This window comes from Somniosus microcephalus, chromosome 3 (assembly GCF_052327205.1).
Source record: "Somniosus microcephalus isolate GS21.2 chromosome 3, FLI_Smic_1.0, whole genome shotgun sequence".
Classification (NCBI taxonomy): Eukaryota; Metazoa; Chordata; class Chondrichthyes; order Squaliformes; family Somniosidae; genus Somniosus; species Somniosus microcephalus.
In genome coordinates, this window is record NC_140989.1 from 340054209 (window position 1) to 340126297 (window position 72089).

Consider the following 72089-nt stretch of genomic DNA (forward strand, 5'->3'; position numbering starts at 1 on the left):
CACAGAGATCTCAGAGGGCTGGAAGCGGCTACAGTGATAGGGAGGGGCAGACCATGGAGGGATTTGAAAACAAGGACGATCATTTTAAAATTGAGGCTTTGTCGAACCGGGAGCCAATGTAGGTCAGCGAGCACCGGGGTGAATGGGACTTAGTGCGAGTTAGGATATGGGCGACAGAGATTTGGATGAGCTAAAGTTCAAGTACTAAGAACTACCACCACACTATTTAAACACTTTTGAAATATTTAAAAGAACATCACTTATCATTATTTTGGGGTGCATTTCTAGTTTAGCTGTGGAGTCATAAATGTGCTGACACCTGTGTGACTGATGCTTTCTCACTGTTTTTGATGCATTTGGTGATGCGCATTATTCCATGAAGCTCGTGCATCACAAAAATAAATCAGACATACTGTATACATTGCACAGCTACTTGTTTTATTTAACTGATGGTGCAAATGAATGAACTGAAATAGGAGAAAAGACCAGCACCAAGGCCCAACAAGTATTTTATTTCTAATCAAATGTTTTTAAAATTGTGTAAAAAGAAATTAGTTAAAGTAAGTTAGATTGAAGAGTATACAGACTTGAGTTGCACAAGAATGCAAAGACGGGGGATATCAGTGGAATTCTGAGCTGATCTATTTAATATTAGCCACTGTCTGCTTTTGCCCAATGGGACTTTGTTATCAATATAATTGATGCATGCAATGATTACTGGAACCTTTGATAAAATGCAGGGAATGTAAAATGAAGACCCAGAGAGCAAAAGAAGGAGAAACTGCAGCAAAGGAGACATTGCTCCGATAATGCAGGAGAAAAACACATTGAAGGAGCGAAATGGCAAAGAGTAGGGCCAAAGAGGACAGTAGAACAATGGTCCAAATGGAAAGGCATTATCAGGGCACAGGTAAATAAAAATAGAATGGATGAAAAAGTGGAGAAAGAGAGGCACATTGGGCTGGATTTTGCCGGCGCTCAGAGGGCGGGTTCGGAGGTGGGTCCGCTGTCAAAATTGAAGTGATTGACAGCGGGTTGGGAGCCCGCTCTGAACCCGCCTCCTTGTAAGTTTCCCAGGTGTTGGGTCAGTCAGTGCTGAACAGACCCGACACCAAGCGACGGGGCAGTTAATTAAGATACTTAAAATGTAGTTAAAAGTATGTTAAGAACTATTTTATCACCCAATTACTATTTTGACACATTTTTAACGAGGTTCACGGTGTTCGGAGATCATGTCGGGTAAGGAGGTCGGGTGTTGTGTCAGCATGAGATGATTTACTAACTTGACAGCTGCAAATGTTCTATAAAAGCTCCCATTTCATAGGTCTTCACTTTCCAAGGTTAGAAGCTCTTGCTTACTGCATTTGAATGACAGATTGAGCTTTATGCAGGTTGCAAGTGTTTGGAGCAAACTCTCTATCCAATGTCACCTCATTGGAACAATCTCTCTCACCATTGACAGATCGCTTCTGTCATCTCAACCTCACCTGCCATCTATTCCATCAGCATCGGTGCCCTTGAACAAATCTCATCTTGGTCCTCAGAATCCCACCAGGCTCAGCCCCAACACCAGCATCACCGGGCACACCAACAGCACCAACAACACCAATCTTATGCCTCATTCATTGCAACTCACTAAGCCATTTCCAAAGGTGCACACAAATTTGTCCAAGAAGGCAAAGTGTTGAAAATAAAGATTTCAATGTTTGACAACACATTAACAGTAACTCTATATGAGCATTGCATAAAACATCCAAGTGCCTACCCTTGTGTGTTGTTAGTTGGTATGATTGAACTAGGATGAGGGTGAGTGTGAGGGGTGGCTAGTGAGGTGGGGGAGTGATAATGTAGATAAAGAGGGATGGGTGGAGGTGCAAGGTAAGTTGGTGTGAGTAAGGATGTGCAGGAGTAGGGTAGGGAAGGCAGATTGATGGGGATGTGATGAGTGGCACAGCAGGATGAGGTTGAGTGTGGCGTTGCAGTAATATTTCGTGATCTACTGAGATCATTGAAAGGTTTGTGCCACTGCAGCCTGGTCCTCCTGACGACATCCCTGCTTGTGCCCTCCTGTGCAATGTACATCCAGGCTGTGTTGGTGTCCTGGGGAGATCTCTTCCGCCCATTGGAAGGGAAGAGAACCTCGCTGTGCATATGGAGGGTGTCATGCAAGAGCCTGGGTGCAGCTGTGCACCTTTGTGCAGTGCTTGTCAGTGTTTGCAGCACCTCAATGCTGTAGAACACTGGCAGCACAACTGTCAAAATGAATGTGGACATGGTCCCTTTAAGGAAACTGGCTGATGACGCATCATCAGATGACGTCATCAGACCCGCTTCCTTTTAATTGGCTGGGAACCTCGCAGGGCGGGCTTAACAAGTCCAATCAGGGGAAAGTCATGTGGGAAGCCGGCATGGAGACAGGAGCGGGACTGGGACCCACCAACAACCTCGCCCACTGCGCTCCCGCCTCGGCTGGCGAAATCGCAGATATTGATCATGCTTCAAGTGTGTATTTGTATTTGAACCCTTCATTCATTTCCCTCATTCCTTGATGAGTTGCTCAGCAGCCAAGATGGAACTAAGTAACTGTCATTGATAAATGGTGGCAACTGAGTGCTGGGAAACAGTGCAGGAAACAGATCAAAGCACGACAAATAAACAATCAATCCTGAGCCCACAGGTACTTAAAATGTTGGCAGCGCTCAAAGTAGAAAAGTCACCAAGTCTGATTGGGATGCACCCCAGCTTGCTGAGGGAAGTAAGGGTGGAGATAGCAACAGCTCTGGCCACAATCTTCCAATCCTCATGAGATATGGGAGCCAGAGGACTGGAGGATTGCAAATGTTACACCCCTGTTCAAAAAAGGGGAGAGGGAGAAATTCAGCAACTAATGGCCAATCAGCCTGTAGTAAACAGTGAGGAGGATAGTAACAGACTTCAGGAGGATACAGACAGACTGGTGAAATGGGCAGACACATGGCAGATGAAATGTAATACAGAGAAGTGTAAAATGATACATTTTGGTAGGAAGGATGAGGAGAGGCAATCTAAACTAAATGGTACAATTTTAAAAGGGGTACAGGAACAGAGAGACCTGGAGGTGTACATACAGAAATCTTTGAAGGTGGTATGTCAAGTTGAGAAGGCTGTTAAAAAGCCTACGGGATCCTTAGCTTTATTAATAGAGGCATTGAAGACAGAAGCAAGGAAGTGATGCTAATCAGGTTAGGCCCCAGCTGAGGTATTGTGTCCAAATCTGGGCACCACACTTTAGGAAGGATTATCAAGGCCTTAGAGAGGGTGCAGAAGAGATTTACTAGAATAGTACCAGGGATGTGGGACTTCAGTTATGTGGAGAGATTGGAGAAGCTGGGTAGCTCTCCTGAGAGCAGAGAAGGTTAAAGGGAGATTTAATAGATGTGTACAAAATCATGAAGGGCTTTGATAGGAGTAAATAAAGAGAAACTGTTTCCAGTGGCAGAAGAGTCGGTAACCAAAGGAAACAGATTTAAGGTAATTGGCAAAAGAACCAGAGGCGAGATGAGGAGAAATACTTTTACACAGCGAGTTGATCTGGAATGCACTGCCTGAACCAGATTCAATAATAACTTTCAAAAGGGAATTGGAAAAATACTTGCAGGGAAATGGGACTAATTGGATAGCTCTTTCAAAGAGACCGCGCAGGCACAATGGGCCGAATAGCCTTCTTCTGTGTCTCCATTCGATGATTATATATAGGCCGTGAATCATTGGTTAATATGTATCAAGGCTCCCGAAGAAGCCTTGGACTTGCAGGCAGATTAATTGGGAATAGGAAACTTGGATTACTCCTTTTCTTGGCTTTTAGTGCTCTCCGCAGCTATTGGGGACAATTTTGTGAACACCTGTTCTCATTACTGCCACAATTGAATATGCCCCCTTGTAGCTATGATAAGACTTAGAAAAACAATCAAAACTAGTGGACCTCACATGGCATTGCTGACAGTGAGCCAGAGGGCATGCTGTTACATATATCTGTCTTTCAGATGTAAACCGAGGCCCTGTCTGCCTCTCAGGTGGACATATACGATCCCATGGCACTATTTTGAATAAGAGCAGGGGTTCTCCCCAGGGTCCTGGCCAATATTTATCCCTCAACCAACGTCACTAAAAACAGATTAGCTGGTCATTATCACATTGCTGTTTGTGGAAGCTAGGCACAAATTGGCTGCGGTGTTTCCTACATTACAACAGTGTCAACACTTCTAAAGTACTTAGAATCATAGAATAGTTACAGCATGGAAGAAGGCCATTCGGCCCATCGAGCCTCAGCTGGTCCCACTCCCCAGCTATGTAATTGGCAAAAGAAGCGTTTTGGGACATCCTGAGGTCATGAAAGGCGCTATATAAATGCAAGTTATTTTCTTTCAATGTTGGTCAGGGTTTGGGGAACAGCAATTGATATTTTCTATACTGACTTAATTAATGGAAAAATAAAGTTACTGGCAGCAGTGCAATTGTTTCAAAGTTATTGGCAAATGCTTAGAGGAGGGATGAGGGCAGCACGGTGGCATAGTGGTTAGCACTGTTGCCTCACAGCGCCAGGGACCCGGGTTCAAATCCAGCCTCAGTTTGCACATTCTCCCCGTGTTTGCGTGGGTTTCCTCCGGGTGCACCGGTTTCCTCCCACAGTCCAAAGATGTGCGGGTTAGGTTGATTGGCCATGATAAAAATTGACCCTTAGTGTTAGGGGGGATTAAATACGTGGGGTTACGGGGATAGGGCTTGGGTGGGATGGCTGTCGGTGTAGGGACCGGGTGCTAGGGTTTGGATGATCAGCCATGATCTCGTTGAATGGCGGAGCAGGCTCGAAGGGCCGAATGGCCTACTCCTGCTCCTATCTTCTATGTTTTAGCAGCACTGAGTGACAGCTCCTAATGTAACCAGATAAGAACATAAGAAATAGGAGCAGGAGTAGGCCAATTGGCCCCTCGAGCCTGCTCCGCCATTCAATAAGATCATGGCTGATCTGATCCTAACCGCCAATCCACTATGACAGGACTATCTCCTGAATCTAACAGAATTAGACACATGAAACAGGAGCAGGATCAGGCTACACGGCCCCTGGGCCCGCTCCGCTACCCACAGGGCCATGACCGATCCGCACCTAAACTCATGTCCAAATTCCTGCCCGCTCCCCGTAACCCTTAATTCCCTTTTCTTCTAGGAAACTGTCTATTTCTGTTTTAAATTTATGTAATGATGTAGCTTTGACAGCTTTTTGGGGCAGCATATTCCATGGACCTACAACCCTCTGAGTGAAGTAGTTCCTCCTCATCTCAGTTTTGAAAGAGCAGCCCCTTATTCTAAGACTATGCCCCCTAGTTCTAGTTTCACCCATCATCTGGAACATCCTCCCCGCATCCACCCAATCCAACCCCTTCACAATCTTATATGTTTCAATAAGATCGCCTCTCATTCTTCTGAACTCCAATGAGTAGGGTCGCAATCTACTCAACCTCTCCTCATATGTCCATCCCCTCATCCCCGGGATTAACCGAGTGAACCTTCTTTGTACTGACTCGAGAGCAAGTATGTCTTTTCTTAAGTATGGACACCAAAACTGTATGCAGTATTCCAGGTGCGGTCTCACCAATACCTTGTACAACTGAAGCAATACCTCCCTATTTTTATATTCTATCCCCCTAGCAATGAAAGCCAACATTCCATTGGCCTTCTTAACCACTTGCTGCACCTGCATACTAACCTTTTGAGTTTCGTGCACCAGGACCCCCAGATCCCTTTGTACTTCAGTACTTTCCAGTTTCTTGCCATTAAGATAATAACTTGCTCTATGATTTTTCCTGCCAAAGTGCATAACCTCACACTTTCCAGTATTGTATTCCATCTGCCAAGTCTCTGCCCACTTACTTAGCCTGTCTATGTCCCCTTGCAGGTTTTTTATGTCCTCCTCTCTCACTACTTTCCCTCCCATCTTAGTATCATCTGCAAACTTTGATATGTTACACTCGGTCCCCTCCTCCAAATCGTTAATATAGATTGTAAAGAGTTGGGGACCCAGCACTGACCCCTGCAGAACACCACTGGTTACTGATTGCCAGTCTGAGAATGAACCATTTACCCCAACTCTCTGCCTTCTGTTAGATAGCCAATCCTCTATCCATGCCAGAATATTACCCCCAATCCCGTGATTTTTTATCTTAAGCAATAATCTTTTGTGTGGCACCTTGTCAAATGCCTTTTGGAAGTCTAAATACATTACGTCCACTGGTTCACCTTTATCCACCCTGTATGTTACTTCCGCAAAGAACTCCAGCAAATTTGTCAAACATGACTTCCCCTTCATAAAACCATGCTGACTTTGTCTTATTAAACTATGATTATCCAAATGTCCTGTTACTGTCTCCTTAATAATGGACTCCAAAATTTTACCTACCACAGATGTTAGGCTAACCGGTCTATAGTTTCCAGCCTTCTGTCTACTGCCCTTTTTAAATAAGGGTGTTACATTAGCAGTTTTCCAGTCTGCTGGGACCTTTGCTGAGTCCAGGGAGTTTTGGAAGATTATTACCAATGCATCCACAATCCCTACCGCCACTTCCCTCAAGACCCTTGGATGTAAGCCATCAGGTCCAGGCGATTTATCCACCTTGAGTCCCATTATTTTACCGAGTACCACTTCCTCAGTGATTTTGATCGTGTTTATCTCCTCCCCCCCTATAGCCCCCTGCTTGCCCAGTGTTGGGATATTCTTGGTGTCCTCTACTGTAAAGACTGATACAAAATATTCATTCAGTGTTTTTGCCATCTCCATATTTCCCACCATTAATTTCCTGGTCTCATCCTCTAAGGGACCAACATTTACTTTAGCCACCCTTTTTCTTTTTATATAACTATAAAAACTCTTACTATCTGTTTTTATATTTTTTGCTCATTTACTTTCATAATCTATCTTCCCTTTCCTAATCAATCTTTTTGTTATTTTTTGCTGTCTTTTAAAGTTTTCCCAATCCTCTATCCTCCCACTAGATTTGGCTACCTTATATGCCCTTGTTTTTAGTCGAATACTATCCTTAATTTCTTTACTTAGCCACGGATGGCTGTCTTTTCTTTTACACCCTTTTCTTCTCAGTGGAATATACTTTTTTTGGAAGTTGTAAAATAACTCCTTAAATGTACACCACTGATCATGTATCGTCTTACACTTTAATCTATTTTCCCAATCCACTTTGCTCAATTCTGCTCTCATACCTTCATAGTCTCCTTTATTCAAGCTTAGCACGCTTGTTTGAGATACAACCTCCTCACCCTCTAATTGAACATGGAATTCAACCATGTTATGGTCACTCATTCCAAGGGGATCCTTTACTAGGACATTTTTAATTAATCCTGTCTCGTTACACAGGACCAGATCTAAGGTTGCTTGCCCCCTGGTCGGTTCAGTTACATACTGCTCAAGAAACCCATCCCTAATACACTCAATGAACTCATCCTCAAGGCAGCCCTGCCCAATTTGATTTGTCCAGTTAATATGATAGTTAAAATCCCCCATAATTATAGATGTTCCCTTATTACAAGCCTCAACTATTTCCTGATTGATACTCCGTCCAACCGAGTTGCAACTGTTCGGAGGCCTATAGACTACGCCCACTAGTGTTTTTTTCCCCTTATTATTCCTTATCTCCACCCAAACTGTTTCATTATCCTGATCTTTTGACCCAATATCATTTCTCTGTATTACAGTGATTCCTTCCTTTATTAACATAGCCACCCCACCTCCCCTTCCTTCCTGCCTGTCCTTCCTGATTGTTAAATAACCTGGTATGTTTAATTCCCAGGCATTGTCACCCTGCAGCCATGTTTCTGTAATGGCCACAAGATCATACCCATATGTAGCTATTTGTGCCATTAACTCATCTATTTTGTTACGAATGCTACGTGCATTCATATAGAGAACTTTCAAATGTGTTTTTTGACACTTAGTTCCTGCTTTTGCCCTTTTTATTACTTTACCTTTTACTCCATACCTTCTGCCCCTTCCTGACACGCTCTGGTTTTTCATTTCCCCACTGCTACCTAAGTCTATGACCTTCTCTGTTGTCATTTTTATTATTTGTTCTCTAGGAACCTCCCCCCCACTAGTTAGTTTAAAGCCCTCTCTACAGCCCTAGTTATATGATCCGCCAGGACCCTAGTCCCAGCACTGGCCAAGTGAAGCCCGTCCCAACGGAACAGCTCCCTCCTGCCCCAGTACTGGTGCCAGTGTCCCAGGAAGCAAAACCCATTTCTCCCACACCAGTCTTTGAGCCATGCATTTAACTCTCTGATTTTATTTGTCCTAGCCAAATTCACTCGTGGCTCAGGTAATAATCCAGAGATTATTACCCTTGAGGTTCTGTTTTTTAATTTGACCCCTAGCTGCTCATACTCCTTTAACAGAACCGGCTTCCTAGTCCTATCTATGTCGTTTGTACCAACATGGACCACGACAACTGGATCCACCCCCTCCCACTGCAAGTTTCTTTCCAGCCCAGAGGAGATGTCCTTAACCCTGGCACCGGGTAGGCAACACAGCCTACGGGACTCTCGCTCTTGGCTGCAGAGAACTCTATCTATCCCCCTAATAATACTATCCCCTACCACTACAACATTTCTATTTACTCCCCCCTCTTGAATGGCCCCCCATTCCACGGTGCTGTGGCCAGGTTGCTCATCCTCCCTGCAGCCCCTGCTCCCGTCCCCACAGGGAGTAAGAACCTCGAACCTGTTGGTCAAGAGCAAGGGCTGCGGCTCCTCCAACACTACCTCCTGGTTCCCCGCACCTGCCTCACTCGTAGTCACACCGTCCTGACCCTGGCCATGGGCTACATCTGAATTAATTAACTTCATAGGTGTGACCACCTCCTGATACACAGAGTCCAGGTGCTTCTCCCCCTCCCTGATGTGTCGCAGTATCTGAAGCTCAGACTCCAGCTCATCAACACGGAGCTGGAGATCCTGTAGCAGCAGACACTTGTCACAGATGTACTCACCGTTAGCCTCAATGGGGTCTACCGGCTCCCACATCTCGCAACAGTAACACATCACCTGCTCCATTCTATGTAATTAATTTTTTAAAATTTTATTGTTAGTTATGGACACCCTCTTCCCGATTATAGATGCTAGTATCCCCTTTAATTAATTGGATTTAAATTAAATCAATCCCTCTAATTACACCAGTTAAATGGTTTACCAACTGTCTCCACTACAGCACAGAGACCCTAGAAAAAAACGGCAGAATTTAAGATTGTAATAAAAAGAAGAAATACTCACCAACCAATCCAACCAATCACTTACCTCCTTCCTGGTGACGTCACACTTCGATTACTTTTTACCTCTCTCCCCTGTCAATGCTTTCTCAGTAACACCACAAATATTATTGCTGTAATGGGGCTTCTTGGCTTCTACCATAGTATTCCTTACACAGTGATTGATGAATACAGTGTGTTTATACAAATCATGGCAAAATGCATCCCATTACTTATCGTGATGTAATTATCATATAGGTAATACATGGAGTTTTTTTGCTCTTAGTTCTGAAACAAAAGATCAGTTTTGTCAAACAGATTTTCTTGAAGGCTCTTCCCCTTTAAGAATTTCTGAGGGCTTTAATAATATATAAGAATGCATAATATGGTGTTTACTAACTTACCCTTTCCTATCTTTTTATATTTAAATTTTTTAGCCTCAGATTTAAAATGCCCTTTAAAGGTGCCCCCTGAAATCTCCAACTTGCAAAAATAAAAGCCTGTCCAACATTTATGTAAGCTGTACATTGTACCATACTGCAAAAGCACCACAACTGGGGCGCAAAGCAACTAGCGCCTGGGCGCGGCGATGTTTGCGCCGCTTACGAAATTAACCTTGCATTTAGCGGCGGCGCTAAATACTACCGCCATGATCTCCTGCGGCCGCAGATTGTGACGCCAGTCGAGCGTGCAACGCCCCGGTAGCGCCCTGGACCAGATACTGAGTCGCGCCCCCTGCCTTTCCGCCTGCCGCTAGCAACGACAGGCAGAGGGGAACATTTTGCTGTCGGGAAAGGGCTGGGGGAACGCTACTTAAAGGCGGCTGCTTACTGCCTTTTTTTGTCGGCGACATTTTTGCACCACGCATTCTGAGAGAGAGAGAGAGAGGTAGATTCTGAGAGAGAGAGAGACTTCTGGAGAGGTTCAACGCTGTGTGAAGGAGTTTTGGGTACTGAGCAGCACTTTGCAGGTTCATTTTGATTTGACCTTCCTTGCATCAATTGAGAAGAGACTGTGGGGGCTGCACTCTGAGCTCGTTCCCTGGGCCTCTCCATTGTTCTTTCCAGCAGAATTGATGTACAGGTCTCTCCAGGCCAAGATTCAAGGCTGCAATGAGCAGGATGTGGCTGGAGAGCAAGATCGACCCTCCCCTTTAAGAACAGGCCGGCGCCAGTGTGTCTGTGTCTATGTTCCTTTGCTAACTGACATCACATGAGCTTCACCAGCGCTCTGAGTTAGCGCCTCGCTCCTCAGCGTTAGCGCCTTAAGACAGGTGTGTAGCGCCTGATTTAGCGCTCCAATCACCTCCAGGGGCGATAGAAGCCAAGTTTGCAGTCGGAGGCGATAATTAGCACCAGGCGCTAAACTTTGCACCCGGCTGATAATTGCGCCCCAAACCGGGCGATACCGAATTTCTCCCCCATGAAGTCAGGGATTTACCTAACATTCGCCACTTGTTTTATTGCCCAGCACTTGCACTTGTTTTTGTTTATAATGAATTATAAAAATAATCCTGACCGATAGATAGATTAAGTGAATGGGCAAAACTGTGCCAAATGGATTTCAATATAAGTAAGTGTGAGGTCATCCACTTTGAACCTAAAAAGGATAGATAAGAACATAAGAAATAGGAGCAGGAGTAGGCCATTCGGCCCTTTGAGCCTGCTCCGCCATTCAATAAGATCATGGCTGATCTTCTATCTCAACTCCAACTTCCCGCACTATCCCCATTGATTCACTAAATATCCAAAAATCTATTGATCTCTGTCTTGAATATACTCAACGACTGAGCCTCCACAGCCCACTGGGATAGAGAATTCCAAAGATTCACCACCCTCTGAGTGAAGAAATTTCTCCTCATCTCAGTCCTAAATGGCCGACCCCTTATTCTGAGACTGTGACACCTGGTTCTCAACTCCCCAGCCAAGGGAAACAGCCTCCCAGCATCTACCCTGTCAAGCCTTGTAAGACTTTTGTATGTTTCAATGAGATCACCTCTCATTCTTCTAAATGCTAGGGAATATAGGCCTAGTCTCCTCAACCTGTCCTCATAGGGCAATCCCCCCATCCCAGGAATCAGAGTAATCTCTAAGTAGTGAAAAGTTAGAAGCAGTGGAGGTCCAAAGAGACTTGGAGGTCAATGTACATGGATCATTAAATGTCATGGACAGGTACAAAAAATAGTCACAAAGGTTAATGGGCTTTATATCTAGAGGATTAGAATACAAGGACATAGAAGTCATGCTCCAGCTATACAAAGCCCTGGTTAGTCCACACCTGGAGTACTTTGTTCAGTTCTGAGCACCACACCTTAGGAAGGATATATTGGCCTTGGAGCGAGTGCAGAGTAGTTTTATGCGAATGATAACTGGAATCCAAAATTTAAAGTAGGAGGAGAGATTACACTAGGTAGATTTGTATACCCTGGAAGTTAGAAGTATAAGGGATGATCTTCATCGAAGTTTTCAAGATATTAAGGGGAACTGATAGGGTAGATAGAGAGAAATTATTTCTGCTGGCTGGGGAGTCTAGTACTAAGGGAGTCTAGTACTAGGGGAGTCTAGTACTAGGGGACATTGCCTAAAAATTAGAGCCAGGCCTTTCAGGCGTAAAGTTAGGAAAAACTTCAACAACAACAACAACTTGTATTTATATAGCACCTTTAACATAGTAAAACGTTCCAAGACGCTTTATAGCAGTGTTATTACATAGGATTACGTAGGATATACAGCACAGAAATGGGCCATTTGGCCCAACCAGTCTATGCCAGTGTTTATGCTCCACTCGAGCCTCCTTTCCTCATCTAACCCTATCAGCATAACCCTCTATTCCCTTCTTACTCATACGGTTATCTAACCGCCCCTTAAATGCATCTATACTATTCGCTTCAACCACTCCCTGTGATAGCGAGTTCCACATTCTCAACACTCTTTGGGTAAAGAAGTTTCTTCTGAATTCCCTATTTGATTTCTTGGTGACTATCTTATGTTGATGGCCTCTAGTTTTCCTCTTCCCCACAAGTGAAAACACTCTCTCTGTATCTGCTCTATAAAAACCATTCATGATTTTAAAGACCTCTATTAGGTCACCACTCAGCCTTCTCGTTTCAAGAGAAAAGAGACCCAGCCTGTTCATCCTTTCCCGATAGGTATACCCTCGCATTTCTGGTATCATCCCTGTAAATCTTCTCTGCACCCTCACCAGTGCCTCTGTAGCTTCTTTATAATATGACGACCAGAACTGTACGCAGTACTCCAAGTGTGGTCGAATCAGGGTTCGATACAAGTTTAGCATAACTTCACTGCTTTTCAATTCTATCCCTCTAGAAATAAACCCTAGTGCTTGGTTTGCTTTATTATGGCCTTGTTAACCTGTGTCGAAACTTTTAGTGATTTGTGTATTTGTACTCCCTTTGAATGCAGGCCCCAAGTTCATTTCAGAATTTTTGAATGATTGTTACCAACAGCCTGTTTGGAGAAGAAGGTGTTCATGGACAGGAGATAGGCCTACAAAATAATTATGGGAGAATGTCTGGGCAGACAGAATTCTCTGGGAAGACATTGGGTCCGGGAAGGTGACTCATACAGTGACGAGCACCTAGATGAGCTTGCCCCGAAGGCAGGAACCGGACAAAAGAGGGCCATTGTAAATTAATGGGAAGCCACTTAACCCAGGATCAGGTGAGAAGTGCGGCCCATCATCTGCCATTAAGACGAGAACCTAGATGGGATAGCCCCGAAAGGCGGGAAACCAGGCAAAGAAGACAAAGAAAGGTGATTAAAAAGACATCACTGCAACTACACAGAGCAGAGTGAAGTTTTAGAATATAGAGAAGGCAGCTTTGCCATTTTCTTGCTCTCTCTTTTTCGCTTGCTCAAAACCACCACGAGCGACAAGAGCCTCGCCTTGTTCTTTGACTGTAGCAACGAACCTCAAAACTGGGACTTGGATACTGCATCAGCGATATGGAACCAGGAGACACGTTCTACACAGGGGAGCAGTGAGCAAGAAAACAGAAATCAGGGTGAACATTGTCAAAGCCCAGATACCATTAAGAACACCGGTACTGTGTGAGGGGGTGTTGTGTGTCCCAACCAATCCAGAGGGTTTAGTGGGGAGGTTCTGTGTGTACTATATAGTGTATGTTCCGGGGTTTGTGGGACAAGTCCATGTTATACTCTGTATTGCAACACAGTGTGATTTTAGGCATCTTAATACGAGACAGGGGCCTGTTCGATGGGCCAAGTTGTATTGTTGTACTGTTTGTTTTACGCCACCAGGCATTTTATGTACTGGAGGCGGGTGTGTGTGTTAACCTTATTAAACACCGCATGGTTGAATCTGAAAAGCTTGTCTGTGTCTCAATCCTGTTCACCGTAATTCCTGTCGTATAGAACTAAGTAGGAGGGGTGATTCGAACCACCAAAGCAAACCACCTACAGAATTGGCGACCATGGCAGGACGATAGGTTGTGTGAACAGGATCATGGAAAGTTTAGAGGGCAAGAGATCTGCAATGGGGGACAGAATTTCCTCCTATATGTTTGGTAAAGTTAATGTGTCTCAGCAGTGGGTGCTGGAGATGTTGCGTTCTGGCAGGGGCTGCTGAGTGGACAGGGAGCAAGAAGCATAAAAAGTCTAAGGAAAAGGCGATTTGGCTCCTGTGCCTGCAGAAACAGGGAGCAGGTTGGAAAGCTGCAGGCCGAGCTCAGGGAATCAGAAGAAAAGTCAGACGCAAGGGGGATAGTCGGGAGTAGACTAGTGGAGGAGTTGCGCGAGGAAAGACAGGAGAAACGCACACAGGAGGAAACCTCCCGTAACACCAGGGAGTACCTGCAGTGCCAGGTCACTGAGGCCAAGCTCAATGAGCAGGCTGTAAGGGAGGAGAACGCCCGCTTAACGGGTAAAGTTGACGGGCTAGAGGGGCAGCTTAGAGACATAAAGGCAGCCTACAGGGTAGCCAGGAGCAGGGGGGGGTGAGGATTTAAACCACGGGCCCTGTGAGGAAAGGATAAAAGGTCTGACCCAAGCCCTGCCCAGAGCCAGAGGGATGGTTTGCCGGGGAAGCTCAGGTAGAATGGGAAGAGGAGAGACAGGGGTCTGAGGATTGGGTGTGGGATAGGGAAGTCCCACCGGCACCGGAAGCGCCACCGAGTCCAGTGTACCCTCTGTGGCAGCAAAAGTATGGTCCGCCCGCACCTAACGGTGCTCAGGGCCCGCTGCAGAGCAATTACGTGGTCCTATTTACCACCCCACAACTGCAGGCTATGATAGCAAGCATGCCCAAATTAAGAAAAGAAGGGGTGAAGGGATAATTACAAGTCCTAGCCCTTTTGGGCTATCCCAGATCAGGCGTACTCCCCAGACGTTCACCCTCAACTTAAGTTAGAGATAGCCGAATTCCATAAGATGCTTAAATGGGTCTAAAGGTTCAGGCTATCTCTCCCTAAAGGAAAGGAATGACTGAAGATGTTACCGTTCTCCAGATAGTACTTTTAATAAGTTGAACTAGACTGTAACCTTCCGGATATTATGAGAGCCCGGAATACCCCCCAGAATTCTGCAACTCCTTGCAAAAGAGTGTACAGAATTTGGGTTCGTGAGTTTATACAGAATTACTCTTTGAGACAATTCTAAAAATATATAGTTTTATTTAAGTGCCGACAGTCATTTAAGAGCTGTTGAATCAGTTGCAACATTAACAATTCAAAATACAGATAGCTTACATTTCTTAATTCTCAGAGATCCTTATTCTCAAATCTTTACTTCGTTACATTTCTACATTTCTTACTTATTTCTAAATCCAGGACATCCACCAAAATCAATTACTTTGACTTCCCGAGACTCACAGTTAAAGACTTACAGAGATGCCTCTGAAGAGTTGTGAAATGCTTTGTCCGTTCAGCAAGTTCTGACTTTCTGTTGAAAAGGTCTTATTTTTATACCCTTTTGGCAGTGGTTTCTTCTTTGAAGTTCTCTGCTGATGTCAGCTAATTGTCTTTATTGATACTCTCTTTTGAATGTTTTCTATTTTACTATCAATTCAACTATTGCATGCATATCTATGTCTCTACCTTTAGGTGTTCCAAAAATCATCATGAAAACAATATGACAGCTATCTTTATTTGATGTCATTCTTACAAAATGCTATCATTCAATTCTTAATATTGGCTTTACTGGTTTTTAGCAGAAATTGTGTCTCCTTACTGCTCCAAGTTCAATACAAACACAATGTAATTGCTTGGTGTCTCTATTGAAGTTATATCTTCAAAGTGTCCTCGTTGGTATCATATTTACTATATCTATAAATTAACGACACTTTTTGACCAGAGTGTTTCATGCATTTCTAGCTATCTCAATTGGTTGCATATTTAATCGTGTTTCCTGTCTTCCAAGTTTAACATAAAAACGAATTGACCAGCAGGTGTTTCTTTTACTTGATGTCATCTTTTCAAAGGCACATGGTTCTTTTAATGTTTGTGTTTCTGTTTTACGTGTTAGTTCTTAACACTTTAAATTGGGCATTTTCATTGTGTTGGTTGCAAAATGTAGACCTTTCGGAAGCACCAATGGTTTGCTTCAACCTTTCATTGTTTTAATATTTTTAACTAATTCCCATTTCAAAGCTTGTTTACAACTTTGTTATCAACTGATCTTTATCTCAGAAGCCAGTATTTCTGTTTACAGCTTGTGTCTCAGAGTCTTTAGATTTTTAAACCCAGTATATCATGTATTAATAATATCAGTATTCTGTTCATATTATGGTGTGTCTTTCTGAAATATCATGTATTCATTCACAGGGGACACCTCCGTTCACTTCATGGAAGTGGAGCAAATTAGGGGGATCAATAGGTGTAGTGAGGGCGAAACTCACAGGCTGTCACTATTTTCCCTGGATGGAAAATTGTACCAGGCCCTGTCCGCAGCCAGCAAGCTGGGGCAGGGAACCACGGCAGATTTAAAGGAGGAAATCCTGAGAGCCATGGGACAGCCCCAGGGTAGTCTGTTCTCCCGAGTGGAGAGAACGCTGCAGCTGGCTGGCGAAGCACCACAGGCATTCGCAGACAGGCTATGGCCTGTATATGAAAAGGCCATGGGCGGAATACTGGACAGGTTACAGCTGCAAGGGGGCCCCAGGAATCACTGGCTCAGGACCCTCGTGGCAAACTGTTTGCCACGAATAAGGGCAAAAGCAGAAGCCTGGTTTGACTCAGAGGACCTTGCGAATACGGATGCAGGCGTGGTCAGAAAGCTCAGTCTAGCCTTTGAGGCCGATTCCGGGGAGGAGGTCAAACCAAAGGGAAGGATCCACGAAATGAAATACAGTGAGGGTAATAGGAAGGAATGGCGTCAGGAAGGGGTTAGTGCAGAAAAGGCAAGGACATGTTTCGGGTGTGGGAAGACGGGACACTGGAGGCGAGAGTGCCCGACCCAGAAAAAGGGGCAAGGCTGAGGGGATCCTCCAGTGCAAAAGGCACAGACTGTCGAGGTGAAGGGGGCGACCGGGGAACCATTTGACGTTCTGGTGGCTGCCCTTCGGACGGTTTTTGTGCAGGAGAAAGGGAGGGTAGACGCTGCCGTGAGCAGTTTGATCCCGACCGCTCCCGTATGCACTTCACTCTGACTAGAGCGCGGCCAGCCTGAGTACCTGTGTCCACTCACGTACGATGAATGGGGCAGACCTTGTGTGAAGATGGGGGTGGAGACGGTACACAGGAAGTACTTGGTGGACACCGGGGCCTCGAGCACGGTGATCCATTCAAGGGACCCGACCAATTCACCCTGGTCTAGCAGGATACCATTCAGTCTCGTGGGGTTCACAGGGAACGAGCAGGCGGGGGAAATGTCCAAACATTTGGCCATAGAACTAGGATCCCTCCATACCACGTGGGAGTGCGTCCTGATAAAGTGGGAACAGCCAGGGTCAGGAGTCCTAGAGGCCGACTTTATGTTAGCCCATCATATAATAGTGGATTTGAGGAATCACTGCCTATGGGGGGCAGCGGATTCAGATAAAGCCGAGGAGGTGCTAGTGATCCCAAGAGATAGGGAAGGAAGGGGTAGTGTGTGTACTATGAAGCCTAAGGGGAGTTACGACCTGGAGCAATTGGTCAGTAATACCTCAGCCAAGTATCAGACGAACATGAGCGTCAATCTCGCATCGTTCGCCAAACACAAACACGACTGTGGCCGGGTGACGGGGGTAGAAGTCCGAGTACACGGGGACCGCATGTCACGGCCACAAAAGCAGTATAATTTCCCCAGAGAGGCAGAAGCCGACTTGGAAATGGCACTGGGATCCCTGGTAGAACAGGAGGTGTTGAGGCCGATAGCCACCCACGTGATCTCACCACTCTGGCCGGTTAGGAAACCCGACCAGTCGTAGAAGGCCACCGTGGACTATCGGGTGCTCAATAAAAACATCCCAGCCTGCGCGGCCACAGTCGAGGCTGTTGCCGATCAGATAGGGAACTTCCCAGCGACCGCAACCACTTTCACGGTGCTGGATATCTCCAATGGGTTTTGGTTGATTCCTCTAAAAAGGGAAGACCAATACAAGTTGGGCTTTACTTTTAAAGAGCAACAGTACACCTGGACATGCCTTCCCCAGAGTTTTCATAACAGCCCTTCCATATTCCACCAGCGTATGGAGGATGCCTTAAAGGGTTTTAGCCGGCCTCAGCAGCTAGTACAGTATGTGGACGACTTGCTTTTGTTCTCTGCCGAGGGGTTGGAGCATGGGCCGCTACTGGCCGAGCTGCTCGAGCTGCTGAGGGAGGCCGGGTTTAATGTAAACCCGAAGAAAGCCCAGATCGGCCGTGAGGAAGTCAAATTCATTGGGCTGACGGTAAGGGCAGGGGAAAGGGCCATCGATGAGGCAAAAAGAAAGTCAGTACAGGAGTTACCAATCCCCAACGTCATAACAGGGGTAAGATCCTTCCTGGGACTCACAGGGTACTGCAGGAATTTTACTGATGGTTATGCAGCCACGGGAGTCCCTCTGCTTCGGCTCCTCCGCAAGGGAGTCAGGTGGGAGTGGGACCAGAACTGCCAGGAAGCGTTCACACGCCTCAAGGAGGATTTGCAGACAGCTCCTGCACTGGGGGCCATCAACGGTGGGGAGGAATTCTTTTTAGAGGTAGCAGCCAGCGGGAATAGCTTGAGCACGTTGTTGCTCCAGGAGCGACACGGCAAGCTACGGCCCATGGTCTACTCATCTAGGGTTATCACTGAAGTAGAACAGGGATATTCCAACTGCGAGAGACATCTCCTGGCCACGCATTAGGCCATAAAGCACTCACAGCTCTTTACAGGATCATCCCTGATAGTTCTACTCACCCACCATACCTCCACTCAGATGTTGTTGGACGGGAGAATAAAGGACGGGACAGTGAGCAGTGCTCGCATTGCTCGCTGGACTTTATTGCTCTCGCAGATGAATCTGAGAGTGCAGGGGTTGACCAAGCCCAATTTGGCAGCGAACATGATTTACCCAGGTATGGCCCACATGTGTACGGTAGAAGGGGTATGGCACATGGATGTCGGGTTCCGGGCCGGGACATTTATGTGGACTGGTCCAGTTCGGTAGCAAAGGTGGAGCGCTTCACCGGACATGGGATCTTTGACCCCACGGCTAAGATAGCTAAGGCCCTTAAACTCCCCAGCACCCTGAGCGCTCAGCACGCCGAACTGGCGGCGGTGGCATATGTGGTCACCCACCCCGATGAGTTCTCCATCCCCTACACCATCTGCTCGGACTCCATGTTTACATGTAATTCGTGCACTGAGTACCTGGCCATCTGGGCTCGGCGCGGTTTTAAATCCGTGGGTGGGAAGCCCCGAGCAACAGCACCACTGCTAGGGAGGATTTTGGAGGTCACGGGCACCCGGGGAGATCACTATATAAATAAGGCCAAGGCCCACTCTAAAGACAGAGCCCAGAGGGGAAGATAACCAAAGGGCCGACGAGTTGGCCAAGAAGGGGGCCAGGGAAGGAGAGTTCTGGGATCCCTATGAAGTAGGCCTGGTAGAAGCACTCTGGGATAAGGGAGGAACACTGGGGGTAACTTTGACCCCAGACTTAAAACAAGTCCAAGCCCAGGATCCCGTCCTTAAGTCTATCCTGGGGAAGAAGGAAAAGGGCGAACAGGTAGAGGGTCCGTTCGGAGCAGCGGATATTACCGTTAAAGAGAGGATGCCATCTGCCCCAGACCGGATATTGAGTCCCGCCCCCTGCCTTTCCGCCTGCCGCTAGCAACGACAGTTAGAGGGGAACGTTTTGCTGTCGGGAAAGGGCTGGGGGAACGCTATTTAAAGGAGGCCGCTTACAGCCTTTTTTTGTCTGCGACATCTTTGCACCATGCATTCTGAGAGCGATTCTGAGAGAGAGAGAGAGACATCTGGAGAGGTTCAATGTTGTGTGAAGGAGTTTTGGGTACTGAGCAGCACTTTGCAGGTTCATTTTGATTTGACCTTCCTTGCATGAATTGAGAAGAGTCTATGGGGGCTGCACTCTGAGCTCTTTCCCTGGGCCTCTCCATTGTTCTTTCCAGCAGAATTGCTGTACAGGTCTCTCCAGGCCGAGATTCAAGGCTGCAATGAGCAGGGTGTGGCTGGAGAGCAAGATCGACCCTCCCCTTTAAGAACTCGCCGGCGCCAGTATGTCTGTGTTCCAGTGCTAACTGACATCATATGAGCTTCACCAGCGCTCTGAGGTAGCGCCTCGCTCCTCAGCGTTAGCGCCTTAAGCCTGGTGTGTAGCACCTGATTTAGCGCTCCAATCACCTCCAGGGGTGATAGAAGCCAAGTTTGCAGTCGGAGGCGATAATTAGCACCAGGCGCTAAACTTTGCACCCGGCCGATAATTGCGCCCCAAACGGGGCGATACCGAATTTCTCCCCCGTGAAGTCAGGGATTTACCTAACATTCGTCACTTGTTTTATTGCCCAGCAGTTGCACTTGTTTTTGCTTATAGTGAATGATAAAAATAATCCTGACCAATAGATAGATTAAGTGAATGGGCAAAACTGTGCCAAATGGATTTCAATATAAGTAAGTGTGAGGTCATCCACTTTGAACCTAAAAAGGATAGATAAGAACATAAGAAATAGGAGCAGGAGTAGGCCATTCGGCCCTTTGAGCCTGCTCCGCCATTCAATAAGATCATGGCTGATCTTCTACCTCAGCTCCACCTTCCCGCACTATCCCCATTGATTTACTAAATATCCAAAAATCTATCGATCTCTGTCTTGAATATACTCAACGACTGAGCATCCACAGCCCACTGGGGTAGAGAATTCCAAAGATTCACCACCCTCTGAGTGAAGAAATTTCTCCTCATCTCAGTCCTAAATGGCCGACCCCTTATTCTGAGACTGTGACACCTGGTTCTCAACTCCCCAGCCAAGGGAAACAGCCTCCCAGCATCTACCCTGTCAAGTCCTGTAAGACTTTTGTATGTTTCAATGAGATCACCTCTCATTCTTCTAAATGCTAGGGAATATAGGCCTAGTCTCCTCAATCTGTCCTCATAGGGCAATCCCCCCATCCCAGGAATCAGAGCAATCTCTAAGTAGTGAAAAGTTAGAAGCAGTGGAGGTCCAAAGAGATTTGAAGGTCAATGTACATGGATCATTAAATGCCATGGACAGGTACAAAAAATAATCACAAAGACTAATGGCATACGTGCCTTTATATCTAGAGGATTAGAGTACAAGGGCATAGAAGTCATGCTGCAGCTATACAAAGTCCTGGTTAGTCCACACCTGGAGTACTTTGTTCAGTTCTGGGCACCACACCTTAGGAAGGATCTATTGGCTTTGGAGCGAGTGCAGAGTAGTTTTATGCGAATGATACCTGGAATCCAAAGGTTAAAGTAGGAGGAGTGATTACACAAGGTAGATTTGTATTCTCTGCAATTTAGAAGTTTAAGGGGTGATCTTCATCGAAGTTTTCAAGATATTAAGGGGAACTGATAGGGTAGATGAAGAGAAATTATTTCTGCTGATTGGGGAGTCTAGTACTGGGGGACATTGCTTAAAAATTAGAGCCAGGCCTTTCAGGCGTAAAGTTAGGAAACACTTCAACAACAACAACAACAACTTGTATTTATATAGAACCTTTAACATAGTAAAACGTTCCAAGGCGCTTTATAGCAGTGTTATTACATAGGATTACATAGAAACAGAGAAGATAGGAGCAGGAGTAGGCCTTTCGGCCCTTCGAACCTGCTCCGCCATTCAATGTGATCATGGCTGATCACATTGGTAGGATATACAGCACAGAAATGGGCCATTTGGCCCAACCAGTCTGTGCCGGTGTTTATGCTCCACTCGAGTCTTCTCTCATCTAACCCTATCAGCATAGCCCTCTATTCCCTTCTCCCTCATATGCTTATCTAACCGCCCCTTAAATGCATCTATACTATTCGCTTCAACCACTCCCTGTGGTAGCGAGTTCCACATTCTCACCACTCTCTAGATAAAGAAGTTTCTTCTGAATTCCCTATCTGATTTCTTGGTGACTATCTTATTTTGATGGCCTCTAGTTTTGCTCTTCCCTACAACTGAAAACTCTCTCTCTGTATCTGCTCTATCAAAACCTTTCATGATTTTAATGACCTCTATTAAGTCACCCCTCAGCCTTCTCGTTTCAAGAGAAAAGATACCCAGCCTGTAGATCCTTTCCTGATAGCTACAGCCTCGCATTTCTGGTATCATCCTGGTAAATCTTCTCTGCACCCTCTCCAGTCCTCTGTAGCTTTTTTATTATATGGTGACCAGAATTGCACACAGTACTCCAGGTGTGGTCGAACCAGGGTTCGATACAAGTTTAGCATAACTTCACTACTTTTCAATTCTATCCCTCTAGAAATGAACCCTAGTGCTTGGTTTGCTTTATTATGGCCTTGTTAACCTGTGTCAAAACTTTTAGTGATTTGTGTATTTGTACTCCCTTTGTTCCTTTATCCCATTTAGATTCATATTTTCTAATTATATGTGAGCACCCTATTTTTCTTACCAAAACATAATACCTCACATTTATCTGTGTTGAATTTCATTTGCCAATTATATGCCCATTCTGCAAGTTTATCAATGTCTTCTTGTAATTTGTTGCAGTCCTCCTCAGTATTGGCTTCCCCCCCAATTTGGTGTCATCCGCAAATTTAGAAATTGTGTTTTTGATTCCAAAGTCTAAATCATTAATATAAATTGTGAACAAAAGTGGGCCCAGCACTGATCCTTGTGGAACACCATTACCCACCTTCTGCTACTCTGAATAGCTACCCTTGTAAGCATCGAACGCAGGCCCCAAGTTCATTTCAGACTTTTTGAATGATTGTTACCAACAGCCTGTTTGGAGAAGATGGGAGGGGCCCAGGTGCTCAGGGACAGGAGATTCCAGCCAGGCCTACAAACTAATTATGGGAGAATTTCTGGGCAGACAGAATTCTCTGGGAAGACAATGGGCTCAGGCTAGGTGACTCATACAGTGACGAGCACCTAGATGAGATAGCCCCGAAGCCGGGAAGCGGACAAAGGAGGGCCATTGTAAATTAATGGGAAGCCACTTAGCCCAGGATCAAGTGAGAATTGTGGCCCATCATCTGCCATTAAGATGGGCACCTAGATGGGATAGACAAAAAGGCGGGAAACCAGACAAACAAGACAAAGAAAGGTGATTAAAAAGACATCACTGCAACTACACAGACCAGGGTGAACTTTTAGGATATAGAGAAGGCAGCTTTGCCATTTCCTCTCTCTCACTTGCTCGAAACCACCACGAGCGACAAAAGCCTCGCCTTGCTCTCTGACTGTAGGAACGAACCTCGAAACTGGGACTTGAACACTGCATCGGCGATACGGAACCAGGAGACACGTTCTACATAGGAGAGCAGCGACCAAGAAAACTGACAATCGGGTGAGCATTGTCCAAGGCCACGAATCCTTAAGACCACCGGTACTGTGTGAGGGGGTGTTGTGTATCCCAACCAAGCCAGAGGGGTTTAGTGGGGAGGTTCTGTGTGTATTATATAGTGTATGTTCCGGGGTTTGTGGGACAAGTCCATGTTATACTCTGTATTGCAGCACAGTGTGATTTTAGGCATCTTAATACGAGACAGGGGCCTGTACGACGGGCCAAGTTGTATTGTTGTACTGTTTGTTTTACGCCACCAGGCATTTTACGTACTGGTGGCGGGTGTGTGTGTTAACCTTATTAAATACCGTATGGTTGAGTCTGATACAACTAGGTAGGAGTGTTTCGAACCAGCAAAGCAAACCACCTACAGAATTGGCAACCGCGGCAGGTCGGTTGTGTGAACAGGATCATGGAAAGTTTAGTGGGCAAGAGATCTGCGATGGGGGACAGAATTTCCTACTTTGTGTTTGGTAAAGTTAATGTGTCTCAGCAGTGGGTGCTGGAGATGTTGCATTCTGACAGTCCTCAGGATAGGGCTGCTGAGTGGACAGGGAGCAAGGAGCATAAAAAGTCTAAGGAAAAGGCGATTTGGCTTCTGTGCCTGAAGAAACAGGTCCAACTGCTCAGGGAACAGGTTGGAAAGCTGCAGGCCGAGCTCAGCGAATCAGAAGAAAAGTCAGACGCAAGGGGATAGTCGGGAGTAGACTAGTGAAGGAGTTGCGTGAGGAAAGAGAGGAGAAACGCACACAGGAGGAAACCTCCCGTAACACCGGGGAGTACCTGCAGTGCCAGGTCACTGAGGCCAAGCTCAATGAGCAGGCTGTAAGGGAGGAGAACGCCCGCTTAAAGGGTAAAGTTGACGGGCTACAGGGGCAGCTTAGAGACATAAAGGCAGCCTACAGGGTAGCCAGGAGCAGTGGGTATGAGGATTTAAACCACGGGCCCTGTGAGGAAAGGATAAAGGGTCTGACCCAAGCCCTGTCCAAAGCCAGAGGGATGGTTTGTTTACAACCCCAGGGGAAGCTCGGGTGGACTGGGAAGAGGAAAGACAGAGGTCTGAGGATTGGGTCTGGGATAGGGAAGTTCCACCAGCGCCGGAAGTGCCACCGAGACCAGTGTACCCTCAGTGGCAGCAAAAGTACGGTCCGCCTGCACCTAACAGTGCTCAGGGCCCGCTGCAGACCGATTACGTGGTCCCATTTACCACCCCACAACTGCAGGCTCTGATAGCAAGCATGCCCAAAGTAAGAAAAGAAGGGGACCCCTCTGTTCACTTCATGGAAGTGGAGCAAATTGGGGGGATCAATGGGTGTAGTGAGGGCGAAACTCACAGGCTGTTACTATTTTCCCTGGATGGAAAATTGTACCAGGCCCTGTCCGCAGCCACCAAGCTGGGGCAGGGAACCACGGCAGGTTTAAAGGAGGAAATCCTGAGCGCCATGGGACAGCCCCAGGGTAGTCCGTTCTCCCGAGTGGAGAGAACGCTGCAGCTGGCTGGCGAAGCACCACAGGCATTCGCAGACAGACTATGCCCTGTATAAGAAAAGGCCACGGCTGGAATAGAAACATAGAAAATAGGAGCAGGAGTAGGCTATTCGGCCCTTCGAGACTGCTCCGCCATTCAATGAGATCATGGCTGATCATCCAAATTCAGTAAGCTGTCCCTGCCTTCTCCCCATATCCCTTGATCCCTTTAGCCTTAAGAAATATATCTAACCACTTCTTGAATATATTTAATGAATTGGCCTCCACTGCCATCCCAGGTATCAGTCTGATGAATCTTCGCTGCACTCCCTCCATGGCAAGAACATCCTTCCTCAGATAAGGCGACCAAAACTGCACACAATACTCAAGATGTGGTCTCACCAAGGCCCTGTACAACTGCAGCAAGACCTCCTTGTTTGTGGTGTATGTAACCTGTTCCACCTTAAGAGAACTACCTTAAGAGATGTACTACTTTCTCTTGGCTGCTGTATACTGTAATACCGGTGGTGACCACACCGGTATATAAGTGTTGTGTAGGGATTTGCTGGGCAGCTCAGCCCTGACCTCCGAATAGTAAAGACCTGTTAAAGTTATTCTTGTGGTCTGTGTCCAGTGATTTATAATAAGCTTAACTGGGACACACAGACTTAACAGTGGTGACGAGTCCGATCTTACCCTGCGGCAGTTTTACATCCAAGGCAGCTTCGTCCTCAGAACGGGCGTCGAGAAGAGGCATCTGCCCTCATCATCCTGCTGAGCACCATCGCACGGGAGGCGTCGAGAACCTGGGTTAAAAAGAAAATTCTGACCACGAAGCCCTCCATCAGCGACAGGCAGTGATCATCCCTTCTACCACGGTGGTGGGTAAGCCGATCAGCGACACGAGCAGAAAGTCGGCCGCGTTGACTGTGGAGTGGGGGAGGGAAAACGGAGGAAAAAGGGTGGAGAACTCGACCACAGCCAGTAAAAAGGGCCGGGCTGCAATCGAGGCCGAGAGGCGCAGCGACTGGGGCAGCTTAAGGCACGAGAGCCGCGGAGAACTCAAACGTAGCCGGTGTAAAGGACCGGGCTGCAAGCGGGGCTGCGAGGCAAAGCAGCGTCGGGGATTTGAGAACCGCTGGGGAGGCTAGAACGGCAGCAGCACGGCAATCGCCATTGCAGCCAGCGGGGGAAGAAGGCAAACGCGGGAATCCGCCATTGTAATCGGCGGGGGAAGAAGATGAGCGCGGGAAAGACCGCCAAGCACGGGAAGCCGCCATTTTAGTAGGCGGGGGAAGAAGACAAGCGCGGGAAGCCGCCATTTTGAGAAAAAGAAAAATTTAAAAAACTTGCAAGGATGCCGAAACATGGGAACATTAATACCTTTGATAGCGATATCGAAGATTGGACCACGTATGTAGAACGCATGGAAGTTTATTGTAAAGCAAATAAGGTACCAGATGATGAGAAAGCACTAACCTTATTAAGCTCAATGGGTGCGAAGACATACGGGCTATTGAAGCACCTTCTATCACCAAATAAACCGGCGGATCAGACTTTCGCGAATATTGTTACTGTCCTGAAAAATCAGTTAAACCCCACGCCGCTGATGATAGCGGAACGATTTAAATTTTACAGAAGAACGCAGCTGAAAGACGAAAGCAACGGTGAATTTTTAATTGAACTGCGTAAGCTAGCAAAGCACTGTCAGTTTGGAACAGGACTAGCAGATGCGCTGAGAGATAAATTTGTGTGTGGATTGTTAAAAGAAGGAACACAAAAGCGACTGCTTGAGGAGAATGATCTTACGCTTGATAAAGCTGTCACTATTGCAGCATCGCACGAAGCCGCAGCGAGAGGCACGGCGGAAATGCAGCTACGGTCACCGGAACTCAGCACCAATCAAATGGTCTTGGGTACAGTAAAATGTTATCGTTGTGGAAAGACAACGCACGATCGGAACCAGTGCTGGTTCAAAAATCAGGAATGCAGAAAATGTGGCAGGCTTGGTCACATAGCTAAAGTATGCCGGTCAGGAAAGAAGACCAGCAACAAAAAGTCACCGCAGGAAAAGTACAGAAAGGTACACAAGGTGACAGAGAACAGTTCGAACGAACAGAAGTCAGATTCAGACTCCAGCAGTAATGAACTAGGTAGTCTAAGAGTACACAATGTTGGTAAGGAAGCAGACCTCCAAACAATTTGGGTCACACTTCAGATAGCAGGAGTCCAAGTGAAGATGGAATTGGACACTGGATCGGCATTGACGGTCATGAATAAGCAAGATTACAAAAGGTTATTCCCACATATTCCCCTACGGGATACGGAGATTGTATTGAGAACATACACGGGGCAAAGAGTATACTCCATCGGGAAGATAGAGGTAAAGGTGGTCCACAAGGGCAAAGAAAGCCGAGGAATGGACTTATATGTGCTACCTGAGGGAGGTTCACCACTACTGGGACGGGAGTGGATTAGGAAAATAAATATGGACTGGCATTCCTTAAAAGCACTAACGGTAGATTCCGGTAAAAAAGATGTCAAACCTAAACGATTGTCCAGAATATTGGACGATGCTAAAGAGGTGTTCCAACAGGGACTGGGAACACTGAGAGGAATTACGGCAAACATCAAGGTTGAAGAACATGCAAACCCGAAATTTTTCAAAGCCAGACCGGTACCTTATGCGATACGACCTGCTGTGGAAGCTGAGCTGGATGGGCTAGAACGTTCAGGAGTACTGTCTAAGGTAGACTGGAGTGAGTGGGCCACGCCCATTGTCCCCGTCATGAAGCGTTCATCGATCAACAAGCCGGGGGAACCGGGGAAGGTTTGCATCTGTGGAGATTTCAAGATCACTGTTAATCCGGTGCTTCACACGGTGCAGTATCTGCTTCCGCAGATTGAGGATATCTTCGCTTCGTTGTCTGGCGGGAAACACTTCACCAAGATAGACCTGGCGCAGGTGTACTTACAGATGGAAGTTGAGGAAGAGTCACGCCAGTATCTCACGATCAACACGCATAGAGGCTTGTACCGGTATAATAGACTGGTTTTTGGAGTGGCATCGGCTCCAGCAATTTGGCAGAGGGCCATGGAGCAGGTATTACAGGGAATTTCAGGCACACAATGTTACCTGGACGATATTTTGATTACAGGAGATGATGACGAGGAACAGCTTGCAAATTTGGAACCGGTGCTCACCAGATTGAAAGAATATGGACTTCGAGTTAATCGCCAGAAATGTGAGTTCTTTCAGAAGCGGATCTCGTACTGTGGTCATGTCATTGACCAGGAGGGGCTTCATAAGTCTCCTGACAAGATCGAAGCTGTTGTGAAGGCTCCCGCTCCGGATAATGTATCCCAGTTGAGGTCGTTCCTAGGGTTGATTAACTATTACCATAAGTTTCTGCCAAATTTATCCACGGTGCTGCACCCGCTGAACGCTCTTTTGCAGAAGGGAGTACCATGGAAGTGGAGCGAGGACTGTAAGAGGGCCTTTCGCAAAAGCAAGGCATTGATCACCTCAGAGGAAATGTTGGCTCACTTCAACCCAACGCTGCCTATTCGTTTGGCTTGTGATGCTTCTCCATATGGTATTGGGGCAGTACTCTCACACAAGTTGCCAAATGGCCTGGAGAGGCCAGTCGCGTTCGCATCCAGATCATTGACCTCCGCTGAGCGCAACTATGCTCAGATAGATAGGGAGGCTCTCAGCCTTGTGTGGGGAGTAAAGAAGTTTAATCATTACCTGCAGGGCCAAAAGTTTACGCTTCTGACAGACCACCAGCCGTTGGTATCAATTTTTAACCCTAAGAAGGGTGTTTCGGTGATGACAGCACAGAGACTCCAGAGATGGTCCCTTTTCCTAGGGGCACACCAATATCAGATCGAATTCAAAGGTTCAAAGCAGCATGGTAATGCTGATGGGCTGTCGCGCCTGCCACTACCTACAGAGGAGGAGGCACCGACGGTTGACCCTGTTGAGTTATTTCACTCGACCATCATCGAATGTTTACCAGTCACCAATGCAAGTATTGAAAAATAAAACAGGAACGACCCGACACTGTCCCGGGTCTACGAAGTGACAGTGAAGGGATGGCCAGCACATGGTGATCCACTGTTACCGGCATTCTCAGCAAGACGAGAACAGCTGTCCGTCTGTCAAGGAACATTGATGTATGGAACAAGGGTGATTATTCCTCCTAAGTTAAGAGAGAGAGTTCTAAAGGAACTGCATGAAGGTCATCTGGGGGGAGTCAAGATGAAAAGCCTTGCTAGGGCTTATGTGTGGTGGCCGGGTATCGACCAACAGATAGAGGATCTGACGAAAAGCTGCTCAGGGTGCCAAAAAGTGCAAAATGCACCTCCGATTGCACCGCTGCATCCATGGGAATGGCCTTCAACCCCATGGCAACATGTACATATTGACTTTGCTGGTCCATTCATGGACTCCATGTTTTTAATTGCGGTGGACGCACATTCTAAATGGCCAGAAGTGATTAAGATGACTACCACTACCTCGGAAAAGACGATCGCGGTGCTAAGAACGATATTTGCAAGAAATGGATTGCCAGAACAAATATGTTCAGACAACGGACCGCAGTTCGTGTCAGAAGAATTCCAGAAATTCATGAAGAAGAATGGGGTGAAACATTATACCTCTGCCCCATATCATCCGGCTACAAACGTGTTGGCCGAGAGATTTGTACAAACGTTCAAAAAAGCAATAAAGGCCATGAGCGAAGATCAGATTCCACTACAACACAAGGTGGACAAATTCCTACTGGCATATCGAAACGCCACTCATGCAGTGACAAACCAAAGTCCTGCCATGATGTTCTATAACAGGAGGTTGCGGTCCAGGTTGGACTTGTTAAAACCAAATGTGCGGAGGGAAGTTGAAAACAAACAGTTCCAGCATATAAATAACAAGACCGCTCGGAGTTTCGAAATAGGACAACCAGTGTTAGCCCGGGACTATAAAAACGAGAAATGGCAATCTGGAACAATTCGGGCCAGACAAGGACCCCTGATGTACACGGTAGATATTGGTGAAAATGTAATACGGCGTCATGCTGACCAACTGGTAGAATCGAGAACAAGGGTCAAACCTATGGTTATGGCAGAGACAACCGTGGAAGAAGTTAGTGAACCTGAAGCATCTACCTCAGAAGTGAATGTACCTGATGATGATGTCCAATCCATAAGAGACCAACTAGATGAGTCAACCCAGCAACGAGAATCAGAGACCCCTGAAAGGCGTTATCCAACTCGAATCAGGAGGCCTCCTCAGAGACTGAATCTTTGAACTGTTTTGCATGAAGTTGTATATATATATGTTATTATGTTATGTTAAATGGGGATATAACTGTTAAGCTAAAAAGGGAGGATTGTGGTGTATGTAACCTGTTCCACCTTAAGAGAACTACCTTAAGAGATTAACTACTTTCTCTTGGCTGCTGTATACTGTAATACCGGTGGTGACCACACCGGTATATAAGTGTTGTGTAGGGATTTGCTGGGCAGTTCAGCCCTGACCTCCGAATAGTAAAGACCTGTTAAAGTTATTCTTGTGGTCTGTGTCCAGTGATTTATAATAAGCTTAACTGGGACACACAGACTTAACATTGTTCCTGTACTTGAATCCTCTCGCTGCGAAGGCCAATATACCATTTGCCTTCTTAACCACCTGCTGCACCTGCATGCTTACCTTCAGCGACTGGTGCACAAGGACACCCAGGTCTCGTTGCACTTCCCCTTCTCCCAATCTATTGCTGTTCAGATAATAATCTGCCTTCCTGTTTTTGCCACCAAAGTGGATAACCTCACATTTATCCACATTATACTGCATCTGCTATGCTTCTGCCCAATCACCCAACCTGTCCAAATCATACTGGAGTTTCTCAGCATCCTCCTCACAGCACACACACCCACCCAGCTTTGTGTCGTCTGCAAACTTGGAGATGTTATATCTAGTTCCCTCGTCAGGATCATTTATATATATTGTGATTAGCTGGGGTCCTAGGACCAATCCCTACGGTACCCCACTAGTCACTGCCTGCCACTCGGAAAAAGACCCGTTTATTCCAACTCTTTGCTTCCTGTCTGCCAACGAGTTCTCTATCCAAGTCAGTATCTTGCCCCCAATGCCATGTGCCTTAACTTTACACGCTAATCTCTTATGTGGGACGGTGATACGAGACAGGTTACAGCTGCAAGGGGGCCCCAGGAATCACTGGCTCAGGACCCTCGTGGCAAACAGTTTGCCACGAATAAGGGCAAAAGCAGAAGTCTGGTTTAACTCTGAGGACCTCGCGAATACGGAGGCAGGCGTGCTCAGAAAGCTGAGCCTAGCCTTTAAGGCCGATTCCAGGGAGAAGGTCAAACCAAAGGGAAGGGTCCACGAAATGAAATCCAGTGAGGGTAATAGGAAGGAATGGTGTCAGGAAGGGGTTAGTGCAGAAAAGGCAAGGACATGTTTCGGGTGTGGGAAGACGGGACACTGCAGGAGAGAGTGCCCGACCCAGAAAAAGGGGCAAGGCCGAAAGGATCCTCCGGTGCAGAAAGGCACAGACTGTCGAGGTGAAGGGGGCGACCGGGGAACCGTTTGACGTTCTGGTGGCTGCCCTTCGGACGGTTTTTGTGCAGGAGAATGGGAGAGTAGACGCTGCCGTGAGCAGCGTGATCCCGACCGCTCCCGTATGCCCTTCACTCTGACTAGAACGCGCCTGTAGTGTATGTACCTTTAAGAGAGAACTACTTTTACAGCTCCTGTATACTGTAGTACCAGCAGTGACCACACCTGTATATAAGCCTTGAGCACGCCTCTGTACTGTTAGTCTTTAGACTACCCTCCTCCAGTAAACACCTGTTGATTGTTAATTTACAGCCTCCGTCTAGTTATTGGAAAACATCATACCTTAAGAATCACGGATTCAACAGTGGCGACAAGGTCGATTCGAATCTACCTGCAACTCTGCATTTCCTTTCAAGGATTCGCTCCGGGAGGACGGTGGAAGAAAGTCGAGGCCAGAAGCACGGGCGTCGACCACGAGCAACCGCCCAGTCATCCGGCAGAGAGTGAACATCGCAGGGGAGGCTGTTAAGAGCTGGGCTTGGTTCTCCAGCCACGACAATCCAGCAACAGACTGGCAACAGGTACAGCGCAGACCCTTCCCGGACAGCGGCGGCTGGAGCCGACCGACGGCACAGAAAAGGCCGAGCAGCGTCGACGGGGTAAGAGAGAGGGTGAAGCGCACAGGACGCAGCCGGTGGTTGAAAACCGAGCGGTGTCGACGGAAAACAAAAAGAGAGAGAGGGTAAAGCAGCAGCCAGGTTCAGGACTGAGCGGCAGCAACGAGAGAGGCGCACAGGAGAACGCGCAGAGCACAGCCAGGGCTCAAGGGTTGAACAGTGTCCGCGGGGGAAAGAAAGGAAGCGCGGGAGACGCCATTGAGCCGCGGTGAAGAAGGGAGAGCGCGGGAGACGCCATTTTAGAAGCCGCAGCGGAGAAGAAGGGCGAGCGCGTGAGATGCCATTTTGTGCCAGCGGAGAAGAAGGGAGAGCGTGGGAGACGCCATTTTAGACAGTTTAATCACACCCAGGGATGCTGAAGAGTGGCAGTATCACTGCGTTCGACAATGAAGTCGAAGATTGGGCGACATATGTGGAACGCATTGAGGTGTACTGCAAGGCGAATGAAGTGCCAGATGCTAGGAAAGCACTGGTTTTGTTGAATTCCATGGGTGCAAAAACTTATGGCTTACTGCGAAACCTAATAACCACAGAGAAGCCAGTGGATAAGAATTTCGAAAGCATAGTGGAAATCCTACAGGACCACTTAAACCCCACACCACTGCTGATAGCAGAAAGTTTTAAGTTCCACAAAAGGAACCAGCATAAAGACGAAAGTAATGCTGAGTACTTAACGGAACTGCGCAAGCTATCGAAACACTGCCAGTTTGGATTGGGACTAGCAGATACGTTAAGGGACAAGTTTGTGTGTGGGCTTCAAAGTGAAGGAACCCAGAAACGGCTTCTATCAGAAAAGGATCTTACGCTGGACAAGGCTTTCAGCATGGCAGTATCACACGAAGCAGCCGCACGGGGTGCTGCAGAGATACAACGGAGACCGCAAGAATATGGCACCAATGAAATGTCATATGGAGCAGGGAAGTGTTATCGCTGCGGCAGAACAACACACGACCAGAAGGATTGTTGGTTCAAGGACCAAGTGTGCAGACAGTGTGGAAAAGCAGGACACATAGCAAGAGTCTGCAGGTCAGGGAAGAAAACCAGCAGCAAGAAATCTCCACAGGAGAAGTACAAAAAGGTACATAAGGTGATGGACAGCAGTTCAGACGAACAGAAAAGTGATACAGACTCCGGAAGCAAGGAGCTGGGTTGTCTGAAACTACATAAGGTAATCAAAATGGAGGATCACCAGACTGTCTGGGTCACGCTCAAGATAGACGGAGTCCAAGTGAAAATGGAATTGGACACATGATCAGCCCTAACAGTCATAAACCAAAGGGACTACAAGCGGCTATTTTCACATATACCCTTGAAAGCTACAGAGATTGTCTTGAAGACGTATACGGGGCAAAAAGTCTACCCCAAAGGAAAAATAAGGGTGGACGTGATATACAAAGGCCAGGAAATACCCAAAATGGATCTATATGTATTGCCAGATGGAGGGCCACCACTAATAGGACGTGAATGGATCCGGAAGATACAATTAGATTGGCATTCCATACAGGCACTGAAGGTTGAGGCCAAAAAGGATGACGATGTCACACCTGGATGAGTGTCAAAAATGCTAACTGACGCACAAGAAGTGTTCCAGGAGGGACTCGGAACACTAAAAGGCATAACAGCGATGATTAAAATAGAGGAAAATGCAAGCCCAAAGTTTTTTTTTTTTTTAAGGCCAGACCGGTGCCTTATGCGATCCGACCAGCCGTCGAAGCAGAGCTGGAAGGGTTCAGGAGTACTGTCCAAAGTAGACTGGAGCGAGTGGGCTACACCCATCGTTCCTGTAATGAAGAGGTCGTTGAGTAGTACGCCTGGGGAACCAAAGAAGGTCTGCATCTGTGGGGATTTTAAGGTGACAGTGAACCCAGTCCTTCACACGGTACAATATCCACTTCCACGGATTGAGGATATTTTCGCCTCGCTTTCTGGAGGTAAACGCTTCACCAAAATTGATCTGGCCCAGGCGTACCTGCAAATGGAGGTAGAAGAAGCCTCGAAACAATACCTCACGATCAACACTCATAAAGGTCTCTACCAATACAACCGGCTGGTGTTCGGGGTAGCATCGGCTCCAGCTATTTGGCAAAGGGCAATGCATCAAGTCCTGCAAGGGATTCCAGGGACCCAGTGTTATTTGGATGACATCCTGGTCACGGGCGAAAATGACAGTGATCACCTCGCCAACCTGGAGAAGGTGCTCACTAGATTAAAGGAATATGGGCTACGAGCTAATCGCCACAAGTGCGAGTTTTTCCAGAAGCAGATCTCGTATTGTGGCCACGTTATTGATGAAGAGGGGTTACATAAGTCCCCTGAAAAGATTGAGGCAGTAGTCAAGGCTCCAGCACCGGAAAATGTGTCACAACTGAGGTTGTTCCTTGGGCTGGTGAACTACTACCATAAGTTCTTACCAAATTTGTCTACAGTATTACACCCACTGAACACCCTACTGCAAACGGGGGTACCATGGAAGTGGAATGATGAATGTAAACGAGCTTTCCAGAAGTGCAAAGAATTGATCACATCAAAAGAGGTGTTGGCCCATTTCAACCCAGCACAACCAATTCGGTTGGCATGTGACGCATCACCCTATGGTATTGGAGCGGTGCTGTCGCACAAATTCCCAGACGGGTTGGAGAGGCCAGTAGCCTTTGCGTCTCGGTCACTAACCTCAGCCAAGCGCAACTACGCCCAGATCGACAGGGAGGCCCTCAGCCTAGTATGGGGAGTAAAAAAATTCAACCACTATCTGCATGGGCAGAAGTTCACCTTGCTGACTGACCACCAACCACTTGTCTCCATCTTTAATCCAAAGAAGGGCGTTCCGGTGATGACTGCACAACGGCTACAAAGATGGTCCCTTTTTCTAGGGGCGAACCAATATGAAATAGAGTATAAGGGCACGAAGCAGCATGGAAACGCTGATGGGCTATCACGCCTGCCACTGCCTACTGTGGAGGAAGCACCAGCAGTGGACCCTATCAAAATATTTTATTCGTCGATAATTGAACGATTGCCAGTAACTAACGCGGATATAGAGAAGACGACCCGCAATGATCCGACACTGTCTCGGGTATATGATTTGACGGTGAAGGGATGGCCAACACATGGCGACTCACTGTTGCCAGCATTCTCATCCAGAAGAGAACAGCTGTCGGTATGCCAGGGGACAGTGATGTGTGGATCCCGAGTGGTAATTCCACCCAAGTTAAGGGAGAGAGTGCTCAATGAGCTTCACGAAGGTCATCTGGGAGGGGTGAAAATGAAAAGCCTTGCTAGGGCTTATGTGTGGTGGCCGGGGATTGATCAACAAATCGAGGACCTAACAAAGAGCTGCTCAGGATGCCAGAAGGTCCAAAATGCACCACCACATGCCCCTCTACACCCATGGGAGTGGCCCTCCTCTCCATGGCAACGGGTGCATATTGATTTTGCTGGTCCATTCATGGACTCAATGTTCTTAATAGCAGTGGATGCGCACTCGAAATGGCCTGAGGTGATCAAAATGTCCTCAACCACTACAGAGAAAACGATTGCAGTCCTACGGACCATATTTGCCAGGAACGGCTTGCCAGAGCAGATTTGCTCTGAAAACGGACCACAGTTTGTGTCCGAAGAGTTTCGGAAATTTCTGAGAAGGAATGGGGTAAGGCATTACACATCCGCCCTGTATCATCCAGCCACCAATGGATTGGCTGAGAGGTTCGTACAAACCTTTAAAAAGGCGATAAGGGCCATGTGCAATGATGAAATCCCACTACTGCATAAGGTGGACAATTTCCTGTTAGCCTACAGAAATGCGACACATGCAGTTACCAACCAGACCCCGGCCATGATGTTCTTTAACCGAAGGTTGAGATCTCGTCTGGATTTGCTCAGACCAAATGTGCGAAGAAATGTTGAGGATAAGCAACTCCAGCACATCAATGAGAAGCCGACAAGGAGCTTCAATGTAGGACAACCAGTCTTGGCCCGCGACTACCGAACAGAGAAATGGCAACCCGGAACGATATGCACACGGCAGGGGCTATTAATGTACACAGTGGATGTCGGGGAGAACATTGTTAGACACCACGTTGACCAGATCCTAGCGTCACAGGAACGAGTCAACCCCATGTCTCGCGTACCTGGGGATGAACCCGACATACCGGTAGCATCTACCTCAGAAACAGTAGCAGCGGAAACTGATGAACTAACCGATGAAAGGGGGCCAGAATCGCCTCCGCACCAAGAGCAAGAACCTCAGGAAAGGCGCTATCCAGAAAGGATCAGGAAGCCGCCCCAACGACTGAATCAATAAATGGACTATTTCAGTTTAATGTGCATGTTAAAGTGTTAACTGTTATTTGAATGTTATGGGTACTGTTAATCTAAAAGGGGAGGAATTCTAGTGTATGTACCTTTAAGAGAGAACTGTAAAGTCTGTAGGTTGTGCAGTAAATAACTTCAGAGACTTTAGAAGTACAAACAAAACAGGTCTTTACTATTCAGAGGTCTGGGCGATTTCTGCCCTAGTTAACGTATTCCAACCCTTATATACTGGTGTGGTCACTATCGGTATTACAGTATACATGAGCCAATAAATAGTGCCACCCTAAAGTAGTGCTCTTAAAGGCGAACGGTTACATTCTATAGTTCCCTTAAAGGTAAACGGTTACATACACAACACTCCTCCCTTTCTAGCTTATTACTTACAGAATCCCGTTAAACATACAATCTTCAACTTATATAGACAGTTTGCAGATATACTCTCGATGGAGTCAACGTCATATAACTTCATGTTTAACATAACATAATAACATATATAACTTCATGTCAAAACAGATCACAGATTCAGTCTCCGTAGGAACAGTTGCAACATACTCTTAGTGGAAACAGTTTACAGGTTCAGTCTCTGTGGAGGTTTCCGGATTCTGTCCGGATAACGCCGCAGTGGTGTCGTCATTCCCAGCGGTCCAGTAGGTGTCTCTGGTAAAGTCGATTCAGCTGGAACAACAGTGTCAGGTTTATCTGATTCTAGTATTACTAGATCAGAAGTAGGTGTTCTGGGTACTTCAGTTTCAACATTACTCGGGTAAGGTGGTGAAGTCGGCTGTTCATTTGTGGCGGACCCTATGATCTGGTCAACATGGCGCCTTATTACCTTGTCCCCAATGTCCACCGTGTACATCAACGGTCCTAGCCTTTTTTTAATAGTTCCAGGCTGCCATTTCTCCGTACGGTAGTCCCGGGCCAAAACTTGTTGCCCCATCTGGAAAGATCTGGTGGCCCTTTCATTCATGCCCTGGAATTGCCGGTTCTCTACGTCCCTTCTTACGTTTGGTTTGAGCAAATCCAGCCGGCATCTTAGGCGTCTATTGCAAAACATCATTGCGGGAGTTTGATTCGTGACCGCATGTGTTGCATTTCGATAGGCCAACAAAAAGCTATCCACCTTATGCTGTAAACTTATGTCTTCATTACTCATGGCCTTTATGGCCTTCTTGAAGGTCTGGACAAATCTTTCAGCCAGTCCATTGGAGGCGGGATGGTATGGGGCTGATGTGTAATGTTTAACCCCATTGCTTTTTAGAAATTTCTTAAATTCCTCAGACACAAATTGCGACCCATTATCGGAACAGACCTGTTCTGGCAGACCATTCCGCGCAAACATTGTCCTTAGCACCATAATGGTTTTTTCCGTCGTGGTGGTGGTCATCTTAATTACTTCCGGCCACTTGGAGTGGGCATCTACCGCTATTAAGAACATCGAGTCCATGAAAGGCCCCGCAAAGTCGATGTGTACTCTTTGCCAGGGAGATGAGGGCCACTCCCATGGGTGCAGAGGAGCCTGTGGTGGCGCGTTCTGAACCCTCTGACATCCTAGGCAATTCTTCGTTATCTCCTCTATGTCCCCATCGATGCCTGGCCACCACACAAACGCCCTAGCTAGGTTCTTCATCTTTACGCCCCCCAGGTGTCCTTCGTGCAGCTCCTTGAGCATTTTCTTTTGGAGTTTGGGTGGAATCACCACTCTAGACCCACACATCAGGGTTCCTCGACACACAGACAGTTGTGCTTTCCTCTGTGCGAATGCTTGCAGTGTTGGTTCGCACTGCGCTGGCCATCCCTCCACCGTTAAGTCATAGACTCGTGAAAGAGTCGGGTCATTCCTTGTCTCATTTTCGATCATTGAGTTCGTGATCGGCAAACACTCCACTATTGATGAGTGGAACAACTCTACTGGGTCTACTGTCCTCGCTTCTTCTACCATTGGCAATGGTAAGCGTGATAGCCCATCAGCATTTCCATGTTGCTTGGACCGTTTGTATTCAATATCATACTGGTGTGCCCCAAGTAAGACTGACCATCTTTGTAGCCTTTGTGCTGTCATGTTGGACACGGCCTTGTTCGGGTTAAATATGGACACCAACGGCTGGTGGTCTGTCAGCAATGTGAACCTCTTACATTGCAAGTAATGGTTGAATTTCTTCACGCCCCACACAAGACTGAGGGCCTCCCTGTCTATCTGGGCGTAATTTCGCTCCGCGGGTGTCAAAGATCAGGACGCAAAAGCCACTGGCCTTTCCGAGCCATTTGGTAGCCTGTGCGAAAGTACTGCTCCAATTCCGTACGGTGAAGCATCACACGCCAGCCGAAGGGGTAATGCTGGGTTGAAATGAGCCAACACTTCTTCAGAGGTAATCAACTCCTTGCTTCTGCGAAAAGCCTTTTTGCACTCCTCACTCCACTTCCATGGTGTCTCCTTTCGCAACAGCTCATTCAGTGGATGCAGCACCGTGGACAAATTTGGTAGGAACTTGTGGTAGTAATTGATTAACCCCAAGAATGATCGTAACTGTGACACGTTCCCTGGAGCGGGAGCCTTCACGACTGCTTCTATCTTCTCCGGTGATTTATGTAGTCCCTCGCGGTCAATGATATGACCGCAGTATGAGATTCGTTTTTGGAAAAACTCACACTTATTGCGGTTAACCCTAAGGCCATACTCCTTTAACCTGGTGAGTACCAGTTTCAAATTCGTGAGGTGTTCCTTTTCATCCATTCCCGTGATTAGGATATCATCCAAATAGCACTGCGTGCTTGGAATTCCTTGTAACACCTGTTCCATGGCCCTCTGCCAAATTGCTGGTGCCGAAGCCACTCCAAAGACCAGTCTGTTATAACGGTACAACCCTCTGTGGGTATTGATAGTTAGGTATTGGCGTGACTCTTCCTCAACCTCCATCTGTAAATATGCCTGAGCTAGGTCTATCTTCGTGAAGTGTTTTCCTCCAGCCAACGAAGCGAAAATATCTTCAATCCTTGGCAGCGGGTATTGTACCGACTGAAGCACCGGGTTCACTGTGATCTTGAAATCCCCGCAGATACGGACCTTCCCCGGTCCCCCTGGCTTACTACTTGGTGAGGATTTCATGACGGGTACAATGGCCGTGGCCCACTCACTGTGGTCTACTTTTGACAGAACCCCTGATCGTTCAAGTTCTTCTAGTTCTGCCTCCACTGCTGGTCGTATTGCATACGGTACCGACCTGGCCTTACAAAACTTTGGGCTTGCATGTTCTGCAATCTTGACCTTTGCTTTAATACCTCGTAGCTTTCCCAGTCCTTGCTGGAATACCTCTTTAGCTTCGTCTAATATTCTGGCCAACCGTTCAGGTTTGACGTCCTCTTTTTCGGGCTCCACCGTCATGGTGTTTAGTGCATGCCAATCCATCTTTATTTTCCGGATCCACTCCCGTCCCAGAAGTGGTGGGCCTCCCTCAGACAACACATACAGCTCCAACCGGTGGTGAACTTTATCTTTGTATTTCACCTTGACCTCTATCTTCCCGATGGGGAATACTTTTTGCCCCGTGTATGTCTTCAGTATCAGATCCGCATTCCGTAGTGGAATATGCTTGAAAAACTTTTGATAGTCATGCTTATTCATGACCGTCAACGCCGATCCGGTGTCCACTTCCATTTTTACTGGGACCTTTTCAATCGGTAGCGTTATCCAAATAGTTTGACGGTCGGCTTCATTGCTCACGTTGTGAATTCTTAGACCGTCCAGTCCTCTGCCTTTGGCGTGTGTGTCCGACTTCTGTTCCTTCAGACTCTTCCTATTTGCGTCATGTACCTTTCTGTCCCATTTTTGTGAGGACTCATTATTGTTGCACGTCGTTCCTGACCGGCACACTTTAGCTATGTGCCCGATCTTGCCACATTTCCAGCATTCCTGGTTTTTACCCCAGCATTGCTTTTGGTCGTGTGTTGACTTCCCACAACGATAGCATTTGGTGATATTACCTCGTTTAGGCATCTTCTCTTCTCGAGAACAACACAAGTATTTCTTTACTTATTACTTTTCTGAAATTCTTAATAATTTCCAAGATGGCGGTTTCCCGCTTCTTCCTTCTTCTTCAGCGGTTTTTCCCGAAAAATGGCGGCTTTCCCGCGCTTCTCGCTCTCCCCGCCCACTTCAATGGCGGTTTTCCCGCGCTTGGCGGTCTTCACCCGGTCCCCCGACGCCGTCTGTCAGCCCGAGTGCGGCCCTTATCTATAGATCCGATCGCTCTCGCGGCTCTCGGCCCTTATCTGGAGATGCGATCGCTGGCTTGCAACGCCTCCCGCTCGGCTCTGGCTCCCCCGCTCACGCGGCTCTCGGCTCTGACACTCCCGCGCCTACTCGCAGGCTCAGCGCTTCGTGGCGGCGGTTGCTGCACGGCTTCTCACATTGCCCGCGGTCCGGCTGTCACCCGACGCCGTTGGACCCGAATGCTTTGCCCTTCTCCTCCAAATACTTCTACCCCGTTTTTTTTTGTTTTTTTTTGTTTTAACTACTCACAGTCTCTTCGGCCGCCTTGTTTTAGGCTGATTGGCTCGCTCAAGATGTGGTAGCAGGGTAATCTGTGCCTGTTGCTGCCGCAGCTTTGCTGTTAATCTTCCAGCTTCCAGTAAGTACTATACTTTTAGTAGACGGAGCCTCGTGTTTTCTTTTTGAAGCTCTCTGCTACTGGTTAGTCTTGCCGCAGGGTACGATCGGACTCGTCGCCACTGTAAAGTCTGTAGGTTGTGCAGTAAATAACTTCAGAGACTTTAGAAGTACAAACAAAACAGGTCTTTACTATTCAGAGGTCTGGGCGATTTCTGCCCTAGTTAACGTATTCCAACCCTTATATACTGGTGTGGTCACTATCGGTATTACAGTATACATGAGCCAATAAATAGTGCCACCCTAAAGTAGTGCTCTTAAAGGCGAACGGTTACATTCTATAGTTCCCTTAAAGGTAAACGGTTACATACACAACAAGAACTACTTTTACAGCTCCTGTATACTGTACTACCGGCAGTGACCACACCTGTATATAAGCCTTGAGCACGCCTCTGTACTGTTAGTCTTTAGACTACCCTCCTCCAGTAAACACCTGTTGATTGTTAATTTACAGCCTCCGTCTAGTTATTGGAAAACATCATACCTTAAGAATCACGGATTCAACAGCGCCCAGCCTGAGTACCTGTGTCCGCTCACGTACGATGAGTGGGGCAGACCTTGTGTGAAGATGGGGGTGGAGACGGTACACGGGAATTATTTGGTGTACACCGGGGCCTCGAGCACGGTGATCCATTCAAGGGACCCGACTGTTAAGTCTGTGTGTCCCAGTTATGCTTATTATAAATCACTGGACACAGACCACAAGAATAACTTTAACAGGTCTTTACTATTCGGAGGTCAGGGCTGAACTGCCCAGCAAATCCCTACACAACACTTATATACCGGTGTGGTCACCACCGGTATTACAGTATACAGCAGCCAAGAGAAAGTAGTACATCTCTTAAGGTAGTTCTCTTAAGGTGGAACAGGTTACATACACCACAATCCTCCCTTTTTAGCTTAACAGTTATATCCCCATTTAACATAACATAATAACATATATATATACAACTTCATGCAAAACAGTTCAAAGATTCAGTCTCTGAGGAGGCCTCCTGATTCGAGTTGGATAACGCCTTTCAGGGGTCTCTGATTCTCGTTGCTGGGGTGACTCATCTAGTTGGTCTCTTATGGATTGGACATCATCATCAGGTACATTCACTTCTGAGGTAGATGCTTCAGGTTCACTAACTTCTTCCACGGTTGTCTCTGCCGTAACCATGGGTTCGACCCTTGTTCTCGATTCAACCAGTTGGTCAGCATGACGCCGTATTACATTTTCACCAATATCTACCGTGTACATCAGGGGTCCTTGTCTGGCCCGAATTGTTCCAGATTGCCATTTCTCGTTTTTATAGTCCCGGGCTAACACTGGTTGTCCTAATTCGAAACTCCGAGCGGTCTTGTTATTTATATGCTGGAACTGTTTGTTTTCAACTTCCCTCCGCACATTTGGTTTTAACAAGTCCAACCTGGACCGCAACCTCCTGTTATAGAACATCATGGCAGGACTTTGGTTTGTCACTGCATGAGTGGCGTTTCGATATGCCAGTAGAAATTTGTCCACCTTGTGCTGTAGTGGAATCTGATCTTCGCTCATGGCCTTTATTGCTTTTTTGAACGTTTGTACAAATCTCTCGGCCAACACGTTTGTAGCCGGATGATATGGGGCAGAGGTATAATGTTTCACCCCATTCTTCTTCATGAATTTCTGGAATTCTTCTGACACGAACTGCGGTCTGTTGTCTGAACATATTTGTTCTGGCAATCCATTTCTTGCAAATATCGTTCTTAGCACCGCGATCGTCTTTTCCGAGGTAGTGGTAGTCATCTTAATCACTTCTGGCCATTTAGAATGTGCGTCCACCGCAATTAAAAACATGGAGTCCATGAATGGACCAGCAAAGTCAATATGTACACATTGCCATGGGGTTGAAGGCCATTCCCATGGATGCAGCGGTGCAATCGGAGGTGCATTTTGCACCTTTTGGCACCCTGAGCAGCTTTTCGTCAGATCCTCTATCTGTTGGTCGATACCCGGCCACCACACATAAGCCCTAGCAAGGCTTTTCATCTTGACTCCCCCCAGATGACCTTCATGCAGTTCCTTTAGAACTCGCTCTCTTAACTTAGGAGGAATAATCACCCTTGTTCCATACATCAATGTTCCTTGACAGACGGACAGCTGTTCTCGTCTTGCTGAGAATGCCGGTAACAGTGGATCACCATGTGCTGGCCATCCCTTCACTGTCACTTCGTAGACCTGGGACAGTGTCGGGTCGTTCCTGGTTTCTCTTTCAATACTTGCATTGGTGACTGGTAAACATTCGATGATGGTCGAGTGAAATAACTCAACAGGGTCAACCGTCGGTGCCTCCTCCTCTGTAGGTAGTGGGAGGCGCGACAACCCATCAGCATTGCCATGCTGCTTTGTACCTTTGAATTCGATCTGATATTGATGTGCCCCTAGGAAAAGGGACCATCTCTGGAGTCTCTGTGCTGTCATCACCGAAACACCCTTCTTAGGGTTAAAAATGGATACCAACGGCTGGTGGTCTGTCAGAAGCATAAACTTTTGGCCCTGCAGGTAATGATTAAACTTCTTTACTCCCCACACAAGGCTGAGAGCCTCCCTATCTACCTGAGCATAGTTGCGCTCAGCGGAGGTCAATGATCTGGCTGCGAACGCAACTGGCCTCTCCAGGCCATTTGGCAACTTGTGTGAGAGTACTGCCCCAATACCATATGGAGAAGCATCACAAGCCAAACGAATAGGCAGCGTTGGGTTGAAGTGAGCCAACACTTCCTCTGAGGTGATCAATGCCTTGCTTTTGCGAAAGGCCCTCTTACAGTCCTCGCTCCACTTCCATGGTACTCCCTTCTGCAAAAGAGCATTCAGCGGGTGCAGCACCGTGGATAAATTTGGCAGAAACTTATGGTAATAGTTAATCAATCCTAGGAACGACCTCAACTGGGATACATTATCCGGAGCGGGAGCCTTCACAACAGCTTCGATCTTGTCAGGAGACTTATGAAGCCCCTCCTGGTCAATGACATGACCACAGTACGAGATCCGCTTCTGAAAGAACTCACATTTCTGGCGATTAACTCGAAGTCCATATTCTTTCAATCTGGTGAGCACCAGTTCCAAATTTGCAAGGTGTTCCTCGTCATCATCTCCTGTAATCAGAATATCATCCAGGTAACATTGTGTGCCTGGAATTCCCTGTAATACCTGCTCCATGGCCCTCTGCCAAATTGCTGGAGCCGATGCCACTCCAAAAACCAGTCTATTATATTGGTACAAGCCTCTATGCGTGTTGATCGTGAGATACTGGCGTGACGCTTCCTCAACTTCCATCTGTAAGTATGCCTGCGCCAGGTCTATCTTGGTGAAGTGTTTCCCGCCAGACAACGAAGCGAAGATATCCTCAATCCGCGGAAGCGGATACTGCACCGTGTGAAGCACCGGATTAACAGTGATCTTGAAATCTCCACAGATGCGAACCTTCCCCGGTTCCCCCGGCTTGTTGCTCGATGAACGCTTCATGACGGGAACAATGGGCGATGCCCACTCACTCCAGTCTACCTTAGACAGTACTCCTGAACGTTCTAGCCCTTCCAGCTCAGCTTCCACAGCAGGTCGTATCGCACAAGGTACCGGTCTGGCTTTGAAAAATTTCGGGTTTGCATGTTCTTCAACCTTGATGTTTGCCGTAATTCCTCTCAGTGTTCCCAGTCCCTGTTGGAACACCTCTTTAGCATCGTCCAATATTCTGGACAATCGTTTAGGTTTGACATCTTTTTTACCGGAATCTACCGTTAGTGCTTTTAAGGAATGCCAGTCCATATTTATTTTCCTAATCCACTCCCGTCCCAGTAGTGGTGGACCTCCCTCAGGTAGCACATATAAGTCCATTCCTCGGCTTTCTTTGCCCTTGTGGACCACCTTTACCTCTATCTTCCCGATGGGGTATACTCTTTGCCCCGTGTATGTTTTCAATACAATCTCCGTATCCCGTAGGGGAATATTTGGGAATAACCTTTTGTAATCTTGCTTATTCATGACCGTCAATGCCGATCCAGTGTCCAATTCCATCTTCACTTGGACTCCTGCTATCTGAAGTGTGACCCAGATTGTTTGGAGGTCTGCTTCATTACCAACATTGTGTACTCTTAGACTACCCAGTTCATTACTGCTGGAGTCTGAATTTGACTTCTGTTCGTTCGAACTGTTCTCTGTCACCTTGTGTACTTTTCTGTACTTTTCCTGCGGTGACTTTTTGTTGCTGGTCTTCTTTCCTGACCGGCATACTTTAGCTATGTGACCAAGCCTGCCACATTTTCTGCATTCCTTATTTTTGAACCAGCACTGGTTCTGATCGTGCGTTGTCTTTCCACAACGATAACATTTTACTGTACCCAAGACCATTTGATTGGTGCTGAGTTCCGGTGACCGCAGCTGCATTTCCGCAGTGCCTCTCGCTGCGGCTTCGTGCGATGCTGCAATAGTGACAGCTTTATCAAGCGTAAGATCATTCTCCTCAAGCAGTTGCTTTTGTGTTCCTTCTTTTAACAATCCACACACAAATTTATCTCTCAGCGCATCTGCTAGTCCTGTTCCAAACTGACAGTACTTTGCTAGCTTACGCAGTTCAATTAAAAATTCAGCGTTGCTTTTGTCTTTCATCTGCGTTCTTCTGTAAAATTTAAATCGTTCCGCTATCATCAGCGGCGTGGGGTTTAAATGATTTTTCAGGACAGTAACAATATTCGCCAGTTTATCTGGTGACAGAAGGTGCTTCAATAGCCCGTATGTCTTCGCACCCATTGAGCTTAATAAGGTTAGTGCTTTCTCATCATCTGGTACCTTATTTGCTTTACAATAAACTTCCATGCGTTCTACATACGTGGTCCAATCTTCGATATCGCTATCAAAGGTATTAATGTTCCCATGTTTAGGCATCCTTGCAAGTTTTTAAATTTTTCTTTTTCTCAAAATGGCGGCTTCCCGCGCTTGTCTTCTTCCCCCGCCTACTAAAATGGTGGCTTCCCGCGCTTGGCGGTCTTTCCCGCGCTCGTCTTCTTCCCCCGCCGACTACAACGGCAGATTCCCGCGTTTGCCTTCTTCCCCGCTGGCTGCAATGGCGATTGCCGTGCTGCTGCCGTTCTCGCCTCCCCAGCGGTTCTCAATTCCCCGATGCTGCTTTTACACCCCCGCGGTTCCCGTGGGCATTCACGCTTCCCCTGCTGTTGCGCCTCTCAGCCCCGCATGCAGCCCGGTCCTTTACACCGGCTGCATTTGAGTTCTCCGCGGCTCTCGTGCCTTAAGCTGCCCCAGTCGCTGCGCCTCTCGGCCTCGATTGCAGCCCAGCCCTTTTCACCGGCCGTGGTCGAGTTCTCTGCCCTTTTTCCTCCGTTTTCCCTCCCCCACTCCACAGTCAACGCGGCCGACTTTCTGCTCGTGTCGCTGATCGGCTTACCCACCACTGTGGTAGAAGGGATGATCACTGCCTGTCGCTGATGGAGGGCTTCGTGGTCAGAATTTTTTTTTTTTTTAACCCAGGTTCTCGATGCCTCCCGTGCGATGGTGCTCAGCAGGATGATGAGGGCGGATGCCTCTTCTCGACGCCCGTTCTGAGGATGAAGCTGCCTTGGATGTAAAACTGCCGCAGGGTAAGATCGGACTCGTCGCCACTGTTAAGTCTGTGTGTCCCAGTTATGCTTATTATAAATCACTGGACACAGACCACAAGAATAACTTTAACAGGTCTTTACTATTCGGAGGTCAGGGCTGAACTGCCCAGCAAATCCCTACACAACACTTATATACCGGTGTGGTCACCACCGGTATTACAGTATACAGCAGCCAAGAGAAAGTAGTACATCTCTTAAGGTAGTTCTCTTAAGGTGGAACAGGTTACATACACCACACCGACCAATTCACCCTGGTCTAGCAGGATCCCATTCAGTCTCGTGGGGTTCACAGGGAACGAGCAGGCGGGGGCAATGTCCAAACCTTTGGCCATAGAACTAGGATCCCTCCACACCACGTGGGAGTGCATCCTGATAAAGTGGGAATAGCCAGGGTCAGGAGTCCTGGGGGCCGACTTTATGTTAGCCCATCATATAATAGTGGATTAAGGAATCACTGCCTATGGGGGGCAGCGGATTCAGATAAAGCCGAGGAGGTGCTAGTGATCCCAAGAGATAGGGAAGGAAGGGGTAGCGTGTGTACTATGAAGCCCAAGGGGAGTTACGACCCAAGCAATTGGTCAGTAATACCCTAGCCAAGTATCAGGTGAACATGAGAGACAATCTTGCATTGTTCGCCACGCACAAGCACGACTGTGGCCAGGTGACGGGGGTAGAAGTCCGAGTACACGGGGACCTCATGTCATGGCCACAAAAGCAGTATAATTTCCCCAGAGAGGCAGAAGCCGACTTAGAAACGGCACTGGGATCCCTGGTAGAACAGGAGGTGTTGAGGCCGATAGCCACCTACGTGAACTCACCACTCTGGCCGGTTAGGATACCCGATCAGTGGTGGAGGGCCACCGTGGACCATCGGGTGCTCAATAAAAACATCCCAGCCTGCGCGCCCACAGTCACGGCTGTTGCCGATCTTATAGGGAGCATCCCAGCGACCGCAGCCACTTTCACGGTGCCTGATATCTACAATGGGTTTTAGTCGATTCCTCTAAAAAGGGAAGACCAATAAAAGTTTGCCTTTACTTTTAAAGGGTAACAGTACACCTGGACATGCCTTCCCCAGGGTTTTCATAACAGCCCTTCCATATTCCACCAGTGTACAAAACATTGAAACATAGAAGATAGGAGCAGGGGTAGTCCATTCGGCCCCTCGAGCCTGCTCCGCCATTCAATGAGATCATGGCTGATCATTCAAACTCAGTACTCTGTGAAGTAATAAAGACTCACTGCGCACTTGGTTGTACATAAAGCAAGGCTTTAATCGACTTCTAACAAAACATGGAGGTCTAGTTAGTAGTCACTAGCTTCCTGATTCCAAATTGTCTCTGGTCAAGGTGGGCCCACGCCCAAGTATTTATACTCCTCGGACAGCGCCCTCAGCTGGCCGTACAGTAGTACTTCCTGAGTTACTTCTTGGAAGTTGCGATTTATGACACCCTGTCTCTGCCTTCTCCCCATATCCCTCGATCCCTTTAGCCTTAAGAAATATATCTAACTCCTTCTTGAATATATTTAATGAATTGGCCTCAACTGCCTTCTGTGGTAGAGAATTCCATGGGTTCACCACTCTCTGGGTGAAGAAATTCCTCCGCGATTTCTGTCCTAAATGGCTTACCCCTTATCCTTAGACTGTGACCCCTGGTTCTAGACTCCCCCGCCATCAGGAACATCCTTCCTGCATCTAGTCTGTCTAGTCCTGTTAGAATTTTATAAGTTTCAATGAGATCCCCTCTCATTCTTCTAAACTCCAGTGAGTATAAGCCCAATCGATCCAATCTCTCCTCATACGGCATTCCTGCCATCCCAGGTATCAGTCTGGTGAATATTTGCTTCACTCCCTCCATGGCAAGAACATCCTTCCTCAGATAAAGCAACCAAAACTGCACACAATACTCAAGGTGTGGTCTCACCAAGGCCGTGTACAACTGCAGCAAGACATCCTTTTTGCTGTACTCAAACCCTCTCGCTACAAAGGCCAACATACCATTTGCCTTCTTAACTGCCTGCTGCACCTGCATGCTTACCTTCAGCGACTGGTGCACAAGGGCACCCAGGCCTCGTTGCACTTCCCCTTCTCCCAATCTATTGCAGTTAAGATAATAATCTACCTTCCTGTTTTTGCCACCAAAGTGGATAAGCTCGCATTTATTCACATTATACTGCATCTGCCATGCATCTGCCCAATCACCCAACCTGTCCGAATCATACTGGAGTTTCTCAGCATCCTCCTCACGGCACACACACCCACCCAGCTTTGTGTCATATGGAGGATGCCTTAAAGGATTTTAGATGACCTCAGCAGCTAGTACAGTATGTGGACGACTTGCTTTTGTTCTCCGCCGGGGGTGGGGGGGGGGGAAGCACGGGCCACTACTGGCTGAGCTGCTCGAGCTGCTGAGGGAGGCCGGGTTTAAAGTAAAGTGGAAGAAAGCCCAGATCAGCTGTGAGGAAGTCAAATTCCTCGGGCTGACGGTAAGGGCAGGGGAAAGGGCCATAGATGAGGCAAAAAGAAAGGCAGTACAGGAGTTACCAATCCCCAAGGATGTAACAGGGGTAAGATCCATCCTGGGACTCACAGGGTACTGCAGGGATTTTATTGAGGGTTATGCAGCCACGGCATCCCCTCTGCTTCGGCCACTCTGCAAGGGAGTCGGGTGGGAGTGGGACCAGAACTGCCAGGAAGCGTTCACACGCCTCAAGGAGGATTTGCAGACAGCTCCCGCACTGGGGGCCATCAACGGTAGGGAGGAATTCTTTTTAGAGATAGCAGCCAGCGGGGATAGCTTGACCATGGTGTTGCTCCAGGAGCGACAGGGCAAGCTACGGCCCGTGGTCTACTCATCTAGGGTTCTCACCGAGGCAGAACGGGGATATTCCAACTGCGCGAGGCATCTCCTGGCCACGCATTAGGCTCTTTACGGGACCATCCCTGATAGTTCTACACACCCACCATACCCCCACTCAGATGTTGTTGGATGGGAGAATAAAGGACGGGACAGTGAGCAGTGCGCGCTGGACTTTATTGCTCTCGCAGATGAATTTGAGAGTGCAGAGGTTGACCGAGCCCAAGTTGGCAATGACCATGATCTACACAGGTACGGCCCACATGTGTACGGTAGAAGGGGTATAGGACGTGGATGTCGGGTTCTGGGCCGGGTTACACCCGATGGGCCGGGACATTTACGTGGGCGGGTCCAGTTCGGTAGCAAAGGGGGAGCGCTTCACCGGATGCGGGATCTATGACCCCACGGCTAAGATAGCTAAGGCCCTTAAACTCCCCAGCACCCTGAGCGCTCAGCACGCCGAACTGGCAGCTGTGGCGTATGTGGTCACCCACCCTGACGAGTTCCCCATCCCCTACACCATCTGCTCATTCTCCATATTTACATGTAATTCGTGCCCCGAGTACCTAGCCATCTGGACTCTGTGCGGTTTTAAATCCGCGGATGGGAAGCCCCTAGCAACATCACCGCTGCTAGGGAGAATGTTGGAGGTCATGGGCACCCAGGGAGATCACTATATACATAAGGTCAACATAGAAACATAGAAGATAGGAGCAGGAGTAGGCCATTCGGCCCTTCGAGCCTGCTCCGCCATTCAATGTGATCATGGCTGAACATCCAAATTCAGTACCCTGTCCCTGCCTTCTTCCCATATCCCTTGATCCCTTTAGCCTCAAGGAACATATCTGTAGTGTATGTAACCTGTACCACCTTAAGAGACTACCTTAAGGTGATGGACTACTTTCTGATGGCTCCTGTATATTGTAGTACCGGTGGTGACCACACCGGTATGTAAACCCTGTGGAGCAAATTGTAATTCAGTTCAGCCCTGACCCTCAGTTACTAAAGACCTGTTTAAGTATTCTGTTGTCTGTGTCCAGTTATTCAGCATAACTACATTTGGAAAGCACAGACTCAACAGTGGCGACGAGCCTGATCGTACCTAGCGGCAGTTTTGCATCCAAGGAAGCTTCGTCCTCAGAACGGGCATCGAAAAGGGGCATTCGCCCTCATCATCCTGCTGAGCACTGCATCGCACGGGAGGCCATCGGGAACCCGGTTTGGTTTGCTGGCCACGAAGTCCACCATCAGCAACAGGCAGTGATCATCCCTTCTACGACAGCGGCGGGTAAGCCCGATCGAGCGGCACGGAGGGGAAGTCGGCCGAGTTGTCAGTGGGAGAAGGGGAGGGAAAACGAAGAAAAGGGCGGAGAACACGACCGCAGCCGGTGTCAGGGGCCGGACTGCAATCGGGGCAGAGACGCGCAGCAGCCAGAAAAGCGTTAATGTGCACGAGGACCGCGGGAGCGGCGGGGAACAAGAGCAGCAGCGTCGGGGGAAATAAAGGACCGCTGGGAGGCGAGAACGGCAACAGCGCGGTAATCGCCATTTTAGTCGGCGGGGGAAGAAGACAAGCGCGGGAAAAGCCGCCAAGCGCGGGAAGCCGCCATTTTGAAAAATAAAATAAAATAAAGGAAACTCAACAAGGATGCCAAAAATGGGTAACATCACTGCTTTTGATAGCGATGTAGAAGATTGGGCCACTTATGTGGAACGCGTTGAAGTTTACTGTACAGCGAATGAGGTACCGGTGGATAAGAAAGCACTAACCCTATTAAACTTGATGGGTGCGAAGACGTACGGGTTATTAAGGCACCTTGTAACACCAGATAAACCGGTAGGAAAGGGTTTTGCGGATATTGTTACTATCCTGCAAGAGCATTTAAACCCCACGCCGCTGCTGATAGCGGAACGATTTAAATTTTACAAAAGAATTCAGCGTAAAGAGGAAAGCAACGCTGAATTCTTAATCGAACTGCGCAAGTTATCAAAGTACTGTCAGTTCGGTACAGGACTAGCAGACGCTCTGAGAGATAAGTTCGTGTGTGGGCTACTAAAGGAAGGAACCCAGAAGCGACTGCTAGAGGAAAAGGATCTTACGCTGGACAAAGCTTTCAGCATTGCACGAGGCAGCAGCACGAGGCACTGCAGAAATGCAGCAAAGGCCATCGGAATTCAGCACCAATGAAATGGCATTGGGCGCAGTAAAGTGCTATCGTTGCGGAAGGACAACGCATGATCAGAACCAGTGCTGGTTCAAAGATAAAGAATGCAGGCAATGTGGCAAACTTGGTCACATAGCGAGAGTATGCCGGTCAGGAAAGAAGACCAGCAACAAAAAGTCGCTGCAGGAGAAGTACAAAAACGTACACAAGGTGACAGAGAACAGTTCGGATGAACAGAAGACGGATTCAGACTCCAGCAGTAAGGAACTGGGTTGTCTAAAAATACATAATGTGGGTAACACAGCAGACCACCAAACTATCTGGGTCATGCTTCGGATAGCAGGAGTCCAAGTGAAGATGGAATTGGACACTGGATCGGCATTGACGGTCATGAATAAGCAAGATTACAAAAGGTTATTCTCACACATTCCCCTGAGGGATACGGAGATTGTATTGAAAACATACACGAGGCAAAGAGTATACCCCATCGGAAAGATAAAGGTAAAGGTGGTCTACAATGGTAAAGAAAGTCAGGGAATGGACTTGTATGTGTTACCTGAGGGAGGTCCGCCACTACTGGGACGGGAATGGATCTGGAGAATAAATATGGACTGGCATTCCTTACAAACACTAACTGTAGATTCCTGTAAAGAGGACGACGTCAAACCTAAATGACTGTCCAAAATATTGGACGATGCTAAGGAGGTGTTCCAACAGGGACTGGGAACACTGAAAGGAATTACGGCAAACATCAAGGTTGAAGAACATGCAAACCCAAAATTTTTCAAAGCCAGACCGGTACCTTATGCGATACAACCTGCTGTGGAAGCAGAGCTGGAAGGGCTAGAACGTTCAGGAGTACTGTCAAAGGTGGACTGGAGCGAATGGGCCACACCCATTGTTCCCGTCATGAAGCGTTCGTTGAGCAACAAGTCGGGGGAACCTGGGAAGGTTCGCATCTGTGGCGATTTCAAGATCACTGTTAATCCGATTCTTCACACGGTGCAATATCCGCTTCCGCGGATTGAGGATATCTTCGCTTCGCTGTCTGGCGGGAAACACTTCACCAAGATAGACCTGGCGCAGGCGTACCTACAGATGGAAGTTGATGAAGCGTCACGCCAGTATCTCACGATCAACACACATAAGGGCTTATATCTGTTAAGTCTGTGTGTTCTAGTTATTGTTAATAAGAATCACTGCACACAGACCACAAGAATAAATTCAACAGGTCTTTACTGGTCGAAGGTCAGGCTGAACTGCCCAATAAATCATTACACAGCACTTATATACCGGTGTGGTCACCACCGGTATTACAGTATACAACAGCCAAGATAAAGTAGTGCATCTCTTAAAATAGTTCTCTTAAAGGTGGAACGGTTACATACACCACAACCCTCCCTTTTTAGCTTAACAGTATATATTCCCCATTTAACATAACATAATAACATATATACACAACTTCATGTAAAAACAGTTCACAGATTCAGTCTCTGAGGAGGCCTCCTGATCCGAGACGGATAACGCCTTTCAGGGGTCTCTGGTTCTCGTTGCTGGGGTGACTCATCTAGTTGATCCCCTATGGATAGGACATCATCATCAGGTATATTCACTTCTGAGGTAGATGCTTCAGGTTCACTAACTTCCTCCACGGTTGTCTCTGTCGTAACCATGGGCTCGACCCTTGTTCTCGATCCCACCAGTTGGTCAGCATGACGTCGCATTACATTTTCACCAACATCTACCGTGTACATCAGGGGTCCTTGTCTGGCCCGAATTGTTCCAGATTGCCATTTCTCGTTTTTATAGTCCCTGGCTAACACCGGTTGTCCTATTTCAAAACTCCGAGTGGGCTTGTTATTGATATGCTGGAACTGTTTGTTTTCGACTTCCCTCCGCACATTTGGTTTTAACAAGTCCAACCTGGACCGCAACCTCCTGTTATAGAACATCATGGCAGGACTTTGGTTTGTTGTTGCATGGGTGGCGTTTCGATATGCCAGTAGGAAATTGCCCACCTTGTGTTGCAGTGGAATCTGATCTTCGCTCATGGCCTTTATTGCCTTTTTGAACGTCTGTACAAACCTCTCGGCCAGCCCATTCGTACCTGGATGATATGGGGCAGAGGTATAATGTTTCACCCCATTCTTCTTCAGGAATTTCTGGAATTCCTCTGAAACGAACTGTGGTCCGTTGTCTGAACATATTTGCTCTGGCAATCCATTTCTTGCAAATATCGTTCTTAGCACCGGTAGTCATTTTAATCACTTCTGGCCATTTAGAATGTGCGTCCACCGCAATTAAAAACATGGAGTCCATGAATGGACCAGCAAAGTCAATATGTACACGTTGCCATGGGGTTGAAGGCCATTCCCATGGATGCAGCGGTGCAATCGGAGGTGCATTTTGGACTTTTTTGGCACCCTGAGCAGCTTTTCGTCAGATCCTCTATCTGTTGGTCGATACCCGGCCACCACACATAAGCCCTAGCAAGGCTTTTCATCTTGACTCCCCCCAGATGACCTTCATGTAGTTCTTTTAGAACTCTCTCTCTTATCTTAGGAGGGATAATCACCCTTGTTCCATACATCAATGTTCCCTGACAGATGGACAGCTGTTCTCGTCTTGCTGAGAATGCCGGTAACAGTGGACCACCATGGGCTGGCCATCCCTTTACTGTCAATTCGTAGACCCGGGACAGTGTCGGGTCATTCCTAGTCTCCCTTTCAATATTTGCATTGGTGACAGGTAATCATTCGATGATGGTCGAGTGAAATAACTCCACCGGGTCAACCGTCGGTGCCTCCTCCTCAGTAGGTAGTGGCAGGCGCGACAGCCCATCAGCATTCCCATGCTGCTTTGTACCTTTGAATTCTATCTGATATTGATGTGCCCCTAGGAAAAGGGACCATCTCTGGAGCCTCTGTGCTGTCATCACCGAAACACCCTTCTTAGGGTTAAAAATGGATACCAACGGCTGGTGGTCTGTCAGCAGTGTGAACTTTTGGCCTTGCAGGTAATGATTAAACTTCTTTACTCCCCACACAAGGCTGAGAGCCTCCCTATCTATCTGAGCATAGTTGCGCTCAGCGGAGGTCAATGATCTGGATGCAAATGCGACTGGCCTTTCCAAGCCATTTGGCAACTTGTGTGAGAGTACTGCTCCAATACCATAAGGAGAAGCATCACAAGCTAAACGAATAGGTAGCGTTGGGTTGAAGTGAGCCAACACTTCCTCTGAGGTGATCAATGCCTTGCTTTTGCGAAAGGCCTTCTTACAGTCCTCGCTCCACTTCCATGGTACTTCTTTCTGCAAAAGAGCGTTCAGCGGGTGCAGCACCGTGGATAGATTTGGCAGAAACTTATGGTAATAGTTAATCAACCCTAGGAACGGCCTCAACTGGGGTACATTTTCCGGAGCGGGAGCCTTCACAACAGCTTCGATCTTGTCAGGTGACTTGTGCAGCCCCTCCTGGTCAATGACATGACCACAGTACGAGATCCGTTTCTGAAAGAACTCACATTTCTGGCGATTAACTCGAAGTCCATATTCCTTCAATCTGGTGAGCACCAGTTTCAAATTTGCAAGGTGTTCCTCATCGTCATCTCCTGTAATCAGGATATCGTCCAAGTAACATTGAGTGCTTGGAATTCCCTGTAATACCTGCTCCATGGCCCTCTGCCAAATTGCTGGAGCCGAAGCCACTCCAAAAACCAGTCTATTATATCGATACAAGCCTCTGTGCGTGTTGATTGTGAGATACTGGCGCGACTCTTCCTCAACTTCCATCTGTAAGTACGCTTGCGCCAGGTCTATCTTGGTGAAGTGTTTCCCGCCAGACAATGAAGCAAAGATATCCTCAATCCGCAGAAGCGGATATTGCACCGTGTGAAGCACCAGATTAACCGTGATCTTGAAGTCTCCACAGATGCGGACCTTCCCCGGTTCCCCTGGCTTGTTACTCGATGAACGCTTCATTACGGGAACAATGGGCGTGGCCCACTCACTCCAGTCCACCTTAGACAGTACTCCTGAACATTCTAGCCCTTCCAGCTCAGCTTCCACAGCAGGTCGTATCGCATAAGGTACTGGTCTGGCTTTGAAAATTTGGGGTTTGCATGTTCTGCAATCTTGATTTTTGCCGTAATTCCTCTCAGTGTTCCCAGTCCCTGTTGGAACACCTCTTTAGCCTCATCCAATATTCTGGACAATCGTTCAGGTTTGACATCTTTTTTTCCGGAATCTACCGTTATTGCTTTTAGGCAGTGCCAGTCCATATTTATTTTCCTGATCCACTCCCGTCCCAGAAGTGGTGGACCTCCCTCAGGTAGTACATATAAGTCCATTCCTTGGTGTTCTTTGCCCTTGTGTACCACCTTGACTTTTATCTTTCCGATGGGGTATACTCTTTGCCCCGTGTACGTCTGCAATACTATCTCCGTATCCCGTAGGGGAATATGTGTGAATAACCTTTTGTAATCTTGCTTATTCATGACCGTCAACGCCGATCCGGTGTCCAGTTCCATCTTCACTTGGACTCCTGCTATCTAAAGTGTGACCCAGATAGTTTGTAGGTCAGCTTCCTTACTCACATTGTGAATTCTCAGACTACCCAGTTCCTTGCTGTTGGAGTCTGAATCCGAATTCTGTTCACCCGAACTCTTCTCAGCCACCTTATGTACCTTTCTGCACTTTTCCTGCGGTGACTTTTTGTTGCTGGTCTTCTTTCCTGACCGGCATACTTTAGCTATGTGACCAAGCTTGCCACATTTTCTACATTCCTGATTTTTAAACCAGCATTGGTTCTGATCATGCGTTGTCTTTCCACAACGATAACATTTCGCTGTACCCAAAGCCATTTGATCTACGCTGAGTACCGCTGCCTTCAGCTGCATTTCCGCAGTGCCTCTCGCTGCGGCTTCGTGCGATGCTGCAATAGTGACAGCCTTATCAAGTGTAAGATCATTCTCTTCAAGCAGCCGCTTTTGTGTTCCTTCTTTCGACAATCCACACACGAATTTGTCTCTCAGTGCCTCTGTCAGTCTTTCCCCAAACTGACAGTATTTCGCTAGCTTACGCAGTTCAATTAAATACTCCGCGTTGCTTTCCTCTTTCAGTTGCGTTCTCGCATAAAATTTAAATCGTTCCGCTAACATCAGCGGTGTGGGGTTCAAATGATTTCTCAGGACAGCAACAATATTAGCGAAAGCCTGATCCGCCGGTTTAGCTGGTGATAGAAGATGCTTCAATAGCCCGTATGTCTTCGCACCCATTGAGTTTAGTAAGGTTAGTGCTTTATCTTCATCTGATATTTTATTTGCCTTACAATAAATCTCTATGCGTTCTACATACGTGGCCCAATCTTCAACATCGGCATCGAAATCATTGATGTTACCACGCTTAGGCATCCTCGCAATCTTCTTGAGAAACAAAAAGAAATTTTTCTTTTATTTTTTTTCAAAATGGCGGTTTCCCGCGCTTGTCTTCTTCCCCCGCCTACGAAAATGGCGGCTTCCCGCGTTTGCCTTTCTCCCCCGCTGGCTGTAATGGCGATTGCCGTATTGCTGCATTCGCTCTCCCCAGCGGTTCTCAAATCGTGCCTCCCAGCCCCTCTTGCAGTCCAGTCCTTTCCCCCGGCTGCGGCTGAGTTCTCCGCGTTTTTTTATTTTTTTATTTTCTCCCGCGCCTCGCGGCCTCGGTAGCTGCCCGGCCTTTTTCCCCGGTCACGGTCGAGCTCTCTCTCGACGCTGTTGCGTCTCCCAGCCCGCTTGCAGCCCGGTCTTTTACACCGGCTGCATTTGCATTCACCGCGGCTCCCGTGCCTTACGCTGCCCCAGTCTCAGCGCCTCTGGCCCCGACTTCTGTCCGGCTCTTTTCCCCGGCCGTGGTCGAGTTCTCCGCCCTTATATCCTCCGTTTTTCCCTCCCCTACTTCACAGCCAACGTGGTCGACTTGCTGCTCGTCGCTGATCGGCTTACCCACCACCGTGGTAGAAGGGATGATCACTGCCTGTTGCTGATGGAAGGCTTCGTGTCAGGATTCTTCCTTGCTCTTCAGACACGACTCTTTTCTCAGCAGGATGATGAGGGCGGATGCCTCTTCTCGACGCCTGTTAAACTGCCTTGGATATATCTCTGCCGCAGGGTAAGATCGTCATCATCGCCACTGTTAAGTCTGTGTGTTCTAGTTATTGTTAATAAGAATCACTGCACACAGACCACAAGAATAAATTCAACAGGTCTTTACTAGTCGAAGGTCAGGCTGAACTGCCCAATAAATCATTACACAGCACTTATATACCGGTGTGGTCACCACCGGTATTACAGTATACAGCAGCCAAGATAAAGTAGTGCATCTCTTAAAATAGTTCTCTTAAAGGTGGAACGGTTACATACACCACAATATCGGTATAATAGACTGGTTTTTGGAGTGGCATCGGCTCCAGCGATTTGGCAAAGGGCCATGGAGCAGGTATTACAGGGAATTCCAGGCACACAATGCTACCTGGACGACATTCTGATTACAGGAGATGATGATAAGGAACACCTCGCGAATTTGGAGCAGGTGCTCACCAGATTGAAAGAATATGGACTCAGAGTTAATCGCCAGAAATGTGAGTTCTTTCAGAAGCGAATCTCGTACTGCGGTCACGTCATTGACCAGGAGGGGCTTCATAAGTCACCTGACAAGATCGAAGTTGTTGTGAAAGCTCCCGCTCCGGAAAATGTATCCCAGTTGAGGTCATTCCTTGGGTTGATTAACTATTACCACAAGTTTCTTCCAAATTTATCCACGGTGTTACACCCGCTGAACACTCTTTTGCAAATGGGAGTACCATGGAAGTGGAGCGAGGACTGTAAGCAGGCTTTTCAAAAAAGCAAGGCACTGATCACCTCTAAGGAAGTGTTGGCTCACTTTAACCCAACGCTGCCTATTCGTTTAGCTTGTGATGCTTCTCCATATGGTATCGGGGCAGTGCTCTCACACAAGTTGCCAAATGGCTTGGAAAGGCCAGTCGCGTTCGCATCCAGATCATTGACCTCCGCAGAGCGCAACTATGCTCAGATAGATAGGGAGGCTCTCAGACTCATGTGGGGAGTTAAGAAATTTAACCATTACCTGCAAGGCCAAAGGTTTACGCTGCTGACAGATCACCAGCCGTTGGTTTCCATTTTTAACCCTAAGAAGGGTGTTCCGGTTATGACGGCGCAGAGGCTTCAGAGATGGTCCCTTTTCCTAGGGGCACATCAATATGATATCGAATTCAAAGGTACAAAGCAACATGGTAATGCTGATGGGCTGTCGCGCCTGCCACTACCTACAGCGGAAGAGGCACCGGCAGTTGACCCTGTCGAGATATTTCACTCGACCATCATCGAATGCTTACCAGTCACCAATGCGAGTATTGAGCGAGAGACCCGAAACGACCCGACACTGTCTCGGGTCTACGATTTGACAGTGAAGGGATGGCCAGCACATGGCGAACCACTGTTACCTGCATTCTCAGCCAGACGAGAACAGCTGTCCGTCTGTCAAGGAACATTGATGTATGGAACAAGGGTGATTATTCCTCCTAAATTAAGAGAGAGAGTTCTGAAGGAACTGCATGAAGGTTGATGTAAGAAAAAGGAGACTTACCATCAAGTAACTTTAAAGTAAGCTTTAAGTAACTTATAAACACACTATATACAAGAGAGGTCTTTACCATGCCTCTGGTAGAAGCCTCTTACAATACTGAACAGACCAGTATTTATACCAGTCCAACAGGAAGTGACATATGACAGGAAGTGAGGTATGTACACAGTTCATAGTTCATAGTTCACAGGAAGTGATGACATAACTTCCCGGAAGTTATTATTTTTATCACATTCTTCCCTCCTGCAGGATTAGGAGGCTGTGGTCTACCTTTTGGTCCGCAGCCGCCGAACAAGGAAGAGTCGCACCCGTTTGGATTCCCATCGTAGAGGGTCGCTGGTCCGTTTACATGCGGTTGGCCATTGGTCAGAGTCTGTGTGGCCTGGATTGCCCTGTGAAGGGTCGGGGAGATCATGGCTTCGAGTACGAGCCCCAATAGGTTCAAAGTCGGACTGCCTCTGTTCAGAGGGAGGTGCAGAGCTGGTCTGTGGTGGATCAGTACTTTCATGCGCGGTACTGGGAGGGTCGCAACCTTGAGCACGGGGTTCTACCGGCACCAAGCTAGTTGGTGTCCGATCAGGATCCTGGAGAGGGGTACCCGATAGGTCCCAAGAGTTTCCTGGTGAAATGCCATCACCCGATGTCCCACTAGGTCCTGGTGGGCAGGGAGCCAGATCCCGTAATGATACGGTAGATTCTCGGCCATCGGAATATCGTATGTTTGCATAGGTGGGGTTGGCATCGGTTAGTTCGACCTCGTCTACAAGAGGGTCATTTTTAGACGTCCGAACGTATCTTCGGAGTAATACAGGTCCAGGAGTAGTTAGCCATGATGGGAGTGATGTCCCATGAGATGAGCGACGCTGGAATCCAAAGAACCGCTCATGAGGTGTAGTATTTGTGGCTGTAGAAAGCAGGGACCGTATAGAGTGCAATGCATCCGGAAGCACTGTTTCCCATTGCTGGTCTGGTAGGCCCCGAGATCTTAAAGCGAGACGTACGGAATTCCAGATGATACCGTTATACCTTTCTACCTGCCCATTTCCGATGGGATGGTATGGTGTTGTTTTGCTTGTAGCAATTCCCCGTTCTGAGAGGTAGTCCTTGAGTTCCCTTGACATAAAGGATGGACCCCGATCTGAGTGAATATAAGCCGGCATGCCACAGAGAGAAAATACCTGCTCAAGGCAGCAGATTACTGTGGACGCCAGCATATTGGAGCAGGGGAAGGCAAACGGAAAACGTGAATATTCGTCGATCATGGTGAGCAAATATGTGTTCCGAGTTGAAGAGGGCACTGGGCCCTTAAAATCGATGCTAAGTCGTTGCATCGGTTGGGTTGCATGTATGAGTATACCATCTGAGGGGCGGAAGAACTGAGGTTTTAATTCCGCACAAAGCCGGCATTCTGAGCATATTTTCTTTACATCTCCAGTGGAAAAAGGGAGATTCCGTGATCGTACGAAATGTAGCATGCGCGTAATGCCAGGATGACACAAACCATTGTGGACATCCATGAGAGTGGAGGATGACATAGTGGAGCAGAATGCCCGTGTGAGGGTGTCCGGGGCCACATTCTCCTTGCCAGGCCGATAGAGAATGGTATAACCAAAAGAGGCCAGTTCCATCCTCCAAAGTTGTATTTTATTATTCTTAATTTTGGTTCGTTTTCGATTATCGAGCATGAAGGCGACTGATCGTTGGTCCGTGATCAATGTAAAGTGCTGGCGAGCTAGAAAATGGTTCCACTTCTGTACTGCCTCTATGATGGCTGTGGCTTCTTTCTCAACCGGAGGATAATGTAGCTTGGCACCTTGTAAGGTCCTGGACATAAATGCTACAGGACGACCTTCCTGATTCAGAGTAGCCGAGATCGCCACCTCCGAGGCATCACATTCAACCACGAAAGGGAGATTCTCATCAATGGAGTGAAGAGCCGCTTTCTCCAACTGTTTTTTGAGAATGTTAAAGGCTGCAACAGCCGCTGTTCCCAGTGGAAATGATCTAGCATGCAGCAAGGGTTGGATTTTGTCCGAAAAATGAGGAATCCATTTAGCGTAGTATGCAAACAGGCCGAGAGCCCGACGTAAAGAAGCCGGATTCTTAGGTGACGGGAGCTCTTGGAGCGGGCGAAGTCTTTCTGGGTCTGGCTTAATGATACCATTGCCTACGCAGTAGCCAAGGATGTTGATGGTCGGTTGCGACTCAACAGATTTGGATTCATTCAGGGTCAAATTACGGCGATGGAGGGCATCCCGAAATTTTTGGAGGTTGGAGTCGTGTTCGTGTTGATCGTGACCTGCAATGGTAATGTTATCAAGATAGGGAAAAGTGTCCCTTAGGTTTTCCTGCTTAACCAGGTCATCCATTGCCCGTTGAAAGACAGCCACTCCATTAGTAACCCCGAATGGGAGGCGACGAAATTGGTACAGCCGTCCATTAGCCTCAAAGGCTGTGTACTGCTTATCTGAGACCTTCAAGGGTAACTGATGATAGGCACTTTTTAAATCGTAAGTTGAGAACACTTTGTATTCGGCCAGTTTATTAACCATATCATCAATGCGTGGCAATGGGTAGGCGTCCAAGTCGGTATATTGATTGATGGTTTGCGAATAATCGATGCATAGTCACTGTTTGTGAGGTTTTAGAGGGTTCTTGACAATGACGACTTGAGCCCGCCAGGGCGACGAACATGGTTCAATGATATCCTCTGCTAGAAGTCGAGAGATTTCAGCCGCAATAAAAGATTGGTCTTCCTGATTAAAGCGCCGCGATTTCGTTATTATCGGTTTGCATTGAGGCGGAATACTGGCAAATAATGAGGGTTCATCAAGTGAAGCTGCTGATAATGCACAAAATGGTAATTTAGACGGTATATTAGAAATAGTAAGTCCGGGTTTGGATCCACCAAACTCAATGTTGAGTTTCTTATGCTGTTTTTGGAAGTCCAGCCCTAAGAGGAGATCACTACATAAGTCCTTGAGCACCGAAAGTCGGGTGGAGGGATACATACGACCATGAAGTGTCATATCAACAACACAAAAGCCGGAGATTCTGGTATTAAGTGATGACTGGGCCATCGCAATTGCCTGGTCCGATGGGAAGACATGTAGTTTCAATTTCGCAACAATCTGTTCCTTAATGAAACTATCAGTACTTCCTGAGTCAATTAAGGCATCTAAGGTATGCCCTTTAATTGAAATTTTTGTGGCTGCATGAGACAGGTTCTGTGGGCAAGCAGCTGTAATTGGTGTCGTTGCACAGAGAGTGGCTAAAACTCTCGGTGTGCTTCTTCGGGAGAGAGCTCGAGAGGAAGCTTGATAGGTCCTAGCTGGAGCATCTTGATAGGCCCTAATTGGGGCAGTTCGGTAGGCCTTAGCTGGATTGGCCCTCGTAGAGGCCCTTGATAGGCAAACTTTAGCAAAGTGTCCTTTTTTCCCGCAATAACTGCAGATTGCATTGCGAGCAGGGCAGGTTTTCCTAGGGTGAAAAGCATCTCCACAAAAGAAGCATTCCTTCCTAGATTGCCAAGAGGCTGCTAAAGTGGGGTCGTCCTCCTCTTCTTCATCAGAATTATCAGAATTAGATTCCCCCATGATAGGGTTCACCTGAGACCGCTTGAATTGTCTGGTTGCAGCTACAGCAGCAGATCAAGATCTGGGCAGCTGATAGAGGTCTGCATTTCTCTTTGCCAAATCCAGTGAACAAGCTAGGTCAAAAGCTTTTTGTAGCTCAAGTGTTTTACTTTCTAGTAGACGCTGGCGTATAAATGGAGAGGCAATCCCGCAGAGGAAAGCATCCCGAATCATTTCTTGGCGGTACAGCTCAGCTGAGGCTGCCTGAAAGTTACAATCTACGCTGAGCCTGCGAAGTTCTTGCAGGAATTCGTCAATTGATTCCCCTGGCTCTTGTCGGGCTGTGGCCAGTAGATGTCTAGCATAGACCTCATTTGGGGTCTTCGCATACAGTTTCTTAAGTGCCCGAATCACCTCTTCGTAATTATCCCATTCATCAACATATTCGAACACTTTTGGCGTCACATAATTGACAAGTATCTTCAATTTAGCAGGAGCATCCGCTTTACATTCATCCAGAAAATTCTCAAAAGTACGATACCAATGCTTCCATACCCTGCCAGCTGCTGGTGTATTCGGGTCCAAGTCCAGACGAATAGGTCTAAGGATTTTCTCCATGATGGGTGGTTCCCTGGATCCTTAACTTCCGAGTTTGTCTGAAGGTCTAGTATTTGTCAGTGTAAATACTAAGTTACTTAAATTGATGTAAGAAAAAGGAGACTTACCATCAAGTAACTTTAAAGTAAGCTTTAAGTAACTTATAAACACACTATATACAAGAGAGGTCTTTACCATGCCTCTGGTAGAAGCCTCTTACAATACTGAACAGACCAGTATTTATACCAGTCCAACAGGAAGTGACATATGACAGGAAGTGAGGTATGTACACAGTTCATAGTTCATAGTTCACAGGAAGTGATGACATAACTTCCCGGAAGTTATTATTTTTATCACAAAGGTCATCTGGGGGGAGTCAAGATGAAAGGCCTTGCGAGGGCTTATGTGTGGTGGCCAGGTATCGACAAACAAATAGAGGATCTGACTAAAAGCTGCTCAGGGTGCCAAAAAGTTCAAAACGCACCTCCAATTGCACCGCTGCATCCGTGGGAATGGCCTTCAACCCCATGGCAACGTGTGCATATCGACTTTGCAGGTCCATTCATGGATTCCATGTTTTTGATAGCGGTAGACGCACATTCTAAATGGCCAGAAGTGATTAAGATGTCGACCACTACCTCTGAAAAGACGATCGCAGTTCTAAGAACCATATTTGCAAGGAATGGCTTGCCGGAACAAATATGTTCAGACAACGGACCACAGTTCGTGTCAGAAGAATTCCAGAAATTCATGAAGAAGAATGGGGTGAAACACTATACATCTGCCCCATATCATCCGGCTACCAATGGGTTGGCTGAGAGATTTGTACAAACGTTCAAAAAGGCGATAAAGGCCATGAGCGAAGACCATATTCCACTACAACACAAGGTGGACAATTTCCTGATGGCATATCGAAACGCCACGCATGCAGTGACAAATCAAAGCCCTGCCATAATGTTCTATAACAGGAGGTTGCGGTCCCGGTTGGATTTGTTAAAACCCAATGTGCGAGGGAAGTCGAAAACAAACAATTTCAGCACGTAAATAACAAGGCCACTCGGAGTTTTGAAATAGGACAACCAGTGTTGGCCAGGGACTATAGGAATGATAAATGGCAATCCGGAACAATTCGTGCCCGACAAGGACCCTTGATGTACATGGTAGACGTTGGAGAGAACGTAATACGACGCCATGCTGACCAACTTGTGGAATTGAGAACAAGGGTCGACCCCATGTCTACGGCAGAGACACCAGTTGAAGAAGTTATTGAGCCTGTAGCATCTACCTCAGACTCGAACGTACATGATGATGTTCAATCCATAAGAGATTAAATGGATGAGTCACCCCAGCAACGAGAACCAGAGACCCCTGAAAGGCGTTATCCGGCCCGGATCAGGAGGCCTCCTCAGAGACTGAATCTTTGAACAGTTTTGTATGAAAGTTGTATATATGTTATCCATGTTATGTTTAAATTGGGGTGTACACTGTTAAGCTAAAAGGGGAGGAATTGTAGTGTATGTACCCTGTGCCACCTTAAGAGACTACCTTAAGGTGATGGACTACTTTCTGATGGCTCCTGTATATTGTAGTACCGGTGGTGACCACACCGGTATATAAACCCTGTGGAGCAAATTGTAATTCAGTTCAGCCCTGACCCTCAGTTACTAAAGACCTGTTTAAGTATTCTATTGTCTGTGTCCAGTTATTCAGCATAACTACATTTGGAAAGCACAGACTCAACAATATCCAACTCTTTCTTGAATATATTTAATGAACTGGCCTCCACCGCCCTCTGTGGCAGAGAATTCCACAGGTTCACCACTCTCTGGGTGAAGAAATTCCTCCTCATTTCAGTCCTAAATGGCTTACCCCTTATCCTTAGACTATGACCCCTGGTTCTGGACTCCCCGGCCATCAGAAACATCCTTCCTGCATCTAGTCTGTCCAGACCTGACAGAATTTTATAGGTTTCGATGAGATCCCCTCTCAATCTTCTAAACTCTAGTGAGTATAAGCCCAATCGACACAATCTCTCCTCATACGTCATTCCTGCCATCCCAGGTATCAGCCTGGTGAATCTTCGCTGCACTCCCTCCATGGCAAGAACATCCTTCCTCAGGTAAGGTGACCAAAACTGCACACAATACTCAAGGTGCGGTCTCACCAAGGCCCTGTACAACTGTAGCAAGACATCCTTGTTCCTGTACTCGAACCCTCTTGCTACGAAGGCCAACATACCATTTGCCTTCTTAACCGCCTGCTGCACCTGCATGCTTACCTTCAGCGACTGGCGCACAAGGACACCCAGGTCTCTTTGCACTTCCCCTTCTCCCAATCTATTGCCATTCAAATAATAATCTGCCTTCCTGTTTTTGCCACCAAAGTGGATAACCTCACATTTATCCACATTATAGTGCATTTGCCATGTTTCTGCCCAATCACCCAGCCTGTCCAAATCGTACTGGAGTTTCTCGACATCCTCCTCGCAGCTTACCCTCCCGCCCAGCTTTGTGTCGTCTGCAAATTTGGAGATATTACATCCAATTCCCTCGTCCAGATCATTAATATATATTGTGAACAGCTGGGGTCCTAGGACCGATCCTTGCGGGACCCCACTAGTCACTGCCTGCCACTCGGAAAATGACCCGTTTATTCCAACTCTTTGCTTTCTGTCCGCCAACCAGTTCTCTATCCAAGTCAATACCTTGCCCCCAATCCCATGTGCCTTAATTTTGTACGCTAATCTCTTGTGTGGGACCTTATCGAAAGCCTTCTGAAAGTCCAAATACACCACATCCACTGTTCCTCCCTTATCTATTTTACCAGTTACATCCTCAAAAAATTCCAGTAGATTAGTCAAGCATGATTTACCTTTTGTAAATCCATGTTGACTTTGTCTGATCCTGTCACTGCTTTCCAAGTGCTCTGCTATTGCATCTTTTATAATAGACTCTAGCATTTTCCCCACTACCGATGTCAGGCTTACCGGTCTATAATTCCCCGCTTTTTCTCTACCACCTTTTTTGAATAGTGGGGTAACATTAGCTACCTCCAATCCATGGGTACCGTTCCAGAGTCTATCGAGTTCTGGAAGATGATCAGTAATGCATCTACTATCTCTAGGGCCACTTCCTTAAGTACCCTGGGATGTAGACCATCAGGCCCTGGGGATTTATCGGCCTTCAGTCCCATCAATTTTCCTAACACCATTTCCCTACAAATACTGATTTCTTTCAGTTCCTCGCTTTCATCAGGCCCTACGTTCCCCGGCATCTCTGGGAGGTTATTTGTGTCCTCCTTTGTGAAGACAGAACCAAAGTATGTATTTAGTTGGTCTGCCATTTCCTTGTTTCCCATTATAAATTCCCCTGATTCTGACTGTAAGGGACCTACGCTTGACTTCAATAATCTTTTTCTCTTCACATATCTATAAAAGCTTTTACAGTCAATTTTTATGTTCCCTGCGCGCTTACTCTCATATTCTATTTTCCCTTTCTTAATTAATCCCTTTGTCCTCCTTTGTTGACTCCTAAACTGCTCCCAATCCTCAGGATTATTGCTTATTCTAGCCAATTTATATGTCCTCTCCTTGGATCTTATGCTATCCCTAATTTCCCTTGTTAGCCACGGTTGTGTCACCTTTTTTCTTTTATTTTTACGCCAAACTGGGATGAACAAATTCTGTAGCTCATCCATTCGGTCTTTGAATGTTTGCCATTGCCTATCCACCGTCAACCCTTTGAGCGCCATTCCCCACTCAATCCTACCCAACTCGCTCCTCAGACCATCGTAGTTTCCTTTATTTAAATTGAGGACCCTAGTCTCTGAGTCAACTACTTCATTCTCCATCTTAATGAAGAATTCGATCATATTATGATCGCTCCGACCCAAGGGGCCTCGTACAACAAGATTGCTAATTAATCCTTTCTCGTTGCATAATACCCAGTCTAAGATGGCCTGATCTCTGGTTGTTTCCTCGACATATTGGTCCAGGAAACCATCCCGTAAACACTCCAGGAATTCCTCCTCCACAGTATTGTTACTAATTTGGTTGGCCCAATCTATATGTAGGTTAAAGTCACCCATGATGACTGCTGTGCCCTTATTGCACGCTTCTTTAATTTCCCTTTTAATGCCATCCCCAACCTCCACCTTACTGTTTGGAGGTCTATATACCACTCCCACTAATGTTTTTTTCCCCTTAGTATTTCTCAATTCTACCCATTGTGGTAAACCACTTTTATCGTTCACTATCGTTACACTATAGTTATCACTGTTATATCGTTACTCTATGGTTATCACTGTTCACACTGTTGTATCACTATACAAGGTCGCCTCTTGTCACGCTGCTATACCTGGGCTGACCACTGCTGACTCCGCCCATGACTCCACCTACCTGCCCAGGTATAAAGGTAGTCGACTGGCTGGCATTCCTCCTTGTTGTATCCGATCACCCACGAGGGTGGGCTCTGTTATTTAGCCAATAAAAACCTATAGTTACTTTCTTAACTCGTCGCTTTTCATTGGATGAATTGATAGGTATATCAATTTTATTGGCTAAATTTTAAAATGTCGACAACTGAGCAGTCAAACGACCAGCCAAGCGACCAGCCAGACGCCCAGCTACAACAGCCACAGCAGCCGGCCTGGCTGCGAGCCCTCAGACCACCGTACCTGGATCTAAACACACAAGCAGCAAACTCAGCCCTCGACTTCGAACACTGGCTGAGCTGCTTCGAAGCCTACCTGGGAGAATCCGGCGTGCCTCAGAAATCCATGCTAAGATTTCTGAACGCCCAAGTGAGCCCTAAGGTATTCGCACTCATCTGGGACCTTAAAACATACGAGGACGCCATCAACCAGCTGAAAAGACAGTACCAAACCCCGGTAAATTCCATGTATGCCAGACACCTCCTAAGATCCCGCCCGCAACAGCCAGGAGAGCCCGTGGAGGAATTTTTATGGGTGCTACAAGCACTCGGCAGAGACTGTAACTTTAAAGCGGTAACGGCGGCAGAAAATACTGAAGACAATGTCCGCGATGCCTTCGTGAAAGGCCTGCGGTCCGACTACTCACGGCAAAGACTACTGGAAGCAAGGGACCTCGACCTGGACAAAGCTGCAGCCCTCGCTCTCTCTCTAGAGGTGGCCCATCGGGACCTCGAGGCATACTCAAGGTACTGTAACTCGCGACCCTGGGACTTGGGACCGACCCCGACCGCGATACCCCCCGCAGCAACCCCCCTGGGACCTACCTCAGCGTTGGCGTCCCGGACCTGATCGAGACCGCCACCCCCGGTACCGGCTCCGACATCGGACCCCCGTGATCGGGCCGCCGACTGCTTCTTCTGCGGCCAGGCGAAACACCCGAGGTCGCGCTGCCCAGCCAGGAACTCTACCTGCTCAAACTGCAGGAAGAAAGGCCACTTCGCTAAGGCCTGCAGAGGTGGATCATCAGAGGCCAGCAGTGCCTCATGCGAGCTGTGGGGGCGGCCATCTTCCTTCAAGGCAACAGAGGCCAGCATCCCCACATGTGAGTCATGGGGGCGGCCATCTTTGATACAGGCAACCGACACCAGCAGTGCCTCATGTGAGTTATGGGGGCAGCCATCTTCTCCGCCATTTTGTCCAACCTAGTGGGAGACGCCATTTTACCCACCACGCCCGACCGCCACCGTGCCTCCAGACCCGACTACCGCCTCAACCGCAGACTACAACAACTCGCTCAGCTATACACTAGCCTCCGTCACACTGGACCAGGCCCGCCCGCATCACCTGTCCAAGTCGATGATGGACATCAAAGTAAACGGCCACGCCACGACCTGCCTGTTCGACAGCGGAAACACGGAGAGCTTCATCCACCCAGACATGGTGAGCCACTACTCCCTCCCTGTCCTGCCAATGCGCAACCGGATCTCGATGGCATCGAGATCACACGCCACAGACATCAGCAGCTACTGTGTTGTGACCCTGTCGGTTAAGGGTACGGAGTATAAAAATTTTAAACTCCTCGTCCTGCCCCAGCTATGCGCTGCCGTCCTACTAGGCCTAGACTTCCAATCCCACCTCCAAAGCGTCACGCTAGCATACGGCGGACCCCTCCCCCCACTCACAGTCGACAACCAGCAGATTTTAAACCGCCCACCGCGTAACACCTGCGGCCTATCCACCCTCAAGGTCCTGCCACCTTCCCTGTTCGCTAACCTCACCCCCGACTGCAAACCCGTCGCTACCAAGAGCAGACGGTACAGCGCCGGGGACAGAGCTTTCATTAGCTCTGAGGTGCAGCGTCTCCTGAAGGAGGGCATCATCGAGGGGAGCACCAGCCCCTGGCGTGCCCAGGTCGTGGTCGTTAAGACCGGCAATAAAAACCGCCTGGTCATCGACTACAGCCAGACCATAAACAGGTACACCCAGCTGGACGCATACCCCCTTCCCCGCATATCTGATATGGTCAATCAGATTGCGCAGTACCGGGTATTCTCCACCATCGACCTTAAGTCGGCCTATCACCAACTCCCTATCCGCCCTGAGGACCACCAGTATACAGCCTTCGAGGCGAACGGCCGCCTCTACCACTTCCTTAGGGTTCCCTTCGGCGTCACCAACGGGGTTTCGGTCTTCCAAAGGGAGGTGGACCGGATGGTTGACCAGAACAGGCTGCACGCCACGTTCCCCTATCTAGATAACGTCACCATCTGCGGCCGCGACCGGCAGGACCACGATGTTAATCTGGAGAGATTCCTCCGTACGGCCCAACGGCTGAACCTCACCTACAATAAGGATAAATGTGTGTTTAACACCTCGCGCCTTGCCATCCTCGGCTGTGTAGTAGAGAACGGAGTCATCGGCCCCGACCCCGAAAGAATGCGCCCCCTCATGGAGCTACCCCTCCCCCACTGTCCAAAGGCACTGAAGAGAACCCTGGGGCTCTTCGCCTACTATGCCCAATGGGTGCCCAATTATGCGGACAAAGCCAGACCCCTCATGAAGTCCACATCCTTCCCCCTTACGGAGGAAGCGTGCGCAGCCTTCTCCCTCATTAAGGGAGACATTGCCAAGGCCACTATGCACGCAGTGGATGAGTCCATCCCCTTCCAAGTCGAGAGCGATGCATCTGACTTCGCCCTAGCCGCCACCCTTAACCAGGAGGGGAGACCGGTGGCCTTCTTCTCAAGGACCCTACAGGGCCCTGAGATCCGACACTCGTTGGTCGAGAAGGAGGCCCAGGCGATTGTGGAGGCGGTACGACGCTGGAGGCACTACCTGGCAGGCAAACGATTTACCCTCCTTACCGACCAACGTTCGGTCGCTTTTATGTTTAATAACAAGCTGAGGGGCAAAATCAAGAATGACAAGATCTTGAGGTGGAGAATCGAGCTCTCCACCTACGATTATGATATCTTGTACCGGCCAGGTAAGCTGAACGAACCCCCCGATGCTCTGTCACGAATTACATGCGCCAGCGCGCAAAGTGATAGACTTCAGACCCTCCACAACGACCTCTGCCACCCCGGGGTCACCAGACTTTACCACTTCATTAAGGCCCGTAACCTGCCCTACTCCATCGAGGAGGTCAGGACCATGACCAAGAACTGCCAGACCTGTGCCGAGTGCAAACCGCACTTCTTTAGGCCGGACAGAGCAAGCCTGATCAAGGCCACCCGCCCCTTCGAGCGCCTGAGCATCGACTTTAAGGGGCCCCTCCCGTCCTCTGACCATAATGTGTACTTCCTCAACATTGTTGATGAGTACTCCCATTTCCCCTTTGCCTTCCCCTGCCCAGACATGACCAGTACCACGGTCATTAAATGCCTGAACGACCTCTTCGCCTTGTTCGGGTTCCCAAACTATATACATAGTGACCGGGGCTCCTCCTTCATGAGCGAGGAACTCCGTCAGTTCCTACTAGCGAGAGGTATTGCTGCAAGCAGGACCACCAGCTACAACTCCCGAGGGAACGGCCAGGTAGAAAGAGAAAACGCGACGGTATGGAAGGCCGTCCTCTTAGCCTTAAAGTCTAAGGGCCTCCCAACCTCCCGCTGGCAGGAAGTCCTCCCGGCAGCGCTGCATTCCACCCGGTCACTACTTTGCACTGCCATCAACGCCACCCCCCATGAACGAATGTTTGCTTTCCCCAGGAAGTCGACTACGGGAACCACACTACCAACCTGGCTGACCTCTCCGGGGCCCGTCTTGCTGCGAAAGCACGTGAGGGCCCATAAAACGGACCCCCTGGTCGAGAGGGTGGACCTCCTGCACGCCAACCCCCAGTACGCCTATGTGGCATACCCAGACGGGCGGGAGGACACAGTTTCCTTACGAGACCTCGCACCCTCGGGCACTCCGGAGACACCACCTTCACCCCCCCCACCACCCCCCCAATTCCAGACCACGTAGACGGCATGCCGGAACCCCACGAGCCTTCGCCGACCACGCAGACACCAGCATTAACACCGGATAATGCAACACCGCCGCTGCGACGATCAGGAAGGCTTACGAGGCCTCCGGACAGACTGACATACCAGAACTGGTAGTACACTTCACCCCGCCGGACTCAAATCTAAACAAGGGGTGAATGTGGTAAACCACTTTTATCGTTCACTATCGTTACACTATAGTTATCACTGTTATATCATTACTCTATGGTTATCACTGTTCACACTGTTGTATCACTATACGAGGTCGCCTCTTGTCACGCTGCTATACCTGGGCTGACC